Below are 72,089 nucleotides of genomic sequence, written 5' to 3' on the forward strand. Positions count from 1 at the left end.
TGAGGAGATCAGGTCGGGTGATGACACGGTTCCTACGTGATTAGGACGGCATACCATCTAAGGGTGATAACACGCTTCCTACGTGATAAGGACGGCTGGTTATTTGGGGTTGATACGGCTCCTACGTGATGAGGAGATCAGGTCGGGTGATGATACGGTTCCTATGTGATGAGGACGGCAGGCCATCTAAGGGTGATAACACGGTTCCTATGTGATAAGGAAGATTGGTTATCTGGGTTTGAAACGGATCCTACGAGATGAGGAGATCAGGTCGGGTTCGATATCCTTCGTCGTGAAGTTGAAATCTAATCTTTGGTTGTGGGCATGATATCCTTCATCGTGAAGTTGAAATCACAAATGGCTCTTTCGTTCTGAAGTTGAGCTTTGAATTGTATATCCTTCGTCGTGAAGTTAAAATCCAAGGGTTGCATTACTGCTGGTGGACACGATATCCTTCGTCGTGAAGTTGAAATCGTGGATGGCCCCTTCGTCGTGAAGTTGAGCCTCGAATTGGATATACTTCGTCGTGAAGTTAAAATCCAATCTAAAGATGAATGTTGCTGGTGGACACGATATCCTTCGTCGTGAAGTTGAAATCGTGGATGGCCCCTTCGTTGTGAAGTTGAGCCTCGAATTGGATATCCTTCGTCGTGAAGTTGAAATCCAAGGGTTGCATTATTGCTTGTGAGCAGGATATCCTTCTTCGTGAAGTTGAAATCGTGGATGGCCCCTTCATCGTGAAGTTGAGCCTTGAATCCATCAGGTTTTGGATCTTGCGCTTCAGTGCCTTATAGTTCTCAGATGAATATCCGGAGATTCATATGTGGTAAATGTACACTGCTTCAACATCGTAGCCCTTAGGATATGGGGACTCTTTTCTCAGATCATCCTGGTAGGCTTAACTCTACAATCAGCTGATTAGACTCCCACTGTAATGATTTCTGTTTTTTCTAATTGTTAAAATCTTTCTTCCATATGGTGTCACATGATTAAGAACACTGCATTGAATCCTCCATGAAGAAATTTAATGTTTATGAAAATGCTTAAAAATGAAATGTAGATGCAAAAATGCATGAAATGCTCGAGGCATTAATCCGAAAACATGTGTGTTATTATAAATAATTCTTATTGGGGACAAAAGTGTTTTATCTTTTAAGAGACAAAAATATCAAAGGTATATTCTGAATAAATCCTTTAGACCCCGAACAGCTTCTAACAGGATAACTAGTCCTCTGTCTTTGTCTATCACCGGTAGAATACCCTGTCTAACCGCTCCAGCTTCTTTAGTTGAACCGTGCAAGTGTTGAGCTGCTTTTTGTACTTGTTCCAGGAAGTATCGAATGACTGCATCTCTGGCTTTCATCTTTTGTTGAACATGTTCTCGTCGAATACGTCATTGGAGCCCTCCATCAAAAGGAACTATCTGAACCTCGCTTGCTTCTTGAATTCGTCAACAATGACCTCCAATTTCAGCTATCATTTTGCCATCATGCTCTTGTTGTCTTTGAAGGGAATCTCCAGGTTAGTAGCCTTTTTCTCGTCTTGCCCTTATAAATTTTGCCAACTCAAAAGGTTAACTTTTGATGTGCTCGGTGTAAATCCCGTTCTGTTCTGAGTCCTTTATAATGCAGCAGAGTGGAATATTCTTTAATTATGGGTACCATGTCTTCTTGGTTGAATTGTCTTGCAGATTGTCTCCTTGAGCATAGCCGGACCTTTGTGTTTTTCACCTCTTGTATTATAACCCCTTTGTCTATTAATGCAAATTATTTATATTTAACGAACATGTTTTTTGTGGATCAACACCTCTTTTGTATAATGCTATGCAATGCAAAGAAAATGACACAAACAAAAGGAATAAGTTAGTGTATACAAACAAAAGAAGTGAAATTAGTTACTACAGGTAAGACAATTGGTACATATAGAAATGTAATTCAAAGATGAATATAACATCTACCCCGTTATGATATCTACCCGAACATGCTTTTAATAAATAGTAATCCTACCCAAACATGCTTTCTACCCACAATGATGTATTTACAAGAAATTAATCCTAACCACATGATATCTAGTTCGCATGCTGTTATTCAACATGATTTAAAGTGAAAAGAAAGGTTCATAAATGCTCCTCCTTTGTGTACACTTAATTTGGCTACCTACTAACAAACAAAGGTTCGATATGACTATACCTATGGTGACCTTTCTACGATTCACTATATGCATGGTTTTGCCTCTATGAGGAAAAAGGTACTCAAATTGTCCTTGATGTCGGTGCCTCCTTGGGCTGTCAAACCCTCAATCCTCACCCATTATAGGCTTAAGCAGATCGAGTTCAATTCGAGAGGATACATTCCCTTATGTCTAAACGGAGAATAAATTCACACGAAGACATAAGATATATGAATCCCGAAAGTTACTTGCTAGGCCTATGCGAAGAATAAATTCTCATGAAGACGTCACTTTCACCCCCACTTAGAAAGGGTTCGGAGCTCGGGTATAGAGCTTATGTTATGCAAATGCCCGTGATGTGTCTGAGGAGGAACCTTTTGACTCAAAAGGAAAATGAAACCACTCAATAAAAACTTGGACATATCTGAAAGTAAAAATCAAAATATTAGTATAACAAAAAATGAAGCAATTACAAACTTCAATAAATGAATCATAAATTAACTAAAAACTCGAGCTCATAATTTCCATCACAGCGACAACGCGTAAACGACTTACAGCTTGACTCTCTAAGAAGTCCCCAGCAGAGTCGTCAAGCTGTCATAATCGTTTTTAGGTGGAACAATTAAATATTGTTTCAAAAACAGTCACTACTTTTAATTTTAGAAAATAGATGATTTTGAATTAAATTGGATAAAATTGGATAGAGTCGCCATCAACCTTTGGGTTAGGTAGGTCGAATACCTAAAACGTCTTTTAAAAACAATTTTAAGAAAAATCATTTTAAGACAAAAGTTGGTCTGCGTTTACCAAAGATTTGATTAAAACAGTTTCGGGAGTCGGTTTCACGTGGGGAATGATTAGCACCCCCACAGCGCCCAAAATTGATATTGTTTCACTTACACGTTGTCGTAATGGTGGAAATCCTGAGTCAAATATAATCTATTTATTAAATAATGATTAACTTGCTTCAAATTAATTAATGAAAAAAATCATTTTACTCAAATAAGAGATCTAGCAAAAACATGAACTTAAAGGATTAAAAATGGTAAGAACATAAACTTAAAAGACTAAAAGAGCTAAAACAGAGATTTAATGGACATAAATAGTAAAAACAAAAACTTAAGTGACTAAAATAAAATAACAGAAAATAAAGTGTCAAAATCAAAAAAAAACAAAGATTCATGTACTGGAATGAAAAACATGCATAAAAGTTCAGGAACTAAACAGAAAGTATACAAAAATACATAACATGTATCATAAATGAGTCGCCGACCATCGCTGCCGCACCACCGTGCCGCCACTACGACGCCGCGTCGCCACTACCACCGGTGTTCGATGGTTACCAAATTTCACCGAGAAGTTCGTCTTGGCCTCCTCATCTTAGATCTAGATTCGGTTTTGTGTGAGTTAGCTCTGTTTGTCGTAAAAAGACCCAAAATTGTTCGACTTAAGTGTCTTCGATTCACCTCCGTCCACCGTTCGATCGTCCTGATTTTTCAGTATGTTGTTCTTGTTGGCCTTGCGCAACTTTTCACCGTTTGAAACATTTAACGGAGATTCTGATCATCGTAAAAAGGCCAAAACCGTTCGGATTTCTTTTCTCCAATCCGCCTTCCGTCGTCCACCGCCCGATTGTCTTGATTTTTCAGTATGTTGTTTGTGTTGGACTTGCGAAAATTTTCACTGTTCGGAACGTTGATCAGATATCCCGATCGCTGGCGATCAATCCGACAGAATCATAGAAGCTTTTTTCATTTTACTCTTCCATTTCCTTCTCCACGTATGCCTTTCCCACCTTTTTTCCCCTCTGGTATTTTTACTTCCGCTTGATTTATCATGAATTTTAGTGTAGTGGATGATTTAAGTAATAGGAGTGGGTTTTTTAGTGGGTAGTGGGTTTTTAGTGGATGATTGTTTAATATGTAGTGTGTTTTTTAGTGGGGGATTTATTTAATGGGTAGTGGAGGATTTATTTAATGGGTAATGAGAGATTAAGTTTGGTAATAATAATCAACAACAACAACAAAACCCTATTCCTATATGTAATGGGGTAAGGGAGAGGTAGGATAGTAGGCTACCCCCAATGCCAGTTTAAGAGCAACTTCCGTGGAAAACCTCCGGCAGTCAGAAAATTAAAAATTAAGATAAAATGAAATGCATGTATAAATAAATAAATACATAGTTGAACAGTCTTCATATGCATTTTTCATATGCGCGTATGAGATGAGAAATAATCCATGCAAATAAATTCATGCGTTAAAAATCTCTGCATATAGACAGAAACGTAAGACCCGACTAAATTTAAAAAGAGGAAACATGAAGAGAAGGGTACATAGAAGTCAACGATAGCAAGCTACGAGAAAGAATAAAGTCAAATGGGTTAAAACCTAAACTAAGGCAACACTACTCCGCTACCCTAGTTCTAAGCCTTCATAAATTCAAATGACAGAAACATATAAAAAGTAGAAGTCATGGAAATTACTACAAAGGAATTAAAAGAAGACAGAGATGATACACCCTATAGATGTGATCCATACTACTCGGCTACCCTGGTATTAAGTCTCCATACTTTCCTATCAGATGTCATGTCCTCGGTAAGGGCTAAATCCTTCAAATCAGATCTCAAGCAGTCTTCACACTTCCTTCTTGGTCGTCCTCTCCTTCTGACACCGTCGACTGTAATAGACTCTACCCTCCTAACCGCATCCGATGGTTGTCGCCGAAGGACATGCCCAAACCACCGTAGTCTTCCGTCCCTTAATTTTTCGAATACAGACACCACCCCTAAGGACATCCTAATAGTAGAGTTAGATATCATGTCCCACATAGTCCTACCACATGGCCATCGAAGCATTCTCATTTCTGTGCAGCCTTCATCCTCCTTACGTGATCCTTCTTAATTACCCAACATTCTGACCCATACAGTAGCTTTGGTCTTATTGTCATTCTATAAAATTTTCCCTTAAGTTTTAGAGGCACCTTCTTGTCATACAAAATTCCAGTAGCAACCCTCCACTTTAGTCATCCCGCCTTTATACGGTGTGTAACGTCATCATCTATACCCCCATCTTTATGTATCATAGAGCCTAGGTACTTGAAACAATTCTTTGATGTGAGAACGTGTCCTTCTATGCATACTTCTACATCTTCATCGTTTTGGTTCCCACTGAAGTTTGAACATAAATACTCTGTCTTTTCAATATTGATCCTTAGGCCTTTTTCTTCCAAAGCAGTCTTCCAGGTAGCCAGTCTACTATTCACCTCAGTTCTTGTTTCTGCAACTAGGACAATGTCATCAGCGAAAAGCTTACACCATGGAACACCGTCTGGTGTCGCACAATAGATGTCGTCTATAATCAAGGCGAAAATGTAAGGGCTAAGAGTCGACCCCTGGTGGAGTCTGATTTCCACCGGGAATGCCTCAGTGTCGCCAACTGTAGTCCTGACGTATGTAGTAGATCTACAGTACATATCACGAATCACCCGGGTATAAGCAGATGGGATCTGTCTAGTTTCCAACATCTTCCAGATCGTATCGCGGGGAATGCTATCATACGCTTTCTCAAGGTCAATGAACGCCATGTGAATATCTCTATTTTTTCCCCTATATTTCTCCATAAGCCATCGAAGTAGATGAATCGCCTCCGTAGTAGACCTGTCTGGCATAAAGCCAAATTGGTTTTTCGAAACCCTAGTAACCTGTCTCAACCTAGCCTCTATCACCCTTTCCCATAGCTTCATGGTATGGCTGAGTAATTTAATACTTCTGTAGTTGCCACAACGTTGAGGATCTCCTTTATTTTTATAGATTGGTATCACCGTAGACTCTCTCCACTCCTCAGGCATCTTGGCAGTCTCTAAAATAATATTAAAGATATTGGTCAACCACTTAACTCCCTCTTCTTCTAGGGCCAACCACACAGTGATAAGAATTTGATCTGGACCGACAGCTTTGTCCCTCCCCATCTTTCTAAGAGCCATTTTGACTTCCTCAAACCCAATCCTACTTGTAGGGCAGTCATTGGCCGTAGTATGATGGTCGGCTGACCCATTAATGGTACTATCTCTACAGGGAGAGGCACCGTCATTAAATAAGCATAAGAAGTAACTACCCAAACCCTCTTAATATCATGATCTTTCACTAAAAGAACACCATTGTTGTCCTTAATAAACCTAATGCTACCTAGATCTTTTTTCCTATTCTCTCTGGATTTTGCAAGCCTGAAGATGTCATTTTGTCCTTCCTTGGTGTCTAATCTCTTGTACATTTCCTCGTATGCCTTATCCTTTGCTTTAGCCACCGTTTTCTTGGCTTCCCGCTTTGCCTCCTTGTATCTTTGTTTGGCTCTCGATCTTTCTTCGTCGTCATTGCATTGTAGAAACTCCTTGAAGCAAGTTTGCTTTGTCTTCACCTTAGTTTGGTCTTTGTCGTTCCACCACCACGATTCTTTATATTCATTGACCTTCCCTGTCGACAACCCAATGGTGTTTTTGCCTACCTCTCTGATGGAATTTGTCATATTTTTCCATAACATATCTGCATTATTAGAGTTTGTAGTTCCAAAACATGTATTTGACATAACCTTACTCCTAAAGTCATCAGCTGTCGCTCCATTTAAGTTCTTCCAAAGGATCCTAGGTTTACCAAGTTTAGCCCTCCTATTAGTGCTCCGCCCGTGGCGTACGCGGAACACCAAAACCAACAATCTGTGTTGTGATGCACATGACTCTTCAGGGAACACCTTACAGTCAATGCAAGCCCATCGATCCCGATTTCGAACCAGGATGTAGTCGATTTGGGTACAATGTTCACCGCTATGGAACGTAATCAAGTTCAAATCTCTCTTGTTAAAGAATGAGTTAGTGACCACCATATCGTGTGCAGTAGCAAAATCAAGCAACGTACGCACCTCCTCGTTCCTACTACCAAAACTGAAACCCCCATGAACACCGTCATACCCGTCGGTTGCACTACCTATATGGCCATTGAAGTCTCCTCCTATGAAAACTCTTTGGTTATCTGGAATGCTCCTAATAACATCATCTAACTGATCCCAGAAGCAACGTTTCTCCCCCTCCCCTAGGCCAACGTGTGGGGCGTATACTGAAAGGACATTCACCACTTCCGCTTCTATAATAACCTTAATCATCATGATTCTGTCCCGGTATCTACAAACTTCAACTACATTTTCCTTGAGCCTAGAGGAAACCAAGATACCCACCCCATTTTTAGCGTTATCTACGCCTGAATACAACAATTTGTACCCATTACACTCTCTGGCGTGAGCCCCTTTCCACCTAGTCTCCTGAATACATGTAAAATCTATTTTCCTAATACTAAGTACGTCGGTCAGCTCTACCAGCCTAGCATTTAATGTGCCTATATTCAACGAACAAACTCTAAGTCTAATCTCCTTGACACCACTCTGTCGAGCCCTCCCCCTATACACCCTGTAGGATCTAAAAGAAGGACACGACCTCAAGTAATCATCTATAGCCGAAGCTATGTGGAACTAACAATAAATAGTATTAATAAACTGGTTAATAAAAACCCAACTGATACAAGTCAGATCTCCAGGCAATTATTATTAATATTTGAAATTAAAAAAGAAATCCAATATAATCAAGACCTCAATTTTATCAATCAATAATCCAAATCCGAACAAATTATAAAAAATCCAAATAGAACAATATGCAAGCAATTACAACCTCAACAGTATCAACCAATAATCAAAAGAAAATCAACAAAAAAAAAAATCAAAACCCAACACTGAAAAGTACCAGAAGAGCCAAAAACAGAAATCAGAACCTGAAAATTTACGGATCAATACAAATCTATTCAGATCCACAACCAATTAGCTTGATTCAAAGTTCTAGTTCAAGTTTCATAACCAAAAGATTAGCACAATTTACATATAAACCGAAAGAGACAACTCGGCAAGCAGATCTGTTTTTGTTAAACTAATGAAAACGAGCTCAGCCTAGTGATATGGAAAGTAAATGTTTTGATTCACGGGGGGAAATAATGTAGAATTACAACTATCTTAGAAAAACAAAAGATTCAGATCAACAGATCTACTCAAACAAAAATTTAAATAAACAAAGTGGGTATTCAATATCTTTATAGATCTACCGAGCTTACGACAAGTTATGTAAAAATAGAAACAAAAAAGAAAAGAAGATAAGATCTAAATTTCTAAAATTAGGTTTCGCTACAAACTAGACTGCTGAGGATAATAATAATTTTCACAAGATTGGTTAAGAAGAAACTACTGGTATTGCCAGGTTCACGGCAGAGATATTTCGGCAGATACCAGTCCCTGCAGCTTAAAGAAGAAAGGAAATGGGGAGAGAAGAGACTTGTACTAAAAATTGCAGTACTGAATCTGAAACTCTAAAGAGAAAGAACAATATATACAATTCAAACAAAACAATTAGAAAATTGAAAGAAGCAATCAAAACATCAAGATTATGAAAACATAAACGATTTAAAAACTGAATCAAGTAAAAAAGTAGTGGAAAGTGACGTATGAGAGTGTTTAAATTTCAATTTCTTCAAATAATCCAGAGTTCTTAGGTAATAATAATAATAATAATAATAATAATAATAATAAATAATAATAATAATAATATTTAATAATATTTTTTTATCCAGACAAAAACGAGTTTCTACACAAACCTAAACATAAATCTTCGTAACTTGCCAATTCAGTTCATAAGAGACGTATGAGTTCTTCCACCTTTTATTTTGTGTTATGTATAATGAATTTGTTAGGAATTTGTAGGTGAAAGTAAAAAATCAAAAATATAATATTAAATAACATATGCATAAGTGATGATATCAAACATAATTTGACTTTTTTTTATTTTCACGAATGAAAAAAATAATAATTCATCATAAATATAAAAATTATTAAAAACACAAATATATAATATCTAATTTATCCTGAAATTTAATATATATCAAAATTCCGTTAACGGCAAATCGCTCCCCACTTAATTATTACAAAGTTCTTTACATGTTAATGCTTTATTTTTATAAAATTTAATATATATTTTCATGTCAACGTGTTCTATTATATTTTATTTTGATAAACTTATTTATCATAAACATATAAGAGAGTAATTGGACTAAAAATTTGATTTTGAGTTGGATCCTGTTAAAAATCCATCCTTTTTCTCCTTTTGTTTTCTTCTCTTTCTCAGCCCAAATCCCAATCCAGAAAACCCTAGTCAGAATAATATATTTATCAGATTTTCTTCCAAACCCTATTATCATTTCACTACTCTCTGCCGCCTCCGAGAGAGAGTTTTCATAGCCACACTGACCTTTCACCGAAATGGGTCGAGTCATCCGAGCTCAACGTAAGGGTCCGGGTTCCGTCTTCAAGGCCCACACCCACCACCGAAAGGGTCCCGCCAGATTCTGCAGCCTCGACTTCGGCGAGCGAAATGGCTACCTCAAAGGTGTCGTCACTGAAGTTATCCACGACCCAGGCCGTGGTGCGCCGTTAGCTCGAGTAGTGTTTCGTCATCCTTTCCGTTACAAGAAGCAGAAGGAACTGTTCGTCGCTGCCGAGGGCATGTACACTGGACAGTTCGTGTACTGCGGTAAGAAGGCTACCCTTGTGGTCGGAAACGTATTGCCTCAACTCAACGTCGACCATCACGTTGGAGATTGTGGGGTTTTCGCTAGGGCTTCTGGTGATTATGCTACAGAAAATAATTTCAGTGACAAAAAATGCCTTATAATATACGATTTTAACCAATTTTTTTTGGATTCGCCAAAATAACCAACTAAATCGCAATGCGATCGATAATTCGCAACGCGATCTCCGGTATCGCAAATCAGTTTCCAGATTCGCAACGCGATTTTGACTATCGCATTGCGATTTCCCAAATTCACGTTGCGATTTCCTTAATTCGCAATGCGAATACGTAAATCGTAATGCGAATCTGACTATCGCAATGCGATTTACATAGCGCCATTCGTATTAACGCGTATTTTTTTTTCAAATTCCAAACACGATTTTCTTAATATATCGGAAACTGAACGGTCCACAGTATATCCCGTAATCGCAACTCATAACCTAAAACCTAAAATCACAACTCAGTCTCATCTCCATCTCTCACTCTCTCTCTACGGGGAAATCCATCCCCATCTCCGAAGATTTTCGTCCCCATCGCCGGCGAAATCCCTCACAACCATTCACGGTCAGAAATCCCTCACAATCATTCAGAAATGGAAAATCAACCTCCGAGGGTTAGTTTTTTTAATTATTTTTATTTTGAAAATTTTGCATTATTTTAGGTTTTTCATATTGAAATTGATGATAAGTTTACTGGTAATTTCAATAATAGATTAACCATTTCACTTAAATTTCTTATTAAATTCATTCGATTGCTGTCAATACTGCTAAATTGTTTAGTCTTTAACCCTCTGAAGTTAGTATTTGTCTTTGTTTTGTCTTTTGATTGAAGTAATGCAGAAGAAGAATAGTTTCTAAACTTAAAATCGCAACATAAAAATGAAAATCGCAACACGAAAATGACTATCGCAACGAGAGAAATGAAAATCGCAACGCGAAATGAAAATCGCAACGCGAAACCAAAATCGCATTGCGATTTTCATTTCGCGTTGCGATTTTCATTTCTCTCGTTGCGATAGTCATTTCCGCGTTGCGATTTTCATTTTCTCGTTGCGATTTTCATTTCAACCAAAAGACAAAACAGTGTTGCAAATTTTAGTTTCAAGAATAAACTACTATTTATGTTTATTGTTTTTGGTATATCTTCACAGTGTAGTTTTTGGTATATCTAACTTGGTATGTTTATTGTTTTTGTAGAAATTATTTTCGGCTTCATTGACATTAAGGAATAAAGTTAGCCTAGCCACTACAATTGCTTCGAAGCTTTCACCTGCACAAAGAAAATTGTTTGAGGAAACCTGCTTCGGGCCATGGCTGAGAGTACAGCATCCGGGTGGAGATGCTAATTTGACCCATTTGTGGCTTCAGACCATGACTAGCGATCTACCCGACAGTATACAACGTGGTGAGGAAGAGATATGGTTTCATTTTCCACCGGCGTATACTTGTTTTGGGCGGAAGGAGTTCTGCTTAATCACTGGTCTACGATTCAGACACGATGATGTAGGCCGGTACACTCGTCATATCACCCGCCCATCATGGTTATCCAGGGTTTTTCCTGATGAGTCAATAGAGAAGCCGAACTTACACGTCGACGACCTGAAGAAATTTTTTAATAAGAAAGATGGTTTTACTCGGATGAATGACGTCGATGTTGTCCGAGTATGCCTTCTACTACTTTTGTATGCCGACTTTTTAGGCAGAGAGGCCAGACAACCTATTCCTTAGGAGCTAATATTATTGGTAGAGAACCTAAATGCATGGAATCTGTTTCCGTGGGGTTCGTATATATGGAAAGCTACCTGGACTAAGTTGTCGTCTGCCTTTGATGACCGCAAAAGTTTGCGTGGCGATGGGTCGAAATACACTTTGTCAGGCTTTGTTTGGGCCTTTAAGGTAAGAATTTCTATATAATGTTTTCAAAATTATAATTAATTATTTAACAATTACTAATGTTTGTTATTATATTGTTTGTAGATTTGGATATTCGAGGCTTTCCCCAGCATGCGGACATATGCATTAAAAACTTCAAATGATATTCCTAGGGCTATTTCCTGGAAGAGGAAACGTCTGTTGGATTGGTAAGACTTAATACCATATGCGACAATAAATAATGTAAGTTAACACAAATACTATCATATATAAACAAGTTATTAATAGTAGACGTTTAACTTTGTTTGAGTTTTTATATTTTTAGGAGGCCAACACTCCATTAATGAGATTGACACCCACGGAGGCTGAGCTTGCCACTGATTGGTGGCAAGCTAGTCAGCGTTTTCTTGATGGCACGAATGATGAGCAGCCTCCACTTCCTCCACTTTGAGAGCCATCACCTCACCTAGAGCCATCACCTGATCGACCCGACTATACACCTCTACAACGAGAGCCATCACCTATCCCGACACATCATCGAGCCTCTTCTCCACCATCACCTCATGATAGGCGAACGACAAAGATGCCACGACTTCTATCTCCCTGTTCTCCACCTCCACCTCCACGGGATGAGTCAAGAGAATTACGTGATGAGGTCAATGCCTTGCGTGAGGAGATCGGCACTCTAAGCGATAACGATGGTGCATGGCGTGTGGAGGTGTCTACTTTACGTGGTGAGGTTGCCGCTCTACGTGAGATAGTAGTATCGTTGTAGAATGAGGTTCATACTCTACGCAACGAGGTAAGTTTAAGATTTTTCATATCTAACTTGATGATAAATTTACTCGTAATTTCACTTAGATTAACCATTTCACTTAGATTGCTTAGTAAATTTATTCGGTTGCTGCCAATACTGCTAAATTGTTTATTAACACTGTGAAGTTAGTATTTGTCTTTTTTTTTGTCTTTTGGTTGAAGTAAATTTATTCGGTTGCTGCCAATTCTGCTAAACTGTGTATTCTTTAACACTGTGAAGTTAGTATTTGTCTTTGTTTTGTCTTTTGGTTGAAAGTAAATTTGATCGGTTGCTGCCAATTCTGCTAGACTGTGTATTCTTTAACACTGTGAAGTTAGTATTTGTCTTTATTTTGTCTTTTGGTTAAAGTAAATTTGTTCGTTTGCTGCCAATTCTGTTAAACTGTGTATTCTTTAATACTCTGAAGTTAGTATTTGTCTTTGTTTTGTCTTTATGTTGAAGTAATGCAATCCATTCAAGTTTCAATTTGCAGAAGAAGAAGAAATAGTTTATTCTTGAAACTATATTTTAGCAACACTATTTTGTCTTTTGGTTGAAATGAAAATCACAACGAGAGAATGAAAATCGCAACGCGAAACGAAAATCGCAATGCGAAATGAAAATCGCAACGACAAAATCGCAACACGAAACCAAAAATCGCTACGCGAAACTATAATCGCATTGCGATTTTAATTTCGCATTGTGATTCTCTCGTTGCGATTTTTATTTCGCGTTGCGATTTTCATTCTCTCGTTGCGATTTTCATTTCGCGTTGCGATAGTCATTTTTCACGTTGCGATTTTAAGTTCCAGAAACTATTATTCTTCTGCAAATTGAAACTTGAATGAATTGCATTACTTCAACCAATAGACAAAGACAAATACTAAGTTGACAGTGTTGCAAGTTTGAAACATATTTGCCTTTGTTATCTGATGCATTTTGTGAACTATGATAGAATAATGACTTGGGTGAATTCAATGCAAGTTTGAAACATATTTGTCTTTGTTTTCAATGTTTAAATATCATGTTTGTTTATTTACTGATTTTTGTATTTAATTATTTAGAGGCCCGATAAGGTGGATGCTTTACGTCGGGTTTTTCTTACATGATAGAGTTCACGCATCAGACGGCGTGCACGTGCTATTAAGTCTCCGTACACCCCAATAGTGCGAAGACACCGTAAGAAGAAGCCTGACTCGCCTGTCATCCCTCAAGAGTCCACTCCTATCGTTGAAGAGGCCCCTATCATTCCTCGAGAGTCCCCTCCCACCGTTCAAGAGGCCACTGTCATTGTTGAAGAGGTGCCTCCCACCATTCAAGAGCCCGATTCACATGGCGTCATATGTAAGATTCTTGAGAAACCCTCTGACGTGCCGGACATGATGGATGAGAGTTGGCTCTCGTATGAGTTACCGGCCAGTACCATACCGGTATCTGAAGTGGAGAGGAGACAACTACCAGACACAATTCTGGATAACACCCTTTGGGCTAAGACCGTAGTTGATTTTTATGTACATGAGCAGAGCCAGGGGTGTTTCACTGACATATGCAAGCTCAACGATGATATCTATTTGTTGCTTGATCGGTCTTGGTGGGGCGTATTATTAGGGGTCGAAGACAATGGCTATTTCAATGGAGGGGTAAGTCTTATATTTTACTTATATTTCAATTTGATTTTTTTTTTAAATTTATGTAAGTTACTAATATATGTCTTTTTTTGTAAAACAGCATATCGATACGTGGGTGTCACGTCTTCTAATAATTAGGAAACTTAAGGAAAATAAAAGAAATACACGATATACAATTATGCCGACGTCTTTTAACGCCGTTCACTTGAAGAATCAATGAGATGAATCATTTGCGTTGGGCAATGGACAAGCTAAACTTTATCCTGCATGATGGGAGGTCGATAAGGTTAGTATTTATTTTAGATTGAGTTTAAAGGTATTCATAAATAAGTGCGCAAATGAATGAATTATTACTTATGATTGCAGGTGTTTATCCCTGTTTTGGAACGTAAACATTGGCTTCTCGTCGAGCTTCAGCTCCCATCCCTTAAGGCAATAGTATATGATAACATGATAAATTACATATCATTGGCTGATTTAAGAGATATTATTAAGGGATGGAGCTCTCATTTGGCTAAATTCTTGGATGCGATAAATTATTGGACTCGTTCTGGAAACAAGAAGCCAAAGAAGCTCAATATTACAGTTAGCAGAGACGAGACCGCACCACAACAAACGAAAGGACCCAGAGGGGATTGTGGTCCTCTCGTATGCTTGGCGTTGGAGCGTTTGATCACAGGAAGTATAAGGTATCTACCTCCCACCGATAGAGATAGAGCTGCAGTAGGCTTGTGGTTTCGGCATTATATGGCTAGATCGATATATACAAGACGCTGCCTACCTGCATCCGCGTTATAAAAATGTCCATAAACAATTGGTAAGTTTATAGGCTTTTGGTTTGAAAATGTTTGGTTAAGTACCTAGAATTCAATAATTTGATGTTTGTAGGTTTTAGATGTGTAGAAAGTGTTGTTTGAGCAAATGTTTGGTTTCTGCAGGTTAATCTCAGAAGTGAGCTGCGTGAAAATGATGTATGGCTGTAAAAGTTGATTCAATAGTACATGAGGAAATAAGAATTATTGCTTATTTTTTTATTGTTTAATTGATTTGTAAAAGATGATTTGTAAAAGTTGATTTGTTTAATTGATGTGAACATAATTCTTATTTGTGCTTGTTTAATTGATTGAAATGTAATGGTTTATTTTGTTGATTTCAATCTGCATTATGTTGAAGGCAAAAATGACTATCGCAATGCGAAATGAAAATCGCAACGAGAGAATCGCAATGCGAAATGAAAATCGCAATGACAAAATCGCAACGCGAAACTAAAATTGTAACGTGAAACTAAATTTGCGTTGCGATTTTCATTTCGCTTTGCGATTCCCTCGTTGCGATTTTCATTTCGCATTGCGATTCTCTCGTTGCGATTTTCATTTCGCATTGCGATTCTCTCGTTGCGATTTTCATTTCGCATTGCGATAGTCATTTTCGCGTTGCGATAGACATTAAGATGATTGTGAACGTCATTTCCGTGTTGCGATAGTCAAATGAATGCCTAATAAGTGATAACAACTGAACAGATCATAACAATTTTCAAACTCAAGTTACTAATACATGCCTAACTGAAAATGTTAAAAGTTCACACATAAAATCCATATAATACAACGTTTGCATTTAAAATCACCTAAGTTAACAGTCCCAAAAGGTGAAGCCGGTTGTGATTGGGATTTTAAAGATGATTGCAATTTTGATTGCCTTTTGCTTGACACCATATGAGCTTTGGATTTTGATGAGGATCCATATTTTGGTAGAGGAAAAGATGACTGTGATGGCACTGGTGATCCACATGTCAACCTTGTATGACCACTTTCCTTGCACCGACTACATGTCGATCTCTTCTTCTCTTCACCCTTAGACGGTATACGATCGTGACTTTTTGGTCGACCAGGTAGCCTTCTGTCCATGGCTGGTGGCAAAACTATTTGTAAGTCATCTGGTATGTCCCACTCAGAAGGATGTGGAATAGGGTAGACAATCTCGCCATAAGTCTGTCGATATACTTCTGTAGTGTAGCAATCCATAGCGTATGCGCTTGAATCATCTTGGTTTAGATGAAGAGAAACTTTTATAACATGGCCACACGGATAACCAGATGTTTGCCATTTCATACAACTACACGTCTTTGCATTTAGATCGACAAGCCCATTTAAGTTATTATCCAGTACTTCGAACAAAGTGTTTGAACATGGTTCAACTCTCCATGACGTTGACTTCACAACACGTTTCGTTATCTTTTTTTCTGTCCATGGTGTAACACGATGTTCCAATGTTCCTGTAAATTTAAATAAATAATACTTAGTAAAATATATGATAAGTTACGAATTTAAAGAAATAATACCTACATGGTTTCTTTTCTTGTAGTACCACTGTTGAATAGAGGCTCAAAAAAACTCCATTAACATAGTAATGGGTAATTTCCGGGAATGACGACTTAGAGCGTTGATTGATTCTGCACTATTAGACGCCATGAAACCATATCTTGCTCCAAGTTGATGTACTCTTGACCATCTTTCAAACCCGACATCTTCTAGTGTTTGAGCACACTGAGGCAAAACACGTCTTAAACAGTTTATATGCTTATTAAAATCCACTTCCCGATAAGCTTTTACAGCCTTCCTGTATGTCCATTTGTGATTTTTTATACCAGCAGACCTTGATTTTAGATTTCTATACAAATGAACACCACAAAGTCCATAAAAAGCATCTGGGAAACACCTTCTAACAGCGTTGTCAATTGAGTTTGCCCTATCGGATATGATTGTCAGATTGCTAATAAGACCTATGCAATCCCTAAGATGCCCCATAAACCATGTCCATGAATCAGAGGTTTCAGATTTTCCAACCCCGTAAGCTATTAGCAGTATCCCATTGTTAGCATCCATGGCTACTGCTAATAAGTTTACTCCAAGGTATCGACCTTTTAAATGTGCTCCGTCAACTATAATAACTGGGCGCATGTAGTTAATAAACGAACGAATCTACAAAATCATATACACAAGAAATATAATCATTTAAATGTGAAATGCATGTAACTAACAAAAATGAGTCAACAAAATTATATTGATTTACTAACCGCAGCACCAATGGCGATAAACAGCAACTCAAAGCGTCCATCTCTATATGTTTTGATATGAGTTACCGACCCAGGATTTTTCAGCTTTAAATTGTGACAATAAGCCGGCAGTTGGGCAAACGATACTTCTGGCGACCCCCTCAACAATTCCAAGGCATAACATTTGGCTCTCCAAGCTTGAGAATATGAGATACTAATCTTCAACCGAGCATTCATGTCAGTCATAATTTCATGTCCCCGATATACCCTACCATTCAAAAATATTAACTCAGCCAGAAAACCACCCAACACCTTTTTGTTTGCCTGTCTATGGTGAGGAAAAACTTGGGTTCTTGAACATGTATGTTTATCAATAAAAGTCCTAACTTGAAACATTTCGCAATCTTTTATCCTCTTTGCAATCATACGCCATATACAATTTTTGTCAATCATACACCTTGTTTCGAAACGATATTTGCTTGATTTGTTAACTTTTAGTTGATAGCTATCTTCCACACATTTCGTATACAAAGCTATCTTCAAGTCTTCCTTTGTATCAAAACAATCATCTTTCTTGATACGAATAATTTTTGTGTGACAATCAACTGCTATCTTTACCAACTCTTCTTCCGGTATCTGAAGTAATTCTGGCATATTCCAGTTATACTCCCGTGGTATTTTCTTCGGGGACTTTTCTTTGGAGATTTCTTCTTCTTCTTTTTCTTCTTCAGTGTTATATGAATTACAGAATGGATGTTCAACATGTTCATTTACAGTCGTAACTTCCTCCTCATTATCATCAACAACATCTTCCTCGGCAACGGCTGTTTCATCATCAAAGTTCGGGTATTGACCAATATCAAAATCATTACACGCAGGGTCTGTTTCTTCTTCTGAAAAATCATCAAAATCTGAGTATTGACCAAGATCAAAGTCCGGGTATTGACCAAGATCAAATTTCGAATACTGACTAGTACTCACAATTTTTTTTGTTGGCTCATCATCGTCTAACTGGTCAATACGAAAACCGGAATTTGGTGCTGAAAGTTGATTGGGATTTGGATTAGGGAAAGGTTGTGGGTTTTGAGATTGTGTTTGGTATTGGAAATGTGGTGAAACAATATTTGCTTGGTGATGAAATTGTTGTGGAACCATTAAATTTTGAGCACCATTAATTGGGGTTGAAAAACTTAGTTGATTACTACCCGCTACTGACCCAACTTCACTACTTCTAGGTTCAACAACATACAATGTAATATCATCACTTGAAATACTAATGTAAGCAATGAATCGTTCAACATCTTCATTGTCGGTTAATAAATAAACTTTACCATTTCTCTGATAAGATAGCCTAAATCCACTTAGGGGCTCTAAATTCAATTTATTTGCAACACGTAACATTAGAGTTTCATAAGTTAACTTTTTTAATGACAGTTTTAGTTGAAGATTCATGGGTAAAGGCATATATTGTAAAACACCATGAACATTCTCCCATGACCCTCCAAAACACAAATATATCCAAACATGATCAACATTAGATGATTTCACTATTGTAAATTAATTTACTAAACAAACGAGCTGCGAAACTAAAACCTGTTGCCGGATGGGGAAGGATGTCGTTGGATATAGGAACGGATGTCGCCAGAGAGAGTGATAGATGGAGATGGAATAAGTTGTGATTTAGGGATTTAGGTTATGAGTTGCTGCTGCTGCGTATTTATATACCCAAAACATTTGTGTTGCGAAATTAAAACCTGTTGCGAATTCAGAAATCGAGTTGCGAATTTGAAATTCAGTATTGCGATAGTCAGAATCTCATTGCGATTTACTAAATCGCAATGCGATTACGTAAATCGCAATGCGATTACGTAAATCGCAATGCGATTACGTAAATCGCAATGTGAATACGTAATCGCATGCGATTTTCCTAATTCGCATTGCGATTTAGGAAAATCGCAACGCGAATTTGGGAAATCGCAATGCGATAGTCAGAATCGCGTTGCGAATCTGGAAACTGATTTGCGATACCGGAGATCGCATTGCGATTTAGTTGGTCATTTTGGCAAATCCAAAAAAAGTTGGTTAAAATCGTATATTATAAGACATTTTTCACAAGGTTCTTAACCTTGAGGTCGTGGGATCGAGTCCCACGGAGGGCATTTCATAATTCGGAGGTCTCTTACGGAAGCTGCTCTCAACCTGGTGTTGGGGGTAGCCTACTATCTTACCTCCCCTTACCCCATACATATGGAAAAAAGGGCCAGCCAGCCATTTTTTGTCACTGAGGTTATTTTCTCATTATGCTATTGTTATTAGTCACAACCCTGATAACGACACCACCAGGTACCTAACTTCTACTCTTGTATTTGGTTTTGATTTCATTGCTTTAAATGCATTTATGATAAAGAACTCCATAGATTTGGTAAATCTTTAGAAGTAGCGACTGTTCTTCAATTATATCCCGTAAGCACATACATTAGTTTTAGATTGACGAATTGTGTTAGTTTAGCTTGTATTCGTTTCTGGCTTTTCATGTTAAATTTCATAGCCTTTTGGTTTAGTTGATTATCACTTTCCTTTTCATGTGACATTAGGCCTGTTTGATGGCTGTGAGTTGGGATTTTTTTGGGTCCAGTCAATGTGTATTGGATTAATTTGAGTTTTGAAAATTTTGGGTCATTTTGATTGAGTCACTTTCGGGTTTGGAGCATCGGTTTTTGGATTTGATGAATTTGGGTTGAGCAATTTGTGTTTGAATCAGTTTTGTTTTGGACTGTTGGCTTCAGGGTTTCAAATCGCGGTCGCGTTTTCGGTTATTTCGGATTTACTGTGATTGCGGCCGTCGCGGGTGACTCGGACGGCGGCGAAACCGCTATATCGTGGCCGAAATCGCGGTCGCGGACCGTTTTTTAAAACCCTGGTTGGCTTTCTTGTTCAAGTCAAGTTGGGTAGGGATTTGGGTTTGTATTGGTGATGTTATGTTTTCTGTTTCAGGCCAGAATTGATTGGTCTATGTGAAATTCATAATCAAATTCATTTCTGCATGCTTCAATCGATTAGCCTTTGGGCTAAACTGGCATTTGGAAATGGAGTTTAAACTAGGATCCAAAAAGTGGTTAATTGCATTTTTCTGTGAGAAGTTGGACTGATTAATTACGTATGAACATGGCATGGGGGTGAAAGTTTGGAGTAATGGGTTGTTTTGATGGTTGATCTTACAGGATCAAGCTCCCATCTGGTGCGAAGAAGATTGTTCCGAGTGGTTGTCGTGCCATGATTGGGCAGGTCGCTGGTGGTGGTAGGACTGAGAAGCCTCTTCTCAAAGCTGGTAATGCTTACCACAAATACAGGGTGAAGAGGAACTGCTGGCCTAAGGTGCGTGGTGTGGCAATGAACCCAGTCGAGCATCCACATGGTGGTGGTAACCATCAACACATCGGTCATGCTAGCACTGTTAGACGTGATGCTCCTCCTGGACAAAAGGTTGGTCTTATTGCTGCAAGGAGGACCGGTAGGCTCAGAGTTCAAGCTGCTGCTACTGCTGCCAAGGCTGATAAGGCTTAGGGTAAAGGATATTACTTGGTTTTGGGTTTTTATAATTATGTTGAAGAGTATCAAGTACATTTCTGTTTTAGAATATTTGGTTGAATTTTCAGATAATTGTACTGTTTCGAGTTTGAGGAATATCTTATGGTTTCAGTTTGGATATTTTCTTGTTTCATTTCATGTTCTTAATCTTCTTTTCTGTGTAGCATTATTAATAATGTTTAACAACGAAGGTAAGGGCAATCTTATCTCAGGCTTAAGGAGGGAAATGTTTTTTAATCAAATAATATTAACATATTATTAAGATTTATAATCAAATAAGATTGACTTTGTAACACAATTAATCTGTATATGTTTCGATATACGAGTCAAAGATGTCACATCAACATGAAAATATTTACTGAACTGAAATTTCCCTAAAAATTTGTTTCCTTTAAAAAAACACTCTTATTCTAACTTTAAAAATCTATTCAATGTATATCTCAACTTATAATTTATTTCTTTATTACAGGAAAATAAAAACATTTGTTAATCAGTAATTTTACTAAACTGTCTTTTTTTTAAAATTTTTAAAAACATAATAATGTAATAAATTCTTGTCATGCAAAGAAATCGATAAAACTAAACTAAGTAAAATAAACTAAAATAGTTCTAGTTTACTATTACAAATTATTTAAAATAAATACGATAAATAGAAACTACTGACATAATTATACATGCCACTATAAGTTAAAAGAAACATCATAGATGTCTTACTGATACTGATGATATGTATGTATTTCCAAAAAGATGCTCTGATGGTTCCTTGCTGATCATACTTATCCTTATTAGAACCTACGCATGAAAATCATCACGCGCTAAGTATAACTTAGTGAGGCAGTAATAATCTAAGGTGAGAAAAATCTGAAAAATATCATAAACATAAATAAAATAATTCAACTTAAAACATTAAACTGGCAAACCAACTTATCCAAGTCGATTTCTTCACAGAGACCTGAAATTTCTTTTTAAATCATGAACTCATGAAAATTCTGATAAATAATATATGATAAAATATGCATATCATGCTTTCTGTCAACTGAAAATCATTCACAACTTGTATATTCATTTTCATAGCCCAATGCATATTTATGAGAACATAAGATACGTGAGTAAGGTGTGTACTATGCACAACACAGTGCAAATCGTAACTAATATTGAGATATGATGCACTTCAGTGCCATTATAACCTGAATAAGCACCAACAGTGTTAGACATTGATACACGAATGTACCAAAGCTGATATGATAACATTGATACACGAATGTACTAAAGATGATAATGGATAAATACTCAACTAATGACATGCCAAGTGTACCAACAGTTCTCACTATAACACACAATGGACTGATGTATCATAATAAATCAATTAGAATAAATCTATCATAAAAATATCATACTTGGGTAGTTCATACCCTAAATCATTCATAAAACTGATATAGAATATTATAAAAATATTCTTTATAAACTTTATAAATCATACTGCAAATTGGAATGAGGTTGACTTATCGCAAGTCGTCCTCGATCAAAATAATTAAATAAATAACTGCACTCACCTTTACCTCACTACATAACTTGTATATAATAATCCTAGTCACAAGCTTTGTCCTTTCCTTTCGAATCTTTCGGATTGCTAGATTTAACGTAGTATGATAATATCAAATTATAACACAAAAATTGTTCGAACTACATATTAGTATCGTACTAATATAAGCTCATTTTAACATTTAAAAATCTATAAAATAAAATCGATAACTAAATCTATATCAACCAAACTCATAACTCCATTATAACTTTAAACTTATCAAAACACTTATGCAATTTCGTAAATAATTATTCCCAACATGATTCGTCAACTTTTACCAATTATAAAATTAAACAACATATTTTAAATTCTTTCTAGAATTCAACTCAACTTTTCCTTTAATTCATAATGATCCTTCACCATTATGATAATTGTACATTAATTACTAAAATTCCAGCACTTGAATAAAATACTCAAATGAATTCTTCTATATTCAAAACATTATAAATTTCAACCCAAACTTTCCTAAACTTTCGATTTTCAACACTTAGCTTTATAAATTTGTAATTCAACCTCAACTCAATATTTAATTCAAAATTCAGAATACTTATAAATTTTCCAGCATTCGAAAATTTACTCAAATAATACTTCTCCATTTAAGAACTTGCAAACGAGTCCCCAAAGTTTTGGAACCTTTCGGATTCCACCATCTAACCATTAAAATGAATTCTTTTAGAATTCTTCTCAACATTTCCAATTTATTCAAAATGGTCTCTTTCCATTTAACTTCAATTCCAAGCATTCAAAAATATACTCAACATTTAAACATTACTCTTCATCTTCTAATCCATTTCAACTTAAATTCTAAAATTTCCATATTCAGACAACTTGCACTACCTTTAAATAATCAGTATTCTGTATTGATATACACACTGGAATTTAATTCTGTTTCTTCCGTTAAAAACTAGACTCGAATATGAATCTATCCATATAAAGAACTCCTTCTAATTCATTCTTTAAAATTTATGGTGAATTTTCAAAGTTGACTGACAGAATCTGTTTTGTGCAGAATCTGCTGCCCGTTTTTCTGATCTTTCCTCGGTTAAAAATTCATATCTTTTTGTATACAAGTTGAAATTGATCCCCGTTTATTTTAAACAAAACTAGATTGATATACGAACACAATATATAAAAAAAACCTCCAAATAATATTTATATAATTTCTGGTGAATTTTCAAACTCACAGTCAGATTCAAAATCTAAACTGTTTTCATTAACTTCATCCTTAGATTCTTCATCAATTCTTACAACTAATTCTTTAAAATCACTTAATTCTTCATAACCCCTAAAACACAAGAATTCAACATCCCCTTCATCAACTCAAGATGAACTTGAACGTAAACCCTAGTGATATTCATGTCAAAACGTAAAAAATTGAACGTATAACATTTTTTCTAACTACACCGAAGTCTAATTCTAAAAAAAATAGCTTCAAAAATGAAAATAAAAAATCTTACGTTGCTGTGTAGACTTGGCAGTAGCTGAAGATAGAGAGAGAGAGTTTCGTGAGATTTCTTGAAAAAAATCTCCCCCTTATCTTTAATATATAATTAAAAAATGAATTTTATATTCATTTTGGGTCAAAAACCCAAATTACCCTTGATAAATTCCCACAATTACCTCCATGCCACTCCTTCATCTCTATTTTAATATTATTAAAATAGCTGTAAAATTCTCATCTCTCAAATTTTCATTTTGACCCTTCAATTTTCTAAAATTTCAATTTAGTCACTAATTTTTTAAAACTTACATTTTAGTCACAAAACAAAATTTGGGGTATTACAATTCCTCCCCCCTTAAAGAAAATTTGTCCTCAAATTTTCCATACATATCTTCATACATGTATTAAATAGATGAGGAAAATTTTCCTTCATATATTCTTCTCCTTCCCAAGTTGCTTCCTCAACTTTATGGTTCCACCAAAGAACTTTTACAAACGATATCGTCCTATTTTTTAATTCTTTGACTCCATGTGCTAGAATCCTTACTGGCTCCTCTTCATATGATAAGTCCGGTTGAATCTCAATTTCCTCTGGTGTAATCACATGTGAAGGATCTGATCGATATCTTTGAAGCATTGATACATGAAATACATTATGAATCTTATCCATCTCTGGAGGTAACGCCAACTGATAAGCTACTGGTCCAACTCTCTTTACACTCTCGTATGGTCCATGTCAGAACCGTCTTTCGGTTGGGTCCGAAATTGGGCTTCGACTTGAAATAATTGGTTAGAGTCGCCACCGATCATTTTTAAACATTTAGGTGGATCGAACACCGTCTTACATGATCTGCGTTACCAAAAATGTGTCGGGCTCGGGAGTTAGTTACAGTCAAGGAAATATTAGCACCCTTGAACTGCGTTACCTGATCTGCATTACCAATAAATTTGTCGGTTGTCTTTAATTACGAAAATTAAAATTTAAAAATTCAATTCAAATTACTTACCTTTGATTGGTTGAATTTTTTCTAAAAAATGTTAGATAAGAAATAATAAATAAATATTAAATAAATTAAGGGAAAAATAAAATTAAATAAAAAATTAAAATAGAAAAAAATAAATAAATAAATAATTGAAAACAATTGCAAAATTAATCGAACATGAAGAATGAAGCAAAACACAAATCATATCCGTCTAAAAGTCAATAAAAATGCGTAACAGTGACCGGATTAAACCTTAAACAAAAAATGGCATGGAGATTATAATGAACCTATGGTATTGACTAGGTTTCAAAAGGAAACTGCAAAATGACAGTTCAAAAGCTTCATAAAGATAACTTCAAAATAGTTAAGTAGTTCGTCCATGTGGCAGCATAAGCTTTCAACACAAAATCAAAAAGTGAATAAGCAGAATCCAAGTTATCATAAAATTCCCCGGGTTTATTCCGACAAAAATGCCATACCAAAGATCGTCCGTGATGAATGAAGTAGCTCTCTCTACCGCACCAAGATATACACCAGGGCCAAGTGTTGGAGACAAAGGATGGAACATTTTTTGATTTGGGTAATCCAAGTCAACTGCAACATGGCGATTTGTTGCTCATTGAAGCATGTGCATTCCAGTTTAGTTAGTGGAATTAGTGGCAGTAGTTTCAAATGCACCATTGGCAGCAAAAATTCCACTACCAGACATCTCTTTAATTTTGTAACCCGAGCAAGGCTTCCTTCTTTCCTTTGAACCACCATCGCTCCCGGCAACCCGAAGTTCGAGTCCACAGTGAATTCCACCGTTTAATGAACCCTTTCGAATTTAACCTTTGCCTTCTTCGACCAGTCCTTCAACACTGCTCCTTTGCTTTTCCTTGCAGTAATTTCTATGCCCATCTAGCTCACCAAGTTAGTTGGAATCGAATCCTCCTCAGTACCATGCAAACAGAAAATCAAATGAGTTATATATATATATATATATATATATATATATATATATATATATATATATATATATATATATTAGTCGATTGGAACAAATGGGTATAAGAACCCCAATCAAACTGTAAACAGGGGTCCCTCTTCCCTTCAATTTTACAGAAGCAAGCAATAAAATACCGAAAATTTCCTATGGAAGAACCATCAATTTTCTGGCAGTAACATTTTCTCATTTCCTTTTTACATTCTATTGGCATCATATAAATAAAAAAGTAGAGAAGAGGGATTAGTTCTTTCACCAGTTTTTTTGTTTCTGCTCAAGAATAGAAATTGGCTCCATGGCAATTGCTTTGAACTGGCGAGAAAGTGTTACAAACTCTGGATCTTGTTCCACTTGCTCCATCTCAGCCTTAGTCATCTCAAGTGGAGATATCTTTGCAGTGCAGTAAGGTCCTCGTGTGCTAAGTTCCTCTATATTGAATCTGCATAAACCTTCCCCCTTGGCTCCCTGACCTTTCTCCTCTTCATGGTTCGAAGATGGCAGAAGATGTGAAGAGTAGAAGCCTACATTGCGTGGTAATGCGGCATCGTCGAAAACCAATGGTGAGATACGTGAGTGTCGGTTATGTTATGGAATAACTTGTTCAGTATCCCGTAATTACGGTCAACGGTTGCCAACGTACCCCGTAACCAGTCCCGCTTCGACGAATCATAGTGCGACAATGCTGGGTGAGTGTGTTTCAAGTAAGTTATCATGACGAGGAAGGCGTTGACAATGAGCAATGGAACACCATAAACGCAAATAACCCAAGCCAACCCTTTAGCCAAGATGAGATGGTACAGCCTATAGGCGACAGCGAGGACACCGACATCGGATACATAGATTTGCAGCCGTTCGCAGTCATTATAGATGGGGCCATAAGGATTGTAGTGGCATGCAAATCCATCATAAGGCCTGCCTACTACATTGAACATCAAGTAAAGAGGCCAGCCGAGGGTGGGTTGAATTGTGACTGAGAAGAATCGACCTAGTGTATCGTTGAGGTACTTCGCCCGCCATTTAATGGAGCTACGTTTCTTCGGGACAACACTTCGTTGCGTTCAAGGGAACTGGTGTTGGAATGGTGACGACAGTGGCTGTATTTCCATCAGAAATACGGGATGAGGAGGGCCGAGTGAAGGATGAGACCGACGGTATCATCGACCCATTGGTAGTCGCTGTAAGCGTGGTGGCGACGCATAGAGCTTGGCTTGGGGCACTTATGGTAGATGTACTCCAAAGCTTCAACTTGCTCGGGCATGTACCGCACGTACTTCCCATTGTCCATTGTTATCTTGGTCCCTTCTTTGCAGGCTGAGCTCACCGCCACCATCGCGTCATTTTACTCAACTTTGAAGACACAAAGATCAACAACTACATCTAAAAAATCCATCTAAAAAAGTCCTTACTAACGTATACTCTTTAGAAATGAAGGAGGATATTTGTACGACGAAACCTCTGAAACATGTTCCAAACAAAAGATGAACAACTGTTTTTAGTTGGCTGTTGGGAAGTGATTTTTTGGTATCTCCCCCTTGGGGTTTTCTTTGTTATTCTTTTTAAGGGAGAAATGAAGGAGAGAAATAGAGAGAGAGAGATTGATCGTAAAGGAAGAATGAAAAGGTAGTGGAGTAGGTGGGTGATTAGAGGTGGGGTAGTGGTGTAATACGTGGGGTTTAGTGGTTTAGTGGGCTGGTAGATTATGTTTCCTATTTTTAGGGGTTATATGTGGGCCCTGCAAAATAATAAATAATAATAATAATAATAATAAATAAATAAATATTATAATATATTATTTTTGTAGACCCGGATACAAACGGGTGTCTATAGCTGCCTCTCTTTTCACATTTTTGTGTTAACAATAATAGGGCAACGATAAAAAAGACAACAAGTTTTTGTCCGAATCTCTTTGGTTGAAGACTTGATAGTGTTTTTCGTGACACTAAGTCGATCCATTGGGCACGATATCCTTCTTCGTGAAGTTGAAATCGTGGATGGCTCATTTGTTATGAAGTTAAGTTGAACTCAAAGTATTGGGAAGTAGCTCATGGATTATCTTATAGCCCAATATACTTTGGTGTGAAGCTGAAATTTGACCTGAATGAATCAAGTTTTTTATTGTTGTGTCACAGATGACTGCTTCGTCGTGAAGTTAAGTTAATCTTTTGGGTACGATATACTTCGTTGTGAAGTTGAAATCGTAGGTTTGATGACAAATAACTCTTTTCGTCTTTGAGTTATGCTGCAAATGATGTGTCTCGGAGCTGAGCGTAGTCGAACTCGAAGGTCTTTGTGTTTCAAGAGAAACATTTTCAAAGGTTTTTTTTTCAAGAGAAACGACTTCAAAGGTTTTTTTTGTGTTTCAATAGAAACGATTTCAAAGATTTTTTTGTGTTTCAAGAGAAACTGTCTCCAGGGAGGCAAAATTTTGTTTCAAGAGAAACATATTCAGAGATCAGTGTTTCAAGAGAGACAAAACTTCTGTTGAAAACATTTTTGATCTTTCGATATAACAAATTAAGTTTAAATGAATTTTAAGATTTTACAAGTGATTTTCTAAGTATATTCGATTTAATTAATCGAATATCAAATTATTACTCCAAGTCTTTCAAGATCAATTTCAAACCTTACTAAAAGTGTAAAATTGTGTTTTATACTTAATATATTTTTGAAACAATTTTCACAAAGTATTTTGAACCAAAACCAAGCCTAAAATCAATTTTTCAAAGTGATGCACCGATGCACCAATCCATGCATCGATACACCATGGAATAAATTGAACATCGAATGCATTTCATGCATCGATGCACACACCATGCATCGATGCACTGGGGATTTTATGAAAATATCGAATGCATTTGATGCATCGATGCACTCTGGCGATTTTGATACATCGAATACACTTGATGCATCGATGCACTCTTAGTGCACCGATGCACTAAGGGTCCAACGGTCAAAATATTTGAATTTTACACTGATGCACCGATGTACCATGGGTATGCATCGATGCACTGACACTCCCAACTGAGTTTATTAATTGTTTTCACACTTAAACGGCTATATTGACTTCACTAACCATCCCCAACGTTCAGAATCATTTGAAGGTGTATTTAAAACAAGATTAGAAGCCATTGATCAATAACAAGAAACAACAATCAACAAGAATCAAGAGAGAATCAAAGAGAAAGCATCAAACCTAAAGTTTGAGCATTTCAAGCCTATTTTTCATTCAATATTCATTTTACTTTCAAGAACACTATTTATACTCAATTGTATTCATTTTTGAGTGTTCTTTTCTTTGTTCTAGAATTGTAGAAACATCTTGTCTTGTGAGGATTTTCTTGTAAGTTTGCAAAGTTTGTATTATTCTCTTTGGGAGAGAGTGTTCTCAAGAATTTGAGGTATAATTATTGAGGGATTTGTAAGGTTACTCTTTGTCCTCAAAAGAAAGACAAATTATTGAATTTGTGGTAAATCCTTAATGTGGATAGCTAAGGTAGTGGACGTAGACTTTGGTTGAGAAAGTCGAACCACTCTAAATCATTGTGCAAATCTTTTCAATTTTCTGCAAAGCTTCCACAAAAATTTTTATTTGACAATTCACCCCCCTCTTGGCCGATTCCGTCGATCGATTAACTCAATAATTGGTATCAGAGCCTCACTTATTTGAAGGTTTAATCGCCTGTTGAGTCGATTCGGGAAGAGTTACATCGATTATCAAGTAATCAATGGCCTCTATTTCAAATGTCAACTTCGGTCTCGATTCGATGCCTGTCAACAAGCCTCCTTTCTTCAATGGAGCTAACTATGCCTATTGGAAGAATATGATGATGTATTTCATTCAAGCAGGTGACATGGGAGCATGGAATGTTGTAGAAGACGGATATATTAAGCCTCTCACTCATCCGAGATTGTGGAGTGAAGGAGAGACAAGAATGTTCCAGCTCAACTCGAAAGCAATCCATATCATATTTTGTGCTCTTGGACCAGATGAATATGGAAGAGTTTCATCTTGTACAACCGCCAAAGAAATATGGGATAAACTACAAGTCACTCATGAAGGCACCGACGAGGTAAAAGAATCTAAAATTAGTCTTCTAACACATAGCTATGAAAATTTCAGGATGAAACCAAATGAAGATATCAAAGCTATGATGGATAGATTCTCAACGATTGTTAATGGTCTCAAATCATATGGAGTGATCATTCCAAACGAAAAGCTTGTGAGGAAGTTAGTTTACTCACTTCCAAAATCGTGGCAACCCAAGAAGACGGCAATCATCGAGGCTAAGAACCTAAAATCCTTAACTCTTGAAGAGCTAATTGGTTCCCTCCTCACTCATGAAATGATGCTTGAAGATGAGGTGGACCTCGAGAAGATTGATGAGATACCAAAGGAGAATGAGAAAAAGAAAAACATTGGAGTTGCTCTCAAATCCACAAAAGATGAGAGTGATTCAGATGAAGATGACGATGACGAGAAAATGGCATTGTTTTCCAAAACGGTTCAGAAAAATGATGAGACCTTACCGAGGGAGAAAATTCAAACGAAATGAAGGTCTCAAAAATAAACCAAAAAGAGAATGACCCTATCATTTGCTATGAATGCAAAAAGTCGGGGCATGCCAAATATGATTGCCTACAATTGAAAAGAAAGGGTCAATCAAAGAATAAGCACAAGGCTCATGTGGCTACATGGAGCGATGAAGAGGGTTCAGATGAAGAGGAACAAGAAGTAGCAAACTTGTGCTTGATGGCATTCGGGGAAGATTCTAAGGTAACCTCTAACTCATCTGAATTAGATGATTTATCTTATGATGAGTTATTAGAGGAATATAATGGGTTGACTTCGGATTATGAGAAATTGTTTTTAAAATATAAAAATGATGTCTCAAAATTGAAAATTGAAAATAAGCTCATATCCAAGACCAACAATGATTTTGAAAGTAAAATCAAAGATTCGCAAATCAAACTAGAAGAATTTGAAAAGAAAAATTCGGATTTGCAAAATTTACTTTCAAAGGTCAATGATGATCATCAAAAGAAAATTGATGATCTTAAAGCTTCTTTTGATAAAGTTGGAACAAAACGTTTTAAAAATGGAGAAAATTCAAAATCCAACTTTGTTAGAAAAAGTTTTAAAAACTAAAATCATAGAGGTCCCCGAAGAACCTCTAATGGAAAAATTGTTAGAAGTATATGGGTTCCTAAAGGACTCATTACTACTAAAGATAAAGATATCCTACACAAATGGATACCTAAGGGGACTAATATTTTGGAAACTAATGAATATGGACCCAAAAATGGAGGAGAAGTGATTTTTGGTGATAATTCAAAAGGTCACATCGAAGGTATATGTACCATAGGTAATACCTCTTTCATACAAATTAAAAATGTTTTATATGTGAATGGATTAAAGCATAATCTCTTAAGTATTAGTCAATTAAGTGATAAATGATTCAATGTCATATTTGAAACTAATGGTTATAAAGTTATTGACATTGCACTAATCGGATTATGCTTGTTGGTCATAGAAAAGGAAATATATACATGGTGCATTTAGACTCTATTGATATGACTAATTTATGCCTAGTTGCTAAGGATGAGCATGATAGTTGGTTATGGCACAGGAGACTAGGACATGCTAGTATGAGTGTTTTGCAACGGCTAATTCAAGGAAATTTAGTTCGAGGGTTGCCTAAGCTTAAATTTGATAATGATAAAATCTGTGATGCTTGTGCTAAAGGAAAACAAAAGCGAATTTCTTTTAAATCCATTAATGATGTATCAACTAGTAGAGTATTACAATTGATCCATATAGATCTTTTTGGGCTAACTAGGACTACTAGCTTGGGTGGAAAACAATATGCATTTGTCTTAGTAGATGACTATTCTAGATATACTTGGGTTCTATTCTTAAGTACTAAAGATGAAGCATTAGAAAAATTCATCACGTTTCAAAAGTAATCCAAAAACGAAAAAGGTTACTCTATAACTAGTGTTAGGAGTGATCATGGAACTGAATTTGAAAATCTTGGATTTACTGATTTTTGTAATTCTAATGGTATTAGCCATAATATTTTAGCACCTAGAACCCCTCAACAAAATGGAGTTGTTGAGAGGAAAAATCGAACTTCAGAAGAAATGGCTAGAACCATGCTTTGTGAAAACAAATTTGCCAAAATATTTTTTGGCGGAAGCCACAAATACTGCTTGTTATGTTGTAAATCGAGTAATGATTAGGCCAATCTTAAAGAAAACTCCATATGAAATTTTCAAAAATAAAAAGCCTAACATTAGCTATTTTTATCCTTTTGGATGTAAATGTTTTGTTTTAAACAACGGTAAAGACAATCTTGGAAAATTGATGCTAAAATTGATGAAGGAATTTTTCTGGGTTATTCCTTAAATTCTAAAGCTTATCGAGTAATTAATAAAAGAACTTTATTTGTAGAAGAGTCTATACATGTTGTTTTTGATGATAATCCCCTTTTGAGGAAGGATTCTTGTTTGAATGATGATGTAGGTATTATAAATATAAATGACGTTGAACATGACGTTGAAGAACCATCATCAAAGGAAGAAACGAAAGATGAGGAAACTCAAGATCCTCTCGAGAATCCAACCATTGAAGAAAGGGAAGTATCTTACCCAAGAGAGTACAACTATGTCAAGGATGGTGAGATTATAGGTGATCCATCCAAAGGGGTAACAACTCGATCTTCTCTTAGAAATATTTGTAATTATGTTGCATTTATCTCATGCATAGAGCCTAAGAATATTAAAGAAGCATTAAAAGATGAACATTGGATTATGGCTATGCAAGAAGAGTTAAATCAATTTGAGAGAAGTAAAGTATGGACATTAGTTGAAAGGCCTAGTAAATAAATCTACTATAGGTACTAGATGGGTGTTTAGGAATAAGCTTGATGAAAGTGGTAATATAGTGAGAAACAAGGCTAGACTTGTTGCTCAAGGGTATACTCAAGAAGAGGACATAGACTATAGTGAAACATATGCTCTCGTAGTTAGGATGGAAGCAATTAGAATGTTATTAGCATTTGCATGTTTTCATGAATTTAAATTATACCAAATGGATGTTAAAAGTGCATTTTTAAATGGTTTTATAAAGGAAGAAGTTTATGTGGAACAACCTCCAGGTTTTGAAGATTTAAAATTTCCAAATCATGTTCTTAAATTGACAAAAATGCTTTATGGTTTAAAACAAGCTCCTAGAGCTTGGTATGAAAGATTTTCAAACTTTTTAATTGAGAAAGGTTTTTCCAAAGGGAAGGTTGACACTACATTGTTTTTAAAGCATAAAGGTAAAGATTTATTAATAGTTCAAATTTATGTTGATGATATAATATTTGGTTCTACTAATGATGTTATTTGCAAAGTGATTTATTAGTAATAGTGCAAAGGGAAGATTGCTGATGCGAATGTAAAGAAATGAAAATAAAAAAATGCAAAATATGTTTAAATGCATGATGCATGCAATGTTCGAGGCATTGATCCAAAAAATATGTCTGTTATTATAAATAATCCTTATTGGGACAAAAGTGTTACGTCTAAAGAGACAAAAAACATTTTGATGGTATAGATCCCGAACAGCCTCTGACAAATTGATTCGTCTTCTGTCTTTTTTCTGTCACCGGTTGAATATCCTGTCGAACTGTTCCAGCTCCTTTGGCTAAACTGTGCAAGTGATGAGCTTCTTGCTCCAAAAAATCTCAAGTAACTGCATCTCCGACTTTCATTCTCTGCTGAGCTTGTTCCTAAAGCAAACGTCATTGGAGCCCTCCATTGATATGAGCTATCCGAAGCTTGCTTGTTGAATTCGTCAATAATGGTCTCCAACTTGGCTAGGGTTTCACCATCTTGTTCTTTTTGTTTTTGAAGGGATTCTCCAGGTCAGTAATATTTTCCTCGTCTTGCCCCTGCAACCTTTGCCCCTGAGTATTCTTTGACCATGGCTGGACTTCTGAGCTTTTCATCTCTTTGTATTATAACCCCTTTGTCCATTAATGTAGATTATTCATGTTTAACAAACAAGTTGTTGGTGGATCAACACCTCTTTTAAATGATCCAAATGATGAAAACAAAATAAAAGAGAACAAAAATAAAAAAGAATTACTGAGGTAAATCAAAACAAAAACAAAATGAAAAATCTTACCTCATATGATATCTACCCCACATGCTTATTATTCCTACCCGGACATGATCTCTATCCCGCATGCTAATTTTAAACAAATCCTAACAGCATATTTGTCTAGTTCGCATGCTTTGAACAGAAAATGAAGCAAGAAATAATTCAGGCATCCTAGGTTTTAAAATGAGATTTTGGGGTGGGCTCTAATTCTCCATGGTCTCCTGGTTTTGGTTCAAAAATGGTACTCGAGTTCTCCTTGCTGGTACCCCCTTGGGCTTGCCAGACCCTTAGTCCTAAGCCTATTACAAGCTTGTGTGAACTAAGTTAAACTTGAGAGGACGCATTCCCTTATGTCTGTGCGGTGAATAAATTCACACGAAGACATAAGATATATGAATCCCGAAAGCTACTTGCTAGGCCTGTGCGGTGAATAAATTCACATGAAGGCGTCACTTTCACCCTCACTTAAATAGGGTTTGGAGCTCGAGTATAGAGCCAAAGATGAAAGTTTTTCAAATCTGAAATCATTGAAAGAAAATATCAATACAACTATTTATTTTAAAAAATAATCAAAGGTAAATAATTGGAATCGAATAAATAAATTTAAATTTAAATTTACCATTTTCGAATAAAAAGACAATCGAAAATTAATTTCGGCTTGACTCACTTGCCTGTCCCCAGTGGAGTCGCCAAGCTATCAGAACCATCTTTCGGTTGGGTCCGAAATTGGGCTTCGACTTGAAATAATTGGTTAGAGTCGCCACCGATCATTTTTAAACATTTAGGTGGATCGAACACCGTCTTACCTGAACTACGTTGCCAGAAATGTGTCGGGCTCGGGAGTCGGTTACAGTCAAGGAGGGATTAGCACCCTTGAACTGCCCTTTAGGTACCAATTAATTTGTCGGTTATCTTTAATTGCGAAAATTAAAATTTTTAAAATTCGATTCAAATTACTTACCTTTGATCGGTTGAAATTTTTTCTAAAAAAATCGAAAATGTTAGATAAGAAATAATAAATAAATATTAAATAAATTAAGGGAAAAAATAAAATTAAATAAAAAATAAAAATAGCAAAAAATAAATAAATAATTGAAAACAATTGCAAAATTAATCGAACATGAAGAATGAAGCAAAACACAAATCATATTCGTCTAAAAGTCAATAAAAATGCGTAACAGTGACCGGATTAAACCTTAAACAAAAAATGGCATGGAGATTATAATGAACCTATGGTATGGACTAGGTTTCAAAAGGAAACGGCAAAATGACAGTTCAAAAGCTTCATAAAGATAACTTCAAAATAGTTAAGTAGTTCGTCCATGTGGCAGCATAAGCTTTCAACACAAAATCAAAAAGTGAATCAACAGAATCCAAGTTATCATAAAATTCCCCGGGTTTATTCCGACAAAAATGCCATACCAAAGATCGTCCGTGATTAATGAAGTAGCTCTCTCTACCGCACCAAGATATACACCAGGGTCAAGTGTTGGAGGCAAATGATGGAACATTTTTTGATTTGGGTAATCCAAGTCAACTGCAACATGGCGATTTGTTACTCGTTGATGCATGCGCACTCCAGTTTAGTTAGTGGAATTAGTGGCAGTAGTTTCAGAAGCACCATTGGCAGCAAAAATTCCACTACCAGTCATCTCTTTAATTTTGTAACCCGAGCAAGGCTTCATTCTTTCCTTTTTGAACCACCATCGCTCCCGGTTACCCGAAGTTAGAGTCCACCGTGAATTCCGCCGTGTAATGAACCCTTTCGGCTTTAACCTTTGCCTACTTCGACCAGTCCTTCAACACTGCTCCTTTGTTTTTCCTTGCAGTAATTTCTATGCCTATCTAGCTCACCAAGTTAGTTGGAATCGAATCCTCCTCAGTACCATGCAAACAGAAAATCAAATGAGTTATATATATATATATATATATATTAGTCGATTGGAACAAATGGGTATAAGAACCCCAATCAAATTGTAAACAGGGGTCCCTCTTCCCTTCGATTTTACAGAAGCAAGCAATAAAATACCGAAAATTTCTTATGGAAGAACCATCAATTTTTTGGCAGTAACATTTTCTCATTTCCTTTTTACATTCCATTGGCATCATATAAATAAAAAAGTAGAGAAGAGGGATTAGTTCTTTCACCAGTTTTTTTTTTCTGCTCAAGAATAGAAATTGGCTCCATGGCAATTGCTTTGAACTGGCGAGAAAGTGTACAAACTCTGGATATTGTTCCACTTGCTCCATCTCAGCCTTAGTCATCTCAAGTGGAGATATCTTCACAGTGCAGTAAGGTCCTCGTGTGCTAAGATCCTCTATATTGAATCTGCATAAACCTTCCCCCTTGGCTCCCTGACCTTTCTCCTCTTCATGGTTCGAAGATGGCAGAAGATGTGAAGAGTAGAAGCCTCCATTGCGTGGTAATACGGCATCGTCGAAAACCAATGGTGAGATACGTGAGTTCCGGTTATGTTATGGAATACCTTGTTCAGTATCCCGTAATTACGGTCAACGGTTGCCAGCATACCTCGTAACCAATCCCGCTCCGACGAATCATAGTGCGACAATGCTGGGTGAGTGTGTTTCAAGTAAGTTATCATGACGAGGAAGGCGTTGAAAATGAGCAATGGAACACCATAAACGCAAATAACCCAAGCCAACCCTTTAGCCAAGACGAGACGGTACAGCCTGTAGGCGACAACGAGGACACCGACATCGGATACATAGATTTGCAGCCATTCGCGGTCGTTATAGATGGGGCCGTAAGGATTTTAGTGGCATGCAAATCCATTATAAGGTCTGATTGCTACGTTGAACATCAAGTAAAGAGGCTAGCCGAGGGTCGGTTGTATTGTGACTGAGAAGAATCGACCTAGTGTATCGTTGAGGTACTTCGCCCTCCATTTAATGGAGCTACGTTTCTTCGGGACAACACTTCGTCGCGTTCAAGGGAACTGGTGTTGGAATGGTGACGACGGTGGCTGTATTTCCATCAGAAATACGGGATGAGGAGGGCCGAGTGAAGGATGAGACCGACGGTATCATCGACCCATTGGTAGTCGTTGTAAGCGTGGTGGCTGCGATTTTGGAACCAAACTTTGATCTATTTAGGTTCGATGTTGAAGAGGATAGGGCACTCACGAATGAGCTGTTGGCGACGCATAGAGCTTGGCTTGGGGCACTTATGGTAGACGTTCTCCAAAGCTTCAACTTGCTCGGGCGTGTACCGCACGTACTTCCCGTTGTCCATTGTTATCTTGGTCCCTTCTTTGCAGGCTGAGCTCACCGCCATCATCGCGTCATTTTACTCAACTTTAAAGACACAAAGATCAACAGCTACACCTAAAAAATCCATCTAAAAAAGTCCTTATTGATGTGTACTCTTTAGAAACGAAGGAGGATATTTGTACGACGAAACCTCTGAAACATGTTCCAAACAAAAAAAATGAAGAACAACTATTTTTAGTTGGTTGTTGGGAAGTGATTTTTTGGTATCTCCCCCTTTGGGTTTTCTTTGTTCTGCTTTTTTAAGGGAGAAATGAAGGAGAGAAACAGAGAGAGAGAGAGAGAGAGAGAGAGAGAGAGAGAGAGATATTGATCGTAAAGGAAGAAATAAAAGGTAGTAGAGTAGGTGGGTGATTAGAGGTGGGGTAGTGGTGTAATACATGGGGTTTAGTGGTTTAGTGGGTTGGTAGATTATGTTTCCTATTTTTAGGGGTTATATACGGGCCTTGCAAAATAAAAAATAAATAATAATAATAAATAAATAAATAAATAAATATTATAATATATTTGTTTTTGTAGACCCGGATAAAAACGGGTGTCTACAGTCCAATAAATCTTGGACTCGATTTTCCTTTTCTTCCAAATCTCAGAATCTTTTTCCAATGTAACACTTTAAGAAATACCTTATCACCTACTTGATATTCAATATCTTTTCTTTTTAAATCATCATAAGATTTATGTCTATCTGCAGCTATCTTTAGATTATCTTGGATGATCTTCACTTTGTTTTCCATCTCCTTAATTAGATATGGACCAATTACATCTCGATCTTTTAATTCATACCAATTCAGTGGCGTTCGACATTTTCTTCCATATAATGCTTCAAAAGAAGCCATTTTGATACTCGATTGATAACTATTGTTATAAGCAAACTCTGCTAAAGGCAATTACTTTTCCAATGATCCTTTGAAATCAATAACACACGCCCTTAGCATGTCTTCAAGTATATGAATAGTTCGCTCAGATTGACCATCTGTCTGAGGATGATAAGCTGTGCTGAAATTTAATCGAGTTCCTAATGCCTCATGCAAAGACTTCCAAAATCTCGAAGTGAATCTCGGATCTCTATTTGAAACTATCAAAATGGGTACTCCATAAAGTCGTACAATTTCTCTGACATAAAATTCAGCATATTTGTTTATAGAATAATCTTCTCGAATTGGGATAAAGTGTGTTGTCTTTGTCAATATATCCACTATCACCCATATCGAATCTTTCTTATTGGTGTCAAAGGTAAACCTGTTACGAAATCCATGGTAACTCGTTCCCATTTCCATTGAGGAATGGATATAGGTTGCAGCAACAACGAAGGCACTTGATGTTCTTTTACTTGCTGACAGGTTAGACATTTAGAAACAAACTCAGTGATAGCTCTTTTAATACCTGCCCACCAATACCGACTCTTTAAATGTTGATACATTTTATTTCCTCCTGGATGCATAGTCAAAGGATTATAATGAGCCTCAGAAAGAAGATATTTCTTTAGTTCTTCGTCATCAAGTATGCAAATTCGATTTCGATAATACAAATATCCATCAGACATAATTTCAAAATCTGTCATTTCTCCTTTCTTTGCTTGCTCCATTCTATCTAGACACTTCTTATCTTTATTCTAAAGATCCCTGATTCGATCTACTAGGGCAGGTCTCAATCTCAATTCTGCAACCAATGCACCATTTTCGTCTATTGATAGTCGTGCATCTAATGCTCTCATAGCAGGAAAGGTTTTTCGGCTAAGTGCGTTAGCTACCATATTAGCCTTCCCAGAATGATAATCAATAATCAAATCATAGTCTTTGTGAAGTTCAACTCATATCTTTTGCCTTAGATTTAACTCTTTCTGAGTGAGCAAATATTTTAAACTCTTATTATCTGTATAAATGTACCATCGCTCACCATACAAATAGTGACGCCATATCTTCAAAGCAAACACTACAATTACTAGTTTCAAATCATGTGTCGGATAATTCCGTTCGTGTGCCTTTAACTGCCTTGAAGCATAGGCTACCACTTTACCTTCTTGCATTAAAACACATCTCAAACCATTATGAGACGCATCACTATAGATTACGTAATCTTTTCCTGACTCTAGTTGTACTAACATCGGGGCCTCTGCCAGAATCCTTTTAAGCATATCAAATCTTTCTTGACACTTTTCAGTCCAGACAAATGGTATATCCTTTCGAAGTAACTTAGTAAGTGGAGATGCAATTATTGAAAAATCCTTCACAAATCTATGATAATATCTAGCTAATCCCAAGAAACTTCAAAATTTCGAAAAATTTTGCGGAGGTTTCTACTCCACTGTCGCTTGTACCTTATTGGGATCCACTCTAATTCTTTCTGCTAAAATTGCGTGGCCCAGAAAGGCAACCTCTGACAAACAAAATTCACATTTTGACAATTTAGTATATAACTTTTTATCTCGTAATGTCTGTAGTATGATACAGAGATGTGTGTCATGCTCCTCCTTAGTCTTAGAATACACCAAAATATTATCAATGAATACAACCACAAATTGATCCAAATACGACTGAAACACCCGAATCATCATATCCATAAATGCTGCTGGAGCATTGGTCAGTCCAAACGGTATCACAACAAACTCATAATAACCATATCGGGTTCTGAAAGCCGTCTTTGGAATATCTTCCTCCTTTATCTTTTGCTGATGATACCCTGATCGAAGATCAATCTTAGAAAATACTAAAGCACCTTTAAGCTGATCAAACATATCATCGATCCTTGGAAGAGGGTATTTATTCTTCAATGTCACCTAATTCAGTTTACGATAATCAATACATAATCTCATCGATCCATCTTTCTTTTTAATAAAAAGTATCGGTGCACCCCATGGAGATACACTTGGTCTAATAAAACCTCTATCAAGTAGCACCTGTAATTGCGTCTTTAATTCTCTGATTTCCGTTGGAGCTATCCTGTATGGAGTCATTGAAATAGGTGCAGTGCCCATGAAAATATCAATTTTAAATTCCACTTCTCGATCAGGAGGTAATCTAGATAATTCATCAGGAAATACATCTAGAAATTCTTAAACCTTCAGAATATCCTCCAATCGAATTTTAGATGTCCGGGTATCAATCTCATTTGCTAAGAAAGTTGTACAACCTTTTTCCATCATTTTCGATGTCGTCACTGCTGATATTACATTAGGAAAAGATCTCATTATTTCTCCAATTACTATTATCTTTGTACCCGCCACATCCTTTATAAATAATCGCTTCATGCAACAATCTACCCAACCATAATGCCGAGATAACCAATCCATGCCCAATATAATTTCAAACTCATTAAACGGTAACTCCAAAAGATTCGTCGGGAATACAACCCCTTGAATCTTTATCGGACAATTTCTACTAATTCGTGTGACTCTAGCACTATGACCCAATGGATTTATAGCTATCATATCACTATTGATGGGTTCTAACAGAATATTCTTATTTTTAACTAATTCCTAACTAACATAGGAATGCGTAGAACTCGAATCTATTAAAACAAATGCAGGCTCATCATAAAGATAGAAAGTACCTGCTATGATCTCTGGATCGTTACGATCCTCATTAGTCTTGATATTGTAAATTCTCGCTGGAGCACGAACATCAGACTGGGAGGCTGTCTCTGAATATCCCCCCTCTACCTCTAGCTCGACCACCTCTCTAAGGCATTACCACTGATCGCTCTGTCTGAACAGATCTCTCTCCTACCATCGGGCAGTCTCTGAGATAATGAATTGGGTATCCACAACGAAAACAAACTCCTGATCCCACTCTATATTCACCAGTATGATATTTTCCACACTGTGCACATAATGGGTGTTGTCCCTGAGACTGAGCTAATCTGCTAGATCTTGTAGCCATTGTCTGTACCTGACGCCCTTTTTCCTTAGCCTCAGATCCTCTACGACTAGATGCACCAACTTTTTATTTACTCTGGTACTGATATCCTGAACCTCGATCTCTTTTAGATTGAGATGAGGATGATGCTCATGATCTTTTAGTCTGTCATCTTCGCTCTATCAAAAAATTCTCATTTTACGCCATTTCCAAATCTTTTGCTTTGTTCACCACTTCCTAAAAAGTGGTTAAGTTCACAGCCAACAAAAGTTCCCTAAGTCTAGGATGAAGACCTCGAATAAATTTATAACATATATCTCTCTCAGTGGGAATCATCTCCAAGGCATAGCGAGCAAGTTTATTAAACTCACATTCATACTCGTACACAGATTTACCACCCTGAATTAGATTAAAGAAATCCTGCTTCATCTGGGTAATAAACTGCTCACCGATATATTTATTCTGAAAGGCCTCTAAGAAGAATCGCCACGTGATCTGATCTGGAGGAACACATGTTGTCACATTCGTCCACCATATACGAGTATGGCCTCGTAACAGTGAAACTACTCCATCCAATCTTTCATCCTCGGAATAGTGAATATTGTCCAACATTATTTTCACATCATTCAACCATATATCTGCCACTAGTAGGCCTTCATTTGCTTCGCCTTTAAATTTTGTAGCTCCTAAACTTTTTAATTCATTCGGAACCGATATTCTCGGAACTGGAGGAGGAGGTGGAGGCGTAGGAATGGAAAGTGCAGCAGCTGGCTGATATCTTGCCAAAAAGGCTTCAAGAGCTTGCAAGAAAATCCCCTGATCTAAAGACGGCATCCCCTGTTATGCATGTGCTCCCTACTACTGAGGTTCATGTGCAACCTCATTACTACTTCCACTATCGGTTCCCTCAAAAACCTCCTCCTGTTCGGTAGCTCTTCTAGAACCCTCTTCATTCGACATCTAACCACAAACACATAATATTATGTTAGTAAGGAGAAACATCCTAAATAAAATCATCAGACCATACCAGATCAGTAATTTTAACATCCTAGTGGCATGTACATATTTATGATATAATATAGGCTCGGTTTAGGCCAAAAATCGGCTAAACCTGTAGCTCTGATACCAATAAATGTAACACCCTTAACCCGTATATGTCTCGATATACGAGTCAAAGATGTCACATCAACTTGAAAACATTTACTGAACTGAAATTTCCCTAAAAACTTGTTTCCTTTAAGAAACACTTTTATTCTAACTTTAAAAATCTATTTTAAAGTATATCTCAACTTATAATTTATTTCTTTATTACAGGAAAATAAAATTATTTGTTAATCAGTAATGTTACTAAACCATATCTTTTCATAAAATCTTTTTAAAACATAATAATGTGATAAATTCTTGTCATGCATAGAAACCAATAAAACTAAACTAAGTAAAATAAACTAAAATAGTTCTAGTTTACTATTACAAATTATTTAAAATAAATACGATAAATAGAAACTACTAACATAATTATACATGCCACTATAAGTAAAAAGAAACATCATAGATGTCTTACTAATACTGATGATATGTATGTCTTTCCAAAAAGATGATTTGATAGCTCCTTGCTGATCATACTTATCCTTATTAGAACCTACGCATGAAAATTATCATGCGCTAAGTATAACTTAGTGAGGCAGTAATAATCTAAGGTGAGAAAAATCAGAAAATATCATAAACATAAATAAAATAATTTAAATTCAAACATTAAACTGGTAAATCAACTTATCCAAGTCGATTTCTTCACTGAGACCTGAAATTTCTTTTTAAATCATGAACTCATGAAAATTCTGATAAATCATATCTGATAAAATAAGCATATCATGCTTTCTGTCAACTGAAAATCATTCACAACTTACATATTCATTTTCATAGTTGTCGACACATAATTTCTCCTGTTCCAGCTGCTTCCAAGAAACCGAAATTCCTGACACCAACCCCTTTTTTTCGGCAAACATGACTCCAAGGCCTACCGAAGAACAAAAATAACCAAGTCATTGAGTCCAAGTGAGACTCAAACTCAAGCAAAAAATAGCATGTTTTTTCATTATAAATAACACGGAAAAATACGAGAGAAGGACAGAGGTTACATACGAAATACGAGAGCAGCATTCGATGGAAAATAATCAGAAAAAAGCTTCGAATATGGAAAATACAGAAGAAAAAAAATAAGAGAAAAGAGTTTCGTTATTTACCTTGGCCTTTCGAGATTTGTTCGCTGGGTTTTGAGTGTGGGGTGGCTACCAAGGCGGTGGCCTGCCGTTCGTTCTTTGATTTTCTTCCATCAGTCGCCGCGAGACTCGTTAAAGGGGGTGAAAGGACGAGAAGAATTGGGGTTAGGGGTCTGGTAACTATCGAGCAGATTAAAAAGTGGGGGTTATGTGTTTTTAATTTTTGGGTAAATTTGGCACTAGGTCCCTAGTTTCCATGATGCTTCATGCTTTTGTCACCCATAATTACGGGTAAATCACACCCTTGGTCCCTGTAATTTGTAAGCTTTTTTATTTCAGCCATCAAATTTATTTTCTAGCACTTTAATTCGGATTTCAAATTTATTACTTTTGCATCTTGGTCCCTTATTTGTTTATTTATTTATTTATTTTTTGGTTTCCTTTTGTTAATATTTATTTTCATGATATTTTTTATTCTTTCCATTTTTTGATATTTAACCCTTTTTTAATTTTTATATTTTATTCTTATTTTGGTTTTTTTATTTTCATTATTATTATTTTTTTATTAAATTTTATGTATCTCTATTTATTTATTTAGTTATTTATTTATTTTATTATTATTATTTTTTTATTTTTGAGTTATTCATTTTTATTTTTATTCTCCTTATTTTTTTTATTTTTTTCTCTCTTTAATTTTTTTTAATTCTTTTTTTTTTCTTTTGACTTATTTATTTATTTATTTATTTTGATTTATTTTCTTTTTTTCCTTTCTGATTTATTATTTTAGTATTTTATTTATTTATAATGATAATAATTATTATTATTATTATTATTATTATTTTGTTCTTGGATCTGTTTAATATTTATTTATTTATTTGTTTTTTATCTAACATTTTCGACTCTTTTTTAGAAGATTTCTAGCCAATCAAAGGTAAGTAATTTGAATAGAGTTTCTAAAATTTTAGTTTAATTTTTAATTTTTCGCAATTAAAGACGACCGAAAAAATAATTGGTACCGAAAGGGCGGTTTAAGGGTGCTAATCCTTCATTGACCGTAACCGACTCCCGAACCCGACACATTTCTGGTAAACCGCAGATCAGGTAAGATGGTGTCCGATCTACCTAAATATAGTTTTAAAATGATCGGTGGAGACTCTAACCCCATTATTTCAAGTTGAAGCCCAATTATGGGCCCACCCAAAAGACGGCCGGGACAGGTTGGCGACTCTGCTGGGGACAGGTAAGTGAATCAGGCCGAAATTAATTTTCGGTTGTCTTTTTAAGCGAAAATTGCAAGTTTAAATTTTAATTTATTTATTCGATTCTAATTTTTTATCTTTGAATATTTTTTTCAAATAAATAGTTGTACTGATGTTTTCTTTTAATGATTTTAGATTTTTGAAAAAATTTCATCTTTGGCTCTATACCCGAGCTCCGAACCCTTTTAATTGGGGGTGAAAGTGATGCCTTCGTAGGAATTTATTCTCCATATGGGCCTAGCAAGTAACCTTCGGGATTCATATACCTTATGTTTTCGTGTGAATTTATTCTCCGTATGGGCATAAGGGAATGTATCATCTCGAGTTTAACTTAGTCCATATAAGCTTGTAATGGGCTTAGGACTAAGGTTCTGGCAAGCCCAATGGGGCACCAGCAAGGAGAACTCGGGTGCCCTTTTTAGAACATAAACCAGGAGACTACAAGGAATTATGTCCCACCCCAAAACCTCACTTCAAACCCTAGGCTGTTTTGAGAATATTTCCTGCTTTTTTTTTTCTGTTCAAAGCATGTGAACTAGAAATTTATGCGGTTAGGACTTGTTCAAAATCAACTTGCGGGATAGAGATCATGTTCGGGTAGGAATACTAAGCATGTGGGATAGATATTATGTGGGGTAAGACTTTTTCATTTTCATTATTGTTTCGATTTACCTTACTAACTCTTTTCATTTTTGTTCTCTTTTATTTTATTTTCATCATTTGCATCATTCAAAAGAGGCGTTGATCCACTAAAAACATGTTCGTTAAATGTAAATAATTTGCATTAATGGACAAAGGGGTTATAATACAAGAGATGAAAAGCTCAGAAGTCCAGCTATGGTCAGAGAATACTCAGAATGGACTGAGATTTACACTGTGCATACCAAAACTCAACTTTTTGAGCTGACAAAGGTTGCAGGGGCAAGACGAGAAAAAGTTTATTGACCTGGAGAGTCCCTTCAAAGATAACATGCCATTGTTGATAAATCCAAGAAGAAAACAAGTGAGTTTCAGATAGTTCCCTTCAATGGAGGCTTCCAAAGGCGCTTTCGTTGAGGGTAGACTCAACAGAGAGTGAAAAGCAGAGAGTGAAAACCAGAGATGCAGCCATTCGAGACTTCTTGGAATAAATACAAAAATAGCTCAGAGAGGTCGGAACGGTTCGATAAAGTGTTCAACCAGTGACAGAAAAAGGCAGAAGATGAATCAATATGTCAGAAGTTGTTCGGGGTTTATACCTTTAAAATGTTTTTTTTTCTCCTAAGACGTAACACTTTTGTCCCCAATAAGGATTATTTGTAATAACAGACATATTTTTAGATCAATGCCCCGAACATTTCATGCATCATGCATTCTTGCATATTTCACATTATTTTCTCTCTTACTTTCTTTTTTCATTACATTAACTAACAAGAGATGTCTCATAAAAAAGAATGAAAGCAAAAACACTCCCAAAGCAGAAATTTGTGCGTCTAAGGGTACATCAAAAGGAGCCCAGCAAGTGAAACGGTTGAAAGATGGGGAGTAAGTACATATGAAGGCCCTAATCCTCGACATTCTGGAAATAGTGAGGCATCCTAATGAGGATTTATTCCATTTTGCAGCATCCTATTTGGACTTGTTTTTTGAACTTTCTCATATTTCTTTTTGTAACTTGCTTTTGAACTTCGACATATTTCTTTTTATGAGAATATTTCAATGAATTTATACTGAGCATTGAATCAACTTTACAACTTGAAATTCTTTGAAGATCAACTGAATCAAAAACTCTGTAAATAATCGAAGTTATAAATCTTTGACATTGTGACAAGATTAATAAATAATTACCTTTGATTTTTCCCCAAAAGACACACTCAAACACAATACCATTCTCTTGCAAATAACCAATATAGCCTTCTCCACTCATAAGTGAATGAAAAAGAGGCTTGGTATTTAGATATGCATAGGTGCAAACAACATGGGGCATCTTTTGCATATGACATTACTATACTTTTTTTGTGGACGTTCAATGATGATGTTGATCTTTACAGATGAAATAGTCAAGTAGGTGAATCTAGTTTAGGTCAGTTGCTTGGAAATTGAACTCTAAAGATGAAATTTTTTACTTTCAACAAACACCTAAACTATAACAGATTCTTCTTAACAAACTTAAGAAGTTGAATCTGTATACCCAAATTATAATTATATATATTTACAATAAAGCTTGAGTTATCCCTCTAGAGCAATTGGTTAAACGCCCCGACTTTATGGATAAGATTCAGCTAGCCTGATAAAGGTGATTATTAATATACAATAAAGCTTGAGTTGTCCCTCTAGAGCAATTGGTTAAACGCCCCGGCTTTATGGATAATATTCACCTAGCCTAATAAAGGTGATTATAATATCTATACAATGATATTAAGCTATCACTCTAGAGCAATTGGTTAAACGCCCTGACTTTATGGATCCAGCTAGCTAGACAATGGCAAACTAAATAAGGAGTTTCGGTAAAGATGGACTGAGGGAGTTAAGGAACACCTGTTATAGTCAATTTCACACGAACACTTAGGAATTTCATTTTTAGACCGATGTTTCAACATTGCCTTTGTTAGAGGAGCCTACGAAGCTTGAATAAATGGAAGATTTCAGAGAACTAAAATAAAAGGTCTAGTAATTAATTATGTCTTGTATGCATTCGATTAAAGTTCCAAGCCGAGAAAAAGGGGCATGTTGTGACATTTTGGTGGCAGAAACCTTAGAAATTAGGAAGCCAACCTAGAGCCAACTCATCTATTCAGATATTTGACAAATAGCTATAACTCTGAAAGCATTAAAAGAGCTATTGATTCCTTTGATATACTTTGAACTCATTTTTATGATTTGATTCGATTGCAAGCCCGAATTAAGGAGCAATGTTTTACAGAATTCTTATATATTTTTCCCTCCTAAAATAAGAGAAAGAAAACAACATTTTTAAACAGGACAGTCTCAAATGAGAAAGACTGCAACCTGAGAAGAAAATGGGGCATGGTCGATTCCAAGTACAAGGCCGACAGACAAAATGAGGCTCAATCCAGGAGATAAAACAGAACCAATTCATGTTGCATTCATCTTAGGCATACTTAAGAGCATCACATTTATCATTTTTCGCATACATAATTTTTGTAGCTTTTAAAGTCAAGTTTCGACTTCAAGACGAATGATACTTGATTCAAAAGCACCTTTAAGGATCGATGGTGGTTGTTTAACTCAGTAGCGAGAGGTTACACCTCAACCAATTTGACATATTAAAAAATCGACAATCCACTTCAGATGGGTTCGATAACCAATTCAGATAGTATCCAGTACATCATAACTCAAGGCGAGAAGGGTTATCTGTCAGCAAAGACCTTCGAGTTCGATTACATTCAGTTCAAAGGCATATCAAATTTACAGCATAACTCAAGGCGAGAAGGGTTATATGTCAGTAAAGACCTTCGAGTTCGATTACATTCAGCTCAAAGGCACATCAAATTTATTGCATAGCTCAAGGCGAGAAGGGTTATCTGTCAACAAAGACCTTCAAGTTCGATTACACTCAGCTCAAAGGAATATCATATTTACAACATAACTCAAGGTGAGAAGAGTTATCTATCAACCAAGACCTTCAAGTTCGATTACACTCAGCTCAAAGGCACATCAAATTTACAGCATAGCTCAAGGCGAGAAGGGTTATCTGCCATCAAAGACCTTCGAGTTCGATTACACTCAACTCAAAGACACATCAAATTTACAGCTAACTCAAGGCTAGAAGGGTTATCTGTCAACCAAGACCTTCGAGTTCAATTACACTCAGCTCAAAAGCACATCAAATTTACAGCATAGCTCAAGGCGAGAAGGGCTATCTGTCATTAAAGGCCTTTGAGTTCAATTACACTCAGCTCAAAGGAACATCAAATTTACAACAAAACTCAAGGCGAGAAGGGTTATCTGTCAACTAAGACCTTCGAGTTCGATTACACTCAACTCAAAGGCACATCAAATTTACAGCATAGCTCAAGGCGAGAAGGGCTATCTGTCATCAAAGACCTTCGAGTTCGATTACACTCAGCTCAAAGGCACCTCAAATTTACTGCATAGCTCAAGGCGAGAAGGGCTATCTGTCATCAAAGACCTTAGAGTTATATTACACTCAGCTTAAAGACACATCGAATTCACAGCATAGCTCAAGGCGAGAAGGTATATATGTCAACCAATACCTTCGAGTTCGATTACATTCAGTTCAAAGGCATATCAAATTCACAGCATAACTCAAGGCAAGAAGGGCTATCTGTTAACCAAGACCTTCGAGTTCGATTACATTCAGTTCAAATGGATATCAAATTTACAACATAGCTCGAGGCAAGAAGGGTTATCTGTCAACAAATACCTTCGAGTTCGATTCCATTCAACTCAAGGGCGTGTCAAATTTATAGCATAGCTTAAGTTGAGAAAATCTATCTGTCAATGAAGATTTTTTAGTTCGATTTCGATTGCATATCAACCATATGATGGAGTCAAGAAACCATTTTCATCAACTAAGGTATTTAAACCAAGAAGAAGACCGAAGGGCAACGAGAAGCCACATTCCGATTCAAATTTCGAACTACAGCTTCAATCTCATATCATTTTAATATGAACTCGACTTCACGATGGATGAGTCATCCGCAACTCAATTTGATAGGGAGTTATTCTTAATTGAAATATCAGAGTCAATTTTTAACTCCACCAGACGAAAATTTGTGTCATTTTATCTTTGTTATATTTTTCGTTCCACGAAAAAGGATAAAGAGAGGCAGCTGTAGACACATAATTTTGTTCGTTCCAACCGCTTCTAACAAATCGGAATTCCACACACCCCCCATTTTTTTCGGCAAACATGACTCCAAGGCCTACCAAAGAACAACAACAATCAAGTCATTGAGTCCAAGTGAGACTCTAACTCAAGCCAAAAATAGCATGTTTTTTCATTATAAATAACACGGAAAAAATATGAGAGAATGACAGAGGTTACATACGAAATACGGGAGCAACATTCGAAGGAAAATAATTTAAAAAAAGCTTCGAATAAGGAAAATACAGAAAAAATAAGAGAGGAGAGTTTCGTTTTTTACCTTGGCCTTTTGAGGTTTATTCGCAGAGGAAGAGGTAAACGTTTGCTGGGTTTTGAGTGTGGGGCGACTACCAAGGCGGTGGCCGACCGTTCGGCCTTTGATTTTCTTCCATCGACCGTCGCGGGACTCGTGAAAAGGGGGCGAAAGGACGAGAAGAATAAGGGTTAGGGGTCTGGTAACCATCGGGCAGATTAAAAAGGGATAAGCCTTTTTTCATTTTGCTTTGCACGTGTTCTAGAAATGATAAGGATAGGGATTATGTGTTTTTAATTTTTGGGTAAATTTGGCACTAGGTCCCTAGTTTGCATGATGCTTCATGCTTTTGTCACCCATAATTACGGGTAAATCACACCCTTGGTCCTTGTAATTTGTAAGCTTTTTTTATTTCAGCCATCAAATTTATTTTCTAGCACTTTAATTCGGATTTCGAATTTATTACTTTTCCATTTTGGTCCCTTATTTTTTTTATTTTTTATTCGGTTTCTTTTTGTTAATATTTATTTTCATGATATTTTTTATTCTTTCCATTTTCTGACATTTAACTTTTTTTTTTACTTTTTTTATTTTATTCTTATTTTGGTTTTTTTTTCATTATTATTATTATTATTTATTAAATTTTATGTATCTCTATTTATTTATATTAGTATTATTATTATTATTATTATTATTATTATTTATTTTTATTTTTTTCTTTTTGAGTTATTCATTTTTTATTTTTATTCTCCTTTTTTTTTCTCTCTTTGATTTTTATTCAATTCTTTTTTTCTTTTGACTTATTTATTTATTTATTTAGATTTATTTTCTTTTTTTTCCTTTCTGATTTATTATTTTATTTATTTATAATTATTATTATTATTATTATTGAATTGCCCGTCCAGCTCAGTTGGTAAGAGCGCAAGGCTCTTAACCTTGTGGTCGTGGGATCGTGTCCCACGGTGGGCAATTCATAATTCTGACTACCAGAGGTCTCCCATGGAAGCTGCTCTCAACCTGGCGATGGGGGCAGCCTACTATCATACATCTCCCTTACCTCATTATATATGTGATTAGGGTCAACTAATTTATTATTATTATTATTATTATTATTATTATTATTATTATTATTATTTTGTTTTTGGATATGTTTAATATTTATTTATTTTTTTTATTTTATCTAACATTTTCGACTCCTTTTTTAGATTGTAGTTTAAATTTCAATTTTTCGCAATTAAAGACGACTGAAAAATTAATTGGTACCGAAAGGGCGTTTTAAGGGTGCTAATCATTCCTTGACCGTAACCGACTCCCGAACCCGTCACATTTATGGTAAAATACAGATAAGGTAAGATGGTGTCCGATCTACCTAAATATCATTTTAAAATGATCAGTGGTGACTCTAACCACATTATTTCAAGTCGAAGCCCAATGCATATGTATGTGAACATAAGATACGTGAGTAAGGTGTGCACTATGCACAAAACGGTGCAAATCGTAATTGATATTGAGATATGATGCACTTCAATGCCATCATAACCTGAATAAGAACCAACGGTGCTAGACATTGATACACGAATGTACCAAAGTTGATAATGGATAAATACCTAACTAATGGCATGCCAAGTGTACCAACAGTTCTCACTATAACACACAATGAGCTAATGTATCAGAATAAATCCATCAGAATAAATCCATCATAAAAATACCATACTTGGGTAGTTCATACCCTAAATCAATCATAAAAATGATATAGAATATTATAAAAATATTATTTATAAACTTTATAAATCATCCTGTAAATTGGAATGAGGTTGACTTATCGCAAGTCTTCCTCGATCAAAATAAATAAATAAATAAATGCACTCACATTTGCCTCACTACAGAACTTGTATATAATAATCCTAGTCACGAGCTTTGTCATTTCCTTTCGATTCGTTCGGATTGCTAGATTTAACGTAGTCTGACAATATCAAATTATAACGCAAAAATTGTTCGAACTACATATTAGTATCGTACTAATATAAGCTCATTTTAACATTTGAAAATCTATAAAATAAAATCGATAACTAAATCGATATCAAGCAAACTCATAACTCCATTATAACCTCAAACTTATTGAAACACGTCTGCAATTCCATAAATAATTATTCCCAACATGATTCTTCAACTTTTACCAATTATAAAATCAAACAACATATTTTCAATTCTTTCTAGAATTCAACTCAACTTTTCCTTTAATTCATAATGGTCCTTCACCATTATGATAATTGTACATTAATTACTAAAATTCCAGCACTTGAATAAAATACTCAAATCAATTATTCAATATTCAAAACATTATAAATTTCAACCCAAACTTTCCTAAACTTTCGATTTTCAACACTTTACTTTATAAATTTGTAATTCAACCTCAACTCAATATTTAATTCAAAATTCGGCATACTTATAAATTTTCCAGCATTCGATAATTTACTCAAATAATACTTCTCCATTTAAGAACTTGCAAACAAGTCCCCAAAGTTTTGGAACCTTTTGAATTCCACCATCTAACCATTAAAATGAATTCTTTTAGAATTCTTCTCAACATTTACAATTTATTCAAAATGGTCTCTTGTCATTTAACTTCAATTCCAAGCATTCAAAAATATACTCAACATTTAAACATTACTCTTCATCTTCTAATTCATTTCAACTTAAATTCTAAAATTTCCATATTCAGACAGCTTGCACTACCTTTAAAGAATCAGTATTATGTATTGATATAAACACTGGAATTTAATTCCGTTTCTTCCGTTGAAAACTAAAATCGAATAAGAATATATCCATATAAATAAATCCTTCTAATTCATTCTATACAATTTATGGTGAATTTTCAAAGTTGACCAACAGAATATATTTTGTGTAGAATCTGCTGCCCGTTGTTCTGACCTTTCCTCGGTTAAAAATTCATATCTTTTTTGTATACAACTTTAAATTGATTCCCGTTTATTTTAAACAAAACTAGATTGATATACAAAAACAATATATAAAAATCACCTCCAAATAATATTTATATAATTTCTGGTGAATTTTCAAACTCACTGCCAGATTCAAAATCTAAACTGATTTCATTAACTTCATCCTTAGTTCTTCATCAATTCTTACAACCAAGTCTTTAAAATCACTTAACTCTTCATAACACCTAAAACACAAGAAATCAACATCCCTTTCATCAACTCGAGATGAACTTGAACATAAACCCTAGTGATATTCATGTCCAAACGTAGCAAATTGAACGTAGAACATTTTTCTTAACTACACCGAAGTCTAATTCTCAAGAAAATAGCTTCAAAAATGAAAATAAAAAATCTTATCTTGCTGTGTAGACTTGCATTAGCTGAAGATGGAGAGAGAGAGTTTCGTGAGATTTCTTGAGAAAAATATGACCCCCTTATCTTTTATATATAATTAAAAAAATAAATTTTATATTCATTTTGGGTCAAAAACCCAAATTATTCTTAATAAATTCCCACAATTACCTCCATGCCACTCCTTCATCTCTATTTTAATATTATTAAAATAACTGTAAAATTCTCATCTCTCAATTTTTCATTTTGACCCTTCAATTTTCCAAAATTTTAATTTAGTCACTAAATTTTTAAAACTTACATTTTAGTCACTAAACAAAATTTGGGTATTACAGACTTTACCACGTCACTGTTTGCAGAGCAACTTAAATTGTAGGGTAAATTGTATGTTTAGTACTTAAAATATTATTTTTGTTTCATTTTGGTATTTAAATTCTAGAGTAAATTGTACTTTTAGTTAGGGGTATTCAAATAAACTCGTTACTATTAATTGTAACCGTTAGTTGGTGTAACCATTATATTTTACAGGTTAATTAATTGAATCATTAAGAACAAATGATTTGTGTTAATTGAACTGCTAAAAGTGTCTGTTAACGATTACTATTACGGTTACGAATTTTGATAAATTGTTAACTATCAGTTAATCGCTAATTTATGACTAGTTATATTTAGAAATATAATCAAATGATTCCTCCATAATTTTTTTGGTTATCATATTTATTTTATACCGAAGCACATTGAATTAAATTAAACGTAGATGAAGAAATGAAGTATATGATTTAAACTTGATCTTAGTATGTTCTAATATGCGCGTAAGATTTTAAATTAAATAAAAAATTAATATACCTCCTAACTTTTATAAAAATAAAATGTATCTATAAATAAATAAGATATTTACAAATATATATGTTTATATCATCATAAACTTAACTTTTATATCATCGTAAACTTAACTTTTATATCATAGTAAACTTTATAAAATTTGGAAATTTTATGTTGAGTTATCTTTGGGAAAATATTATAATAACTTATAACCAAACCATTAATAAGGGTTAATCGTTAACAGGGTTAACCATTAGTAGTTAATCATTTCTTAACGATTAGGTTACGGTTAGAAAATTTTAGTAATTGTTATAATCGGGGATTGACGCATAATTTTATGTTAAAGGGGACGAACTTTAAAATTTTAGGGGGCGAAGACAAATTTTCAACAGAAATATAAAGAAAATATCTAAAATTTATAAGAAATTAAAATTTTTAGGGGGATACCACCACCTCTAGGTCCATCCCTGGTTATAATTGTTAACAAACCGTTTAAACTAAACGGTACGGTTAACCGACCATGAGTATCTTTGCGTTTAGTGAAAATTTTGAAAAAAAGTTGACTGCCCAAAATTGAATTATATGAATAGTTGAGTGACTAAATATATAATTTTTCTTTTCTTTTTTAAGTGAGTTAATAATTTGGGACAAATGAGATAATGATTTAAATTTCGCGGGTAAAATGTCTCAAAAAATACTTGAGCAACTCAGTACAAAATGCATAGTTTAGGGGGGAATGATGCATATAAGGAATTGTTAGATTTCCTTAAGGTATCGGGCTCGAGCACCATGAATATCAGGAGTATGAGTATCTAATGTTAAATGGTTGAAAACTATATTTGAATATATACTATCTTATATTTACCTAAATTAATACAAAAAATAATATTTAAAACTTTTAATTATCTCTTTTAGTAATATTATTTTTGTAAGTCAAAAATAGATTCACACTTTAAGATAATAAATCATATTATCATACTTAATATTTATTATAATTTATATAAAGTAAGTAACTTAAGTGGTTGGAGGATGATTGTTATCTTTAGAGGCTTCGAGTTCGAACATCATGCAAAATATTTGAATATTCATTGTCAAGTAGTTGAGAGGTTTTTGTAATCACCATAGATTAATAAAAATTATTTTAATTTAATTTTAATATTGATAAAAATTTTATAAAAAATCTCACAAATTAGAAAAAAAAAACTTTATATATTGTAATTGACACTTGGAAATTTAATACCGAAATCTGTCGTTGTATATTAAATTTAATTTAGTAATGTAACTGCTATAATGTATAAGAGACTGGAAATTAATATGTTTAAATATACAATATTGTTACTGCTATAATGTATAAAACGCCTACGTTCTTATATTCGCCATCGGTTTTTTTTTCTGTAGTTTTCACTCACTTCGTTTTCTACCCAAATTAAAAATAAATAAATTTGCCTACTCAATAAATCAAGTTTATCATAACCTAAACTCGTTATAAAAATTCTCTTCAAAATCTGTACACGTTTAAAAGGAAAGGATGTTGAAATTGCACCACAAAAAAAAAAAAAAAAATCATCCCTCAAGACAAACCAAAACTCCATCTAGCTCATATCCTACCACTAAATTCCTCGCTTAGTTTCATTCTCTTAGCACCCGAAGCTTCCAACGTTCCACCAGTTTGCCAATGTAATGAATTGTTAACATGCATGAAGGGGCAATTGGACCCCTGACGACACCCGTTCGACTTGTTATAGAACTTGCATGGTGTTTGAAACTTAGTTTTCAACGCACCGGGTTTTAAGATCTGGATGTGATTCAAATGACTTCCAGTTTGTGGGATATTATATGCTTTAGCTTCTTCCTTTTGTCTTCCATGTTCCCTTATCAGGTTCTTAAAATAGTTAGCATCCTTCACTGTGTTTTCTGCCATTGTTTGCATGGCTGTTGTTGTAGTAATGGCTGGCTGCATTGGCATCGGCATCGGCATCATACTAAGAGCAGGTTGTACCTGGTTCGATGTTGTGTAAGCAGCAGTAGTACCATTTGCTGCCCCATATCCCGAAATCATACTTACGTTCGTACCGGGTAAGGGAAACGATGATGATTCTACTCTCATTGGCATAGAATTCGAAACGATGTCGGCCCTAGAAACCGGCATACTTAACGCAGGTTGGAACTCTTTTACCAAGTGATTTGAGTTTCTATCAGCTGGCATTTGTGATGAAATTGTAGCAGGTTTTGAGCAGGGTAAAGAAGAAAGTCCTGTTTCTGGCTGTGAAACAAATGAAGGTGCATTTACCACATTGCCATCAGCAGCAACACTTGGATGTCCATGATTGTGAATTAATTTGTCAACCATTTTTGGATCACCAAGGATTTTGACAAGCAAATCAGTGTCTACCAAACTTCCCTGCTCTTTGCTTTTCATGACTGTGGTTAAGGCAACCAAAGCAGCTTCCATCATACCAGAGCTTACACCGGGTTTAGGTGCCTCGGTTGCTGAAGCAGGGCAATGTGGCATATTAGGAGTTCCAGAGTTTGACAGACGTGGGGGCATTAGCAATGCTAGTGTCTCAAAGTTAGAGGCCGGTTTTGCTTGAGCAGCAATACAAGAAGATACATCTGCACCCTCATCATCTTCGATTGGCGTTAGAGGAACAAGAGAGATTCGGCTATCATCGTAGCATTCAACTTCTACATTCGGAGAAACAGGACTGCAAAAAATCGGATGATTAGAATTCAGTCAGATAAAAATGGAATTATTAAAGCGTGCAGAAGGACGGAACATACTTGGGAGGAATAACAGAGAGGCGAGGATAAATTGCTTCAAGCACTCTCTTTTCTCGCAGTTTCTGAGCCTCCACTTCCTTGCTTTCTTCACCGGCTACAACGTGCCAGTTAAAATCCAGGGAAAACTGTTTAAATGTGATAGAAAGCAAAAGGTTAAATTTATACTAATGGGATACGGAAGATAATACTAAAAAATAAGTCTTTCTCTACACTAGGGGTACTAAAACTAGATGAGAAAAAAGAAGGGATTTGAAATTGATCAAACGGAATAGATATATCTTCTTACCTTAGGAGGGATTCTCCATTGGATCCTAGGTATCTTAGCTAGATTACACTTAAAACTACCCACGTAATGACCGCCTTCAAACCCAGGGGGAAGGTCAGAAGCACACATGCCACTGGGATGCAATGCCCGTGATGTATTTGCTTGAAGAGTATCTTGATGTTCAACACCAACCTCTGAGGGAAAATCCTCTTTCAGAAACAGCTTCACCTAAGACAATACCCAGAATTAGTCCACTTTAGTAGGTTAATAATTATTAAATCATCTGATTGTGAACATGGGTAAACTTCATGGCATGAATTACAGGTAAATACAAGCTCAATATAGCAGACTTAGAGATTCTAGACAGCTAACAATATATCAGATCAGACCTCAACTGAGAGGAACATAATGGTATGAATTGACAGTTTCTAGGTAAATACAAGCTCAAAACTCAAACTTTTCTGCTTAGCACTGATAAACAGGTAATTTGCATTATACATTTTTAATGACAGGATGATTCAGATAAACAATGCTATATACCCGGAAAACAAAGAACAAAACTAGACATCCAAAGAACCTATCATAGTTCATGTTTCTGTCAATTGGATACCCATAAATTAAATTATGTTATCATCTTCTAATTTTTATCATCTTTCTTTGTCACTTCCCTAGTCAGCATAATCCATAGAATACAATCATATAGCCAGTAAGCATGAAATCAAATTTATGGGGCGTCTGCCACGAGAAACGCAATATGAAATAAGGAGTAAATTTTTTCCAAAGAACATATAAGCTACCAACAAATATTCTTCATGCACAAAATGAAATCAGTATTGATATTGAAATTATTGAACTTAGTGTCTAAACTGCATTAAACTTATACTGATATCCACCCAACTTATCTGCCATCTATACAGGCATGACAAGAATTAATGAAAAGAAAATTCCTGCAGGAACCTAAAGTTGTATGATCAAGTAAATCTCTAAGAATCAACCTACCAACTATTTTCATGCCTTATGTAAACACAGATAGTAATTACATGGAACAAAATCAGACTAAGTTGAACCTCCCACTGAAACATGACAGAACTAGCATTCAACTTAGAAACACATGACAAATTCAGTGCATTTCAGTACAACTTAAGACAGATTGCATCCATCATATACCATACCCATAGTTGATGTGGAACTAAACACTAAAGTCTAGTGCTAATTAAAAACTATTTCTCTTTAACTATGTGACCTCATTAGGCTTATTATGATCATGGGCCAAAATTGAGTGCTAAGCAACTTGTCCAGGAACAAAACACCAACTTCACCCAACCTTTTCATGGTACATTTCGTACCCTGTATTTTGTACATTAAAGTTGTTTATCTTTAGTAACTGAAACTACACCTTTAAAGATTGATATCTAAATAATCAATGAATAAGAAAATATTATCAGATGAAATAATGTGTGTTTCACAACAACCTTTTTACTAAGTTGGCCTATGAAATAATAGTTCCCATTTTGTACCAATCAAGATTTTTTTTTATCACAATTATGCATTTTTAAACCATGAATCCTCAGCAGATTCTTACTTTTTTTGACTCAAAATGGCATTGCATATCCATGGATGCTGATAAAGCTCTTATTACCAATGCCAAAGTTCATAAAATAAAATAATGCAGTTTAGGAGAATCATAATATAAGAATAAAGTTAAGATTATGAGACAGATAAGTTCCTTTAGCATCTTGATTAAGGGTATAAATAGGCTTATATTCTTAAGATCAAGATTTTCTTGATAATTTAAATTATAGCTTTAATGATATATATTACTATTACAAATTTTTGTATAAGATTAAATTTAAATCTATTCTGTATTCTCCAAATGATTTTTAAGTGAAGCCCCAAATTTGATTTATAATTTCTTTTCAAACTAACAAATTTTATCAAATAGTTTTCCTGAGATTCATTAAATATTCCTCTCTTTCCCCCATTATTCATATATCATTCTTGTTAAATAATCAATTCTAGATTAACATTATTTTTAAACAAATTGATAACTGATTGCATCTCTGGGTTATTAAATCAGTATTTCCAGAATCAGTGTTATTATTAACTCGGAATGTTAAAATCTAAAATCTTTCAATAATATCCCAGTTATGATAAATATAAGTCGAATTGATTTTTTTATAAATCGAAAGGTAAAAATAAAGCAAAAGGCATTATCAAGATTAAAATGTCAAATTAAAATTCTTCTTTTTTCTGTTTAAAAACGAGTTAAACAATGAAACCAGTAATGATGGATCGAAGATGTGATAATGGCGGCTATACCTGACAAAGATCAACACCTGGAGCCCAAGAAACCCTGTTGGTTTTCCGCGATCGCTTCATATTTTTATAAAAAGTCTCTAATCAATAAGAATCCTTTATCCCTTCAAAAATTTATCCCTACTCTAAAGATTCCGTAACCGTAGAAGATGAAGAAGAGCTTTTTTTTTTATTTTGAAAAATCAATCAGATTAAGAACTTAATCCGATTATATATTTCGAAAACCCTTTGAAGATCCAATAGCAGTTATGGAAAGCCCTAAAAAATATTTTCAGAGATTTTCTCGCTTTTGAGAGTTCCGAAAGTTTTGAGGGTCGACTATTGGATAATGATGTGGAGAAGAGTGAAAACCCTAGAAATAGGCCCTTTTTATCCTATTTATACGTGATAAGAGAGAGACTGCGCATATAAAAATAGGGAGTATATATCATAATAATAAATACGAAACCCTGTCGGTCAAAATTGCACGGTGAAATTTATGATTATCTCATTTGGTTACGTGTGATATTTTACATCCTATTGGATTTGTATTTTCCTATTTCTAGTTTTAATTGAACGCTGATATTGGAACACCGACGTAATTATATTACGTCTTTCCTTGTTTTTTGAAAAATTCAAATTAAGTTGTTTTTTAATTAAAAAAGTATTTAATTAATACACAATATGTAATAATTTTTTAAAGTAAATTGATTTAAAATTAAAACTAAATTATTATTATATTGAACATAAAATAGAATATAACATGAGAATAAAATAATACATTAATATGACATAAATATATCATAAATATATTAAAATTTACTTAAAATAAATCTTAAATAAAATATAATTTATATATAAGTGTAACATAAATAAAAAAAATTATTATAAATATTATATAACTTTGTATAATTTTTAAATGAAAAAGATAACTATTAATATTTTTAAATTTTGATTCCGATTATATCTAAATCAGTAAATGATAATATAGAATTATCCTTATTTAAATAATTATTATTCAAAAATCATAATAAATTAATTTAAAGACAAAAATAGATTAAACATGATACATGGGATATTTTCGGCTATTTTTTTAATAAATCACACATACATCCATACTGATACATTAATTTTTTTTTTTCATTAAGTCAGTTTGGAAATGCTTCTCGTAATGGAAAAGTGATATTTCACTATAAACAATGTTAAACTTAAAAATCAATTTTATTTTTTACTTTAAGTACATATAATATTTTTTTCTTTAAAAACAAGTATCTCGATTATCATTTCGTAATTATTTTTAAGTTCACATGTCAAAAAATATTGATAACATATTTTTTCTTAATAAAATATTTCATATATAAAAATATTATTAATGAGTTATCATAAAATATTTTTTTATATTTTTTTATAGTTTAACTTAATATATTTTAAATATCATATTATTAATAAATTCAAATATAATTTAAATATTATATTTCAATTTACAACATAATGTCTAAAATAGACAATTTATCTTTTTAACATCACATTTTATCAGTAATCCCAAATAGTTAAATTTTAAAATATATTTTTCAAAAATATTTTTTGCAACACTTTTTAAATCATTATTCATGTTGATTGTTATATATATATAACCATTCAATGATTTTTATTGAATATATTATTTTATAATATTTATATTAAACATACAATTAATTTATTTTTAATTTATTTTTAATTTATTATGAACATTTCATAGTTAATTATATATATAATTTTAATATTTAAAATATATTTTATATATTAAAAATAAATTTTATAAAATAATTTAAGTTCAGATGAAAAAAGAATTAACTTACAATGATGTAAATAAGTATTGATAACTTGTTGGGACCAAATATTATGTATGCATGATTTATATTCCAAACTATATTAATTACTTAGAAATATTTAGATATATTTTATTGTTGTAAAAAGATGTAATTTGAGTGATAAATTTTTATTTAAGCCAATAAATATTGATATTGGTGGTTATATCAAAACTATTTGTTGTTTCATATCATATATTCTATTTTTCCAACTATTTGGTTCTTGTTATACTATTTCAACACCGACACTCTTATTTTTTGGATGTCTTCTGCACTAAATAAATCTTCAATTTGTCTCATTTATATTCTTCTTGTTTGATAAACTATAGTCTATTCATTTTTTCTTTTGCCATTGATGGATGCAATATTGGTGTTAGTTTGTTAAAGTAAATACTTATGGCATATTAACCTTTTAATAACTTATGGCATTTTAGCATTAAGCATTTTCACTTTTCACATAATTCATTACAAGATTTGAGAGATGGGTTATACATTATCAATCATTGCTCACCTTCATTACTAGTGTGCTTAGGGGTATTTTCATAATTTTATCCACTTAAATATATTTTGATAATTTATCACTCTTGAGGGTATTTTACTCACACTAATACATTTAGACACATTTTAGGCTATATTTTTCATTACAAGTAATCCCTTAATCCCATGTTCATTTTAGAGGTCAAATTTTAACTTTTAAGGATTTGTGTATCTATACACGACAAGAGTATAGATATTCAATCCTATTGTATTGATATTCTTTGTAATACCCCAAATTTTGACAGTGACTAAAATATAAGTTTTGAAAGTTTAGTGGCTAAAGTATAAACTTTGAAAAGTGTAAGGACCAAAATTTTAATTTTTAAAAGTTATATATTTTAGCCTATAAATGAACAGTTTGGATTAAAACAGAGATTTTAGTGGGAATCAGATTTTTGGTACGAGATTTTTTGTTAAAAGCTATAAAACAGTAAAGTTCGGTATTGAAATCGGATATTTTGATCGAATCATAATTTTACGAAAATTTGAAGGATGTTAGAAAATGGTTGGAAGTATTATTTTCATATTTTGAATCAGAGAAATTTCGCTCAGAATAGTGCAATTTTTCAGATTTGACCGAAAAAGTGGAATTTTAGTGACTAAAATGCAATTTTTGAAAATTGCATGGATAAATTCAAAAGTCAAAGCCAAGTTGATACATCTTTGACCAAGGAGTATTTTAATGGAAGATAATACAATGACATTTGTAAATTTTCAAGATTTATTAAGGGTATTTTTTAGATTTTTCATTAATTGAATAATAAATTCAATTAATTAGAAATTGTCATGAGTTTTATTTTTTAAATGCTAGAATATTCAAGATAATTAAGCCATTTTTCAGCATTCAACTTCTTCATGGTCGTAAGTTCAAGTCCTAACAAGGTAAGATTTTTATTTTTGATTTTTAAAGCAATATACTTTATTTTTGGATTTAGCTATTAGATAGAGAATTAATCTACATGAAATTCTCTATCATTTGGTACCAATATTTCATGGTGAAGATGATTATGTAATGAGATTTTATGATTTGGGTTTATGAAGAGTTAAGTGATTTTAAAGAATTTGGTTGTAAGAATTGATGAAGAATCTAAGGATGCAAATTAATGAAAACAGTTTAGATTTTGAATCTGGCAGTGAGTTTGAAAATTCACTAGAAAATTCTATAAAAATTATTTGGAGGTGATTTTTATATATTTTTGTTTTTATATCAATCTAGTTTTGTTTAAAATAAACGGGGATCAATTTCAGTTCAGTAAATATTTTTAAGTTGATGTGACATCTTTGACTCGTATATCGAGACATATAAGTGTTAAGGGTGTTACATTTATTGATATCATAGCTATAGGTTTAGCCGATTCTCGGCCTAAACCGAGCCTATATTATGTCAGAAATAAGTACATGCCACTATGATGTCAAAATTATTGATCTGGTATGGTCTGATGATTTTATTTATGATAAGTTTGTGATTTAGTTTAGATGTCGGGTTCGGAAGGCATAAAAGGGGCCACCAAACAAGAGGTTCCTGAGGGAACTGGAAGTAGTAACGAGGTAGAGTATGTACCTCAACGATAGGGAGCACAGACACGTCAGGGAGTATCTGCTCCAGATCAGGGAATGTTTTACAAGCTCTAGGGGCTATCATGGCTCGATATCAGCTAGCTGCAACACATTCCTTTCCTCTGTCTCCACTCCCTCCTTCAATTATGAGAATATCAGTTTCGAAAGAATCAAAAAGTTAAGGAGCTGCAGAATTTAAAGGCGAATCAAACAAAGGTCCAGTAGTGGAATATATGTTGCTGAATGATGTGGAAATAATGTTGGACAGTCTTCACTATTCTGATGATGAAAGATGGGATGAATAATTTCATTTTTACAAGGCCATGCTCGTATATGGTAAACGAACATGATGACACATGTTTCTCCAGGTCAGATCACTTGGTGGTTTTTCCTAGAAGTATTTCAAAAGAAATATATCGGTGAGCAATTTATTATCCAAATGAAGCAGAATTTCTTTAATCTGATTCAAGGTGGTAAATATGTACACGAGTATAAAATGTGAGTTTAATAAACTTGCTCGATATGCCTCGGAGATGGTTCTCACTGAAAGAGACATATGTCAGAAATTTATTTGAGGCCTCCACCCTAGACTCAGGGAACTGTTGTTGACGCAAATTTGACCACTTTTCAGGAAGTGTTGAATAAAGAAAAAGATTTGAAAATGGTGCAAAATGAGAGTTATTTTATAGAGCGGAGATGATAAGCTAAAAGATCATAAGCGTCATCCTCATTTTAGTCTAAAAGAGGTCGAGGTTTTGGTTATCAATGCCAAAATAAAATTTGAACGTGATACTTTCTATCTTTATGATGAACCTATATTTATTTTGATTGATCCGGGTTCTACACATTCCTATGTTAGTTTGAAATTAGTTAAAAATAAGAATATTCCGTTAGAACCTTTCAATAGTGAGATGATAGCTATAAATCCAATGGGTCATAGTGTTAGAGTTACACAGATTAATAGAAATTATCCGATAAAGATTCAAGGGGTCATATTCCCGGCGAATATTTTGGAGTTACCAATTGACGAATTTGAGATTATATTGGGCATGGATTAGTTATCTCGGCATTATGGTTGGGTAGATTGTCGCATGAAGTGATTATTTATAAAGGATATAGAGGGTACTGAGATAATAGTAATTGGAGAAAAAGCAAAATTTTAGCCCAATGTGATATTCGCAATGACAGCAGCGAAAATGATGGAAAAAGGTTGTATGGCTTTCTTAGCGAATGTAATTGACACCCGGACATCTGAAATTTCATTGGAGGATATTCTGACAGTTCGAGAACATTATTCTATTAACAAATATGATGAATTATATGTCAGAGAAATTGCACGACTATCAATGGAAGAAGATGGTGCATTAATTGCATAATTAAGATTGAGACCTTCCCTATTAGATTTAACCAAGGATCTTCAGAATAAAGATAAGAGGTTTCTAGATATAATGGATCAAGCAAAGAAAGGGAAAAATGAAAGATTTTGAAATTAAGTCTGATGGATGTTTGTATTTTCGCAATCGAATTTGCATACCAGATGGCGAAGAACTGAAGAAAGATATTCTTTCTAAAGCTCATTATAGTCCTTTGAGTATGCATTTAGGAGGAAATAAAATGTATCAAGATTTAAAAGTTCGTATTGGTGGGAAGGTATGAAAAGATCTATCACTGAGTTTGTTTCTAAATGTCTATCCTGTCAGCAGGTAAAAGCAGAACATCAAGTACCTTCGGGGTTGTTGCAACCTATCTCCATTCCTTAGTGGAAATGGGAACGAGTTATCATGGATTTCGTAACAGGTTTATCTTTGTCATTTAGTAATAAAGATTCAATCTGGGTGATTGTGAATAGATTGACGAAAATAACACACTTTATACCAGTTTTAGAGGATTATTCTATGGACAAGTATGTTGAGTTATATATAAAAAAAATAGTACGACTTCATGGAGTTCCTATTTCGATAGTTTCATATAGAGACTCAAGATTTACTTCGAGAATTTGGAAGTCTTTGCATAAAGCATTAGGAACAAGACTAAATTTCAGCACAGCTTATCATCCTTAGACAAATGGTTAATCTGAGTGAACTATTCAGATACTTGAAAACATGCTAAGGGCATGTATTATTAATTTCAAAGGATCATGAGAAAAATATTTTCCTTTAGTAGAATTCGCTTATAACAACATTTATAAATCAAGTATCAAAATGACTCATTTTGAAGCATTATATGGAAGAAAATGTCGAACGCCACTGAATTGCTATGAATTAAAAGATCGAGATGTAATTGGTCCAGATCTAATTAAGGAGGTGGAAGACAAAGTGAAGGAAATCCAAGATAATCTCAAGATAGCACCCGATAGACAGAAATATTATGCTGATTTAAAAAGAAAAGAGATTGAATATCAAGTAGGTGATAAGGTATTTCTTAAAGTGTCACCTTGGAAAAAGATTTTGAGATTTGGAAGAAAAGGAAAATTGAGTCCAAGATTTATTGGATCATACGAGATTGTAAACAGAGTTGGACCAGTAGCTTATCAGTTGGCGTTACCTCCAGAGATGGACAATATTCATAATGTATTTCATGTATCGTTGCTTCGAAGATATCGAAAAGATCCTTCACATGTCATTACACCGGAGAAAATTGAGATTCAACCAGATTTATCATACGAAGAAGAGCCAGTAAAGATTTTAACACATATAGTCAAAGAACTAAGAAATAAGACGATTCCATTGGTAAAAGTTCTTTGGCGGAACCATAAAATTGAAGAAGCAACTTGGGAACGAGAAGAAGACATGAAGAAAAAGTTTCCTCATCTATTTAATTCAGGTATGTAGATACATAGAGAAAATTCGAGGATGAATTTTTTAAGGGGGAGGAATTGTAATACCCCAAAATTTGACAGTGACTAAAATGTAAGTTTTGAAAGTTTAGTGGCTAAAGTATAACCTTTGAAAAGTGTAAGGACTAAAATTTTAATTTTTAAAAGTTATATATTTTAGCCTGTAAATGAACAGTTTGGATTAAAACATAGATTTTAGTGGGAATCAGATTTTTGGTACGGGCTTTTTGTTAAAAGCTATAAAGCGATAAAGTTCGGTATTAAAATTGGATATTTGGATCGAATCATAATTTTACAAAAATTTGAAAGATGTTAGAAAATGGTTGGAAGTATTATTTTCATGTTTTATATCAGAGAAATTTCGCGCAAAACAGTGCAATTTTCATATTTGACCGAAACAGTGGAATTTTAATGACTAAAATACAATTTTTGAAAATTGCATGGATAAATTCGAAAGTCAAAGTCAAATTGATTAATCTTTGACCAAGGAATATTTTAATGGAAGATAATACAATGGCATTTGGAAATTTTCAAGATTTATTAAGGGTATTTTTAAGATTTTTCATTAATTGAATATTAAATTCAATTAATTAGAAATTGCCATGTGTTTTATTTTTTAAATGCTAGAATATTCAAGACAATTAAGCCATTTTTCAGCATTCAACTTCTTCAAGGCCTTAAGTTCAAGTCCTAACAAGGTAAGATTTTTATTTTTGATTTTTAAAGCAATATACTTGATTTTTGGATTTAGCTATTAAATAGAGAATTAATCTACATGAAATTCTCTATCATCTGGTACCAATATTTCATGGTGAATATGATTATGTGATGAGATTTTATGATTTAGGGTTATGAAGAGTTAAGTGATTTTAAAGAATTTGGTTGTAAGAATTAATGAAGAATCTAAGGATGCAAATTAATGAAAACAATTTAGATTTTGAATCTGGCATGGAGTTTGAAAATTCACCAGAAATTCTATAAAAATTATTTGGAGGTGATTTTTATATATTTGTGTTTTCATATCAATCTAGTTTTTTTAAATAAACGGGGATCAATTTCAAGGTTTATACAAAAAGATATGAATTTTTAACCGAGGAAAGGTCAGAAAAACGGGGGCAGCAGATTCTGCACAAAATAGATTATGTCGGTCAAATTTGAAAATTTATCATAAATTGTACAAAATGAACTAGAAGGATTTCTTTATATGGATAGATTCGTTTTTGAGTATAGTTTTCAACGGAATAAACTTAATTAAATTCCAGTGTGTATATCAATACAGAATACTAATTCTTTAGAGGTAGTGTGAGTTGTGTGAATATGAAAATTTTAGAATTTAAGTGGAAATGGATTAGAAGCTGAAGAGTAATGTTTAAATGTTTGAGTATATTTTTGGATGCTTGTAATTGAAGTTAAATGGAAAGATACCATTTTGAATAAATTGGAAATGTTGAGAAGAATTCTAAAAGAATTCATTTTAATGGTTAGATGGTGGAATTCGAAAGGTTCCAAAACTTTGGGGACTTGTTTGCAAGTTCTTAAATGAAGAAGTATTGTTTGAGTAAATTATTGAATGCTGAAAAATTTATTAGTATGCTGAATTTTGAATTAAATATTGAGTTGAGGTTGAATTACAAATTTATAAAGTTAAATGTTGAGAATCGAAAATTTAGGAAAGTTTGGGTTAAAATTTATAATGTTTTGAATATTGAAGATTTGATTTGGGTATTTTATTCAAATGTTGAAATTTTTAGTAATTAATGTACAATTATCATTGTAACATCCCAAACTACGGGTTAGTGACTAAATTGTAAAAATTCAGAATTTGGTGATTAAAATAAAATAGTTGAATAGTTCAAGAATTATTGGAGATATTTTATAAATTATTATTAGTAATTATTAAATGAACTGAAGGGCAAAATGGTCATTTGATAAGAAAGATTTTTATTTCCTTATAAGATAAGGAAACTCTTGAGTTAATCGATCAACGGTATAGGCCAAGAGGGGGTGAATTGGCAATAAAAATTTTGGTGGAAGCTTTTGCAGAAAATTGAAAATATTTGCACAGTGATTTAGAGTGATTCGACTTTCTCAACCAACGTCTACGTCCACTACCTTAGCTATCCACACTAAGGATTTTCCACAAATTCACTAATTTGTCTTTCTTTTGAGGACAAAGAGTAACCTTACAAATCCCTCAAGAATTATACCCCAAATTCTTGATAACACTATCTCCCAAATAGAACAATACAAATTTTGCAAACTTACAAGAAAATCCTCACAAGGAAAGATGCTTGCACAATTCTAGAACAAAGAAAGAACACTCAAGAATAATACAATTGAGCACAATAAGTGTTCTTGAAAGCAAAAATAAATATTGAATGAAATAGGCTTGAAAATGCTCAAAGTTGAGGTTTGATGCTTTCTCTTTGATTCTCTCTTGATTCTTGATAATTGTTGTTGACCAATGGCTTCTAAGCTCGTTTAAATACTCCTTGGATCATTTGTGAACGTTGAGGATCATTTGTTTAAATACACTCGCACTCTCTTTTCTTTTATAAGGAGTACCTACCGTTTGTTTTTCATTGTCTAAGCCGACATTATCTAATCCAAATGCACGAGCTATGTATTCCAGGTCAATATAGATGAATTTTCCTAGAAGGTAGGATCTAATTCCTAAGGTTTCGGTTTTATCCCGGTTTTGGACACAAATGGGATTGAAATAGAAGATTCGAACAAGTTGATGATAAACTATTGGTTCGAGTTCAAAAAGTTTATCAAATTTCCATTCTCGTTGGGTAGGAAGATATCTAAAATCTATTTCTAACATAGCTTGAAGAGATGGGATTCGTTCTTCTCAAATTTTATATGACTCAAAATATTGAGAATACCTAAAGAAGAGATTTTGTCTACGACTAGGTTCATTGAAGCATGAATTATGAATAGTCATATCAGGATCATCAGGATTAGGTTCATTGAAGCATGAATTATGAATAGTCAAATGAGTCCTCAATATTTCAAGGTTATCTAAAATAGTTCTAATGGGCAATTTTGGAAAACCATATTTGAAAATAATATTTGAAAATCAATACACGTATAGTTTTCATGAAATCAACATAACTGAATCAAAAACAATAATTATAATTCAAAACATTTTTTTTTAATTTCGAAAATTTCAAAACATTTTGAAAAATCTTGTGTTTTTGATGAAATTAGTTGTAGATTATAGTTCTAAACCAAAATATAAGCAATGCCCAATATACATTTCAATATAGAACTAATTAAAACTAGTTCTATGTTCAAAATCAATAAAATAGAGTTTTTAGAAAAGTTACCTTGAAAGATGAAGATTGAGTGGATTTTGATGATGTTTGCACTAAATTAATGAAGCTAGAAGGTTTAGGAGTTGAAAATTGAGTGAAATCCGACTTGAAATCGTTGATTTTAAGTAATGTAGAGATTAGGGATGAGTGTAGGTGTGCACGTCGTGAGAGAAGAAGAGGAGAGGGTTTTTGGCAAAAAAGAGGTTCTGGTCGTTTAATAACCAGAATCCGTGGAGGGTATCGGTACCCTCGGGGAGGGTATCGATACCCATTCAAAGGGGGCATCGATACCTCCTGCACTAAAATGATAGAAATCTTATTATAAACACTTAGAATTGCTAATTTGAACAACTCTAGTGGTATTGACAACTCTTATTACGAAAATTAACAATGTTAAATCAATTTAAATATATCATTAAACATAATTTGAACATATAATTAATTCTCACTAAGAATCATAAACTCCCCCTAACTAATAGCAAATAATGCAATCAAAAGTGTTATTTTTATAAGCATTTTCCAAAACTAATTAAAAGTGCTAAACTTATTTTAAACACTAAGTCAAGGTAGGTTGGTCAAACCTAATTCTCTTCTAAGTGTCCAAAATATTTCTTTATCTAAAAGTTTTGTAAATATATCCGATAATTGGTGCAAAGTATCAATATCTTCTGGAACTATATCTTCTTTAGCGACATGATCTCTAATGAAATGATGTCTAATTTCAATGTGCTTAGTTCTAGAGTGTTGGATGAGATTTTTAGTTAGACAAATATCACTAGTATTGTCACACTTAATAGGTATGGTATCAACTTTAATTCCATAATCAAAAAGATGTTATTTCATCCATAAAACTTGTGCACAACAACTACCCGCTGAAATATATTCCGCTTCAGTAGTATATAATGCAACACAATTTTGTTTCTTTGAAAACCAAGAAATCATCATATTTCCTAAGAATTGACAAGTACCGGAGGTGCTTTTCCTATCTATTTTGCATCCTCCATAATCCGCATCAGAGAAGGCATGCAAGATAAAACTAGAGTCTCTAGGATACCAAAATCCTAAATTAGGAGTGTCTTAATAGCTAGTAAATGTGATTCCTTAGGGCATGATTGAAATCTAGTACATAAGCAAACACTAAACATAATGTACGATCTACTTGCGGTTAGATAGAGCAAAGAGTCAATCATTGACCTATACAATTTAACATCCACACATTTACCTCATTCATCTTTGTCAAGCTTTGTTGATGAGCTCATTGGAGTGGCGTGAGGTTTCCCATTTTCCAGTCCAAACTTCTTGAGCATATCCTTGACGTACTTAGCTTGATTAATGAAGATGCCATCTTTTCTTTTCTTGATTTGGAGTCCCAAGAAAAATGAGAGCTCCCCCCATCATGCTCATTTCGAATTCACTTTGCATTAGCTTAGAAAATTCTTGGCAAAGAACATCATTAGTAGAACCAAATATTATATCATCAACATAAATTTGAACTACTAATAAATCTTTACCTTTGTTCTTTAAAAACAATGTAGTGTCAACCTTTCCTTTTGAAAAACCTTTTTCAATTAAAAAATTTGACAATCTTTCATACCAAGCTCTAGGAGCTTGTTTTAAACCATAAAGCGTTTTTGTCAATTTAAGAACATGATCCGGAAATTTTGAATCTTCAAAACCTAGAGGTTGTTCCACATACACTTCTTCCTTTATAAAACCATTTAAAAATGCACTTTTAACATCCATTTGATATAATTTAAATTCATGAAAACATGCAAATGCTAATAACATTCTAATTGCTTCCATCCTAGCTACGAGGGCGTATGTTTCATCATAGTCTATGCCTTCTTCTTGAGTACAGCCTTGAGCAAAAAGTCTAGTCTTGTTTCTCAATATATTACCACTTTCATCAAGCTTATTCCTAAATACTCATCTAGTACTTACAATAGATTTATTACTAGGCCTTTCAACTAATGTCCACACTCTACTTCTCTCAAATTGATTTAACTCTTCTTGCATAGCCATAATCCAATGTTCATCATTTAATGCTTCTTTAATATTCTTAGGGTCTATGCATGAGATAAATGCAACATAATTACAAATATTTTCTAAGAGAAGATCGAGTTGCCACCCCTTTGGATGGATCACCTATTATCTCACCATCCTTGACATAGTTGTACTTTCTTGGGTAAGAGACTACCATTTCTTCAATGGTTGGATTCTCGAGAGGATCTTGAGTTTCCTCATCTTTTGTTTCTTCCTTTGATGATGGTTCTCCCACGTCATGTCTAACGTCATTTTTGTTTACAATACCTACATCATCATTTACACAAGAATCTTTCCTCGGAAGGGGATTATCATCGAAAACAACATGTATACTCTTCTACAACTAAAGTTCTTTTATTAAATACTCGATAAGCTTTAGAATTTAAGGAATAACCCAGAAAAATTCCTTTATAACTTTTAGCATCAAATTTGCCAAGATTTTCTTTACCGTTGTTTAAAACAAAATATTTAAATCCAAAAGAATGAAAATATCTAATGTTAGGATTTTTATTTTTGAAAATTTCAAATGGAGTTTTCTTCAAAATATACCTAATCATTACTCGATTAATAACATAACAAGCGGTATTTGTGGCTTCCGCCCAAAGATATTTTGGCAAATTGTTTTCATAAAGCATTGTTCTAGCAATTTCTTTAAAGTTCGTTTTTTTCTCTCAACAACTCCATTTTGTTGAGGGGTTCTATGTGCTGAAAAATTATGGCTAATACCATCAGAATTACAAAATTCAGTAAATCCAAGATTTTCAAATTCAGTTCCATGATCACTCCTAGCACTAAAGTAACGTTTTCCATTTTGGATTACTTTTGAAAACGTGATGAATTT

At 34.3% G+C, this 72,089-nt stretch overlaps 2 protein-coding genes and 2 pseudogenes across 5 annotated transcripts; 1 reads left to right on the plus strand and 3 right to left on the minus strand.

The window, feature by feature from the left end:
- Positions 1-9,509: 9,509 nt before the first annotated feature.
- Positions 9,510-20,872, plus strand: LOC120196914 (60S ribosomal protein L8-3-like). Its single transcript, XM_039198591.1, has 3 exons — positions 9,510-9,873; positions 19,425-19,509; positions 20,388-20,872. The coding sequence occupies exons 1-3, from the start codon at positions 9,510-9,512 to the stop codon at positions 20,728-20,730; spliced, it is 792 nt and encodes a 263-aa protein (XP_039054522.1). The 3' UTR covers positions 20,731-20,872.
- Positions 20,873-26,266: 5,394 nt separating this feature from the next.
- LOC120196915 lies at positions 26,267-27,075 on the minus strand (annotated as a pseudogene).
- Positions 27,076-36,212: 9,137 nt separating this feature from the next.
- Positions 36,213-37,189, minus strand: LOC120196916 (annotated as a pseudogene).
- Positions 37,190-55,335: 18,146 nt separating this feature from the next.
- On the minus strand, positions 55,336-59,453 carry LOC120196419 (zinc finger CCCH domain-containing protein 6-like). 4 transcript variants are annotated; one of them, XM_039198228.1, is made up of 4 exons: positions 59,133-59,453; positions 56,835-57,041; positions 56,540-56,676; positions 55,336-56,472 (listed from the first exon to the last, which is right to left on the minus strand). In XM_039198228.1, the coding sequence occupies exons 1-4, from the start codon at positions 59,190-59,192 to the stop codon at positions 55,365-55,367; spliced, it is 1,512 nt and encodes a 503-aa protein (XP_039054159.1). In that variant the 5' UTR covers positions 59,193-59,453; the 3' UTR covers positions 55,336-55,364. The 4 variants fall into 4 exon arrangements, with proteins under 4 accessions (XP_039054159.1, XP_039054160.1, XP_039054162.1 ...); XM_039198229.1 differs by having other exon boundaries at positions 55,337-56,472; positions 56,540-56,673; XM_039198231.1 differs by having other exon boundaries at positions 55,338-56,472; positions 56,549-56,676.
- Between the last annotated feature and the right edge of the window lie 12,636 nt (positions 59,454-72,089).

The sequence above is a fragment of the Hibiscus syriacus genome, unplaced genomic scaffold (assembly GCF_006381635.1).
Source record: "Hibiscus syriacus cultivar Baekdansim isolate YM2019G1 unplaced genomic scaffold, ASM638163v2 tig00117034_pilon, whole genome shotgun sequence".
Taxonomy (NCBI): Eukaryota; Viridiplantae; Streptophyta; class Magnoliopsida; order Malvales; family Malvaceae; genus Hibiscus; species Hibiscus syriacus.

Excerpts from the sequence above, each read along its gene's own strand:
- LOC120196914 (XM_039198591.1), top strand. The coding sequence starts at position 9,510 with ATGGGTCGAGTCATCCGAGCTCAACGTAAGGGTCCGGGTTCCGTCTTC. Across the intron at positions 9,874-19,424 it reads GGTTTTCGCTAGGGCTTCTG|GGCCAGCCAGCCATTTTTTG; the intron begins GTGATTATGCTA and ends TATGGAAAAAAG. Across the intron at positions 19,510-20,387 it reads CCTGATAACGACACCACCAG|GATCAAGCTCCCATCTGGTG; the intron begins GTACCTAACTTC and ends TTGATCTTACAG.
- LOC120196419 (XM_039198228.1), bottom strand. The coding sequence starts at position 59,192 with ATGAAGCGATCGCGGAAAACCAACAGGGTTTCTTGGGCTCCAGGTGTT. Across the intron at positions 57,042-59,132 it reads CAGGTGTTGATCTTTGTCAG|GTGAAGCTGTTTCTGAAAGA; the intron begins GTATAGCCGCCA and ends GTATTGTCTTAG. Across the intron at positions 56,473-56,539 it reads ATTCCTCCCAAGTATGTTCC|TCCTGTTTCTCCGAATGTAG; the intron begins GTCCTTCTGCAC and ends GATTTTTTGCAG.